This window comes from Adiantum capillus-veneris, chromosome 26 (genome assembly GCF_014529385.1).
Source record: "Adiantum capillus-veneris isolate H3 chromosome 26, ASM1452938v2, whole genome shotgun sequence".
Lineage (NCBI taxonomy): Eukaryota > Viridiplantae > Streptophyta > Polypodiopsida > Polypodiales > Pteridaceae > Adiantum > Adiantum capillus-veneris.
In genome coordinates, this window is record NC_140956.1 from 108,120,271 (window position 1) to 108,192,359 (window position 72,089).

General features: G+C 42.4%; 1 protein-coding gene and 1 pseudogene across 1 annotated transcript; both read right to left on the bottom strand.

The window, feature by feature from the left end:
* Positions 1–20,865: 20,865 nt before the first annotated feature.
* On the bottom strand, positions 20,866–30,882 carry PRXQ (Thioredoxin superfamily protein). The gene is made up of 4 exons (XM_086500967.1): positions 30,571–30,882; positions 30,362–30,499; positions 21,467–21,556; positions 20,866–21,182 (listed from the first exon to the last, which is right to left on the bottom strand). Exons 1-4 carry the CDS (start codon positions 30,781–30,783, stop codon positions 20,964–20,966), a joined length of 660 nt encoding a protein of 219 aa, XP_086357093.1. The 5' UTR covers positions 30,784–30,882; the 3' UTR covers positions 20,866–20,963.
* Positions 25,750–26,701, bottom strand: LOC147423971 (uncharacterized; annotated as a pseudogene).
* Positions 30,883–72,089: the final 41,207 nt, after the last annotated feature.

Sequence of the window (72,089 nt, forward strand, 5' to 3'; positions counted from 1 at the left end):
CTCCCCGATCCCCTTCAATTGGTATCAGAGCTATGGTGACCGCGGAGAGCACGACGGCTTTGAGAGCTTCGAGGCGATAGCTCGCTCGCTCTCGACGGTGGAGTTCGATCGCGGAGTTTCACGGAGAGCGATTTTAGCTTGAGGAGCATTGTCTTTGGAGCTTAGGAGCTTGGTGTGGTCAAGCTTGGTCGAGGAGGCGGTTGCGGCTTCCTTGGTGAGAGGAGCTTTTGAGCTCAGTGGAGCTCGTTAGAGAAGTGCCCGGCGGAGGAGAGCTTGACATTTGAGTGCTTGGATGCTGTTGTGGCAGAGCTCTTGTGTTGGAGCTTGCATTGAGAGGACATTGCATCACGCAGAGTGGAGCAGGAGCAGGTTCAAGACTGTGTGCAGCTCGTTTTTGCCATTTTCGGGCTCTAAAACGCAGTTTTTTGCGTAGCTCCGTCATACAGAGTCAGATCTACATGATCCAGGAGTCTAGGTCAGGATTTTGGCACGCTCCGGACGCGATGATGATGTCTATTTGCTGAAATTATGCTTTGAATTACAGCAGGTACAGCAGCAAGTTTATTTGTGCACTCTCGAGTCCCAAAAACACTGTTTTTGGCATAGCTTTCACACCCGGACTCGGATACATATGATCCAGGAGTCTACCTTGGGGTTTTGGCACGCTCCGGACGCGCTCGTCATATCAGAATTTTAAAATTCTGAACGCTGAATTTTCTGCAGCAGCAGCAGTTGTTTATTGTGTGTCGAGGATTCCACACATGGTTTGCTCTCAGATGTGAGAGTGATATTTGCTGCAAGTTTCCTCACAAGTGGGAGGATACGATGTATGCCTTATGTGGTTTGATGCTCAGGGAGACTAATGTGATTGCATTTTGAGCTCGGCAATGTATGCCTCGAGCATGTTTTTTGGCAGTCACAAGTAGAGCAGATATTTGTGTACTAGATTTGCAGGTGTTTGCAATGATGTATGCAAAGTGTGGAGACTGGTGCATGCATTTGGAGTGCGGTTTGATGCGCTTTGGTTGCTCATGGTTTTGAGCGTGCAGTCAGTTTGGTTACTGGTTTTGTGGCCGTTTTACTGACGAAACTCTGGTGAAATTTTCCCAGGAGTTTTATGCGCATCATTTATGCGATCTAGGTAGAGATTGCGGGTTGCACTCAACATTTGCGTGCGGTGTTCTCTGCAGGTGGGAGATTTGTGCGTGTGTATGCATCGATATCGCACAGTGTGGGCTTGGTGATTAGCTCACAGATTGCAGTGTGATACTAGAGCAGGCGAGGCTTGTATTGACATTGCGGGAGCTCTATTTTGGAGTGTGTCTCACAGGTTTTACATTGTGTTTCTGGCCATATTTGTAGACAGTTTCCAGGTGTTGTTGGTGAGGTGGTTTTGCTTTCTAGTTTGCTACATTGTGCTCATGGCAGAGACAGGTGATCGATCAGATTGTGACCTCTCACAGATGCGCATGTTTGATGGGTCAGACTTTGCGGCATGGAGAGAGTGTATGCTTGATGCATTGACACAGCGAGGGTTGCATCGACCATTGAGTGGTGATGTAGGTAGACCTTCAAACATGTCTGACGATCAGTGGCAGGAGCTAGAGGAGATGGCACTATCTACGCTCTCTTTGCACCTTGCGGAATCTGTATATGCTCTTGTTATGTATGAGACTACTTCGAGAGCACTTTGGCGCAGATTACATGATATGTATGATAGATCTGAGTCATCACGGACTCGTGTGAGACATGTACATTCACGAGCACGCCGACAGATGACATGTTGGTATTGTGGTCATTCTGGACACGTTAGACGGCACTGTTTTCGTCGTATGCGACATCGTAGGAGACATGGCAGTCTCAGAGATGTATGTAGTGATGCCATGGACTCAGTTGCTTTGACAGTTGAGGCACATGTAGTGTCGGAGTATACTAGTGACGGGGATGTCACTTTTACCTCGAGCTATGCACGAGATGCTATACATGTGGATAGTGCACTCCCTTCGCAGTGGTTGCTAGACGCAGATGCTATGTTTCATGTCACGTCGCATCATGCATGGTTTTGTAGCTATTCTAGCGGGATGCTTGGCAGTGTACGTTTGACCGATGGATCGGTGCATGCGATAGCGGGTGCAGGAGATGTGAGACTGTCATTACCGAGTGGTGCATCCTACTTGTTACGACATGTGCGCTATGTACCAGATTTGACAGTGAGTTTGATCTCGATTGGTCAGCTTAGAGATTGTGGATGTCAGATTTCGCTACGAGAGCGAGATTTTGTGATGCATTTGGGTTCGCTAGTGATTGCGAGAGGTGCCAGGAGTGGTACAGGTTACCCATTGCATGTGGATTACGCTAGAGACGGTGTTGTCTCTGTGATCATGCAGCCAGGTAGAGAGCGAGAGAGCAGGCGAGTCTCTTTTGCTTGTGGGTTGCAGGGTACTTTGCATGGAGTGCAGAGTAGTGAGCTCGTTGTGCACACAGTTGAGGCACGACTTGAGCAGTCACACAGAGAGGTCACAGAGTCAGACATGCATGCTTTGCTAGTGACTGAGCAAAGCAGAGAGTCAGTTGTGCGAGATACTTCTATGCAGGATAGACAGGTAGAGCGGTCTTGCTCTAGTGAGTCACGACAGGAGGACGTTGTGCAAGAGTCTATGCATACGGAGTTAGAGCATGAGAGCTCTAGTGAGTCACAACAGATTGAGTGTTCATGTTTGCAGTGGATGATTGCAGAGGAGGCTGAGATGTCAGCGATTATGCAGTCATTCCTTTCTATGCTCGACAGTGAGCATGGAGATATAGTTGTGCAGGATATGTCTTCCAGCAGACACCTAGAGCAGCTGGTTTGCTCTGAGGTTGCACGACAGGTTGATGCGTCTTTTGCGGACAGTCAGGAGATGCATGTGGCTGACACGCCTTGTCAGTCAGAGATGCCTATTGCCAGGGATATATATGTTGATGCATGCTCCGTAGAGCTAGCAGGGCCTGCTAGCATTGCATCGGCATTCGGTGGTCTCATGTATGAGATGTTGATCTTGAGACCGGATATCGCAGCTGCAGTGGGAGCATTTGCAGTTGGGATTGTCAGTCGTTTGTTGACTGATGATGGCATAGTGCACGAGGGAGATATGCAGGTATTGCGTACATACTTGTAGTACGTGTGCGGTACGTCTGGTGGTGTATGGACTTACACGGGACCAGGACAGCCGGATGCACACGATCACAGCCAGCCAGTGGGCATCGGTTGAGAGCGGTTTTCTCTCACCTTTTGTAGTCTTTAGACTAGGTTCCCTTGCTTAAAGGCACAGTCGCCTTTAAGTGGGAGGTTGTTGGGGTATAGGCGTCTGTGCCTTGCCCGGCCGCCCAGAGTCTGGGCGCCCACTGACTTGTATACCTTATACATAGCATAAGTGTATAGGGGGCTGCTCACTCTTCTGAGTCTCCCCACCCACATAGTGTGTGTCTCCTTCTCTCTCTCTCTCTCACTCTCCGTCTGTGGTGCTCCCCGATCCCCTTCAATGCCAACATACAATTCCTTTGAAATCAGATGCCAAACCTAGCAAACAGCGCCCTTATACATATAATGACACATTTGCTAAACGAGTCAAAGAGGAGATTGACAAGCTGATGGATGTTGAATTCATCTATGAAATCGAACATACCGATTGGGTGTCACCCATTGTGGTTCTCCCCAAAAAGAATGGAAAGTTACGAGTGTGTGTGAACCTCAAAAAGGTAAATGCAGCCACCATAAGGGATAATTATCCCTTGCCGATCACAGAACATGTACTTGAGAGGGTGGCAGGGAAACAGGCTTATTCGTTTCTAGATGGATTTTCAGGGTATAACGAACTGGAAATTGCAATAGAGGATCAACACAAAACAGCGTTTGCCACAAAATGGAGAATATATGCGTATAGAGTTATGCCTTTTGGCTTAACCAATGCCCCAGCTACCTTTCAAAGGTTAATGACTCATGCGCTCAAAGAATACCTGAGAATATTCTTAGAAATATATATGGATGATCTTTGTGTACACTCCCTTCTACGAGAAGAACATATTGACCATTTACAAAAGGTATTTGAGAAATGCAGAACACATCGAATATGTCTTAACCCGGAAAAGTGTATTTTTATGGTTAGGCAAGGCCGCATCTTAGGACATATTGTCTCAAGAAATGGCATAACCATTGACCTAGACAAAATCAAATTCATAGTAGACTTACCCAATGCAAAACAAGTGCAATCTTTCATGGGACACTGCGGATATTATCGAAGATTCATATATATGTATGCAGTCATTGCACAAGCTCTGTATCGTTTGTTCGTCAGTTTCGACTAGACTGAGAAGTGTGAAACTTCATTCCAAAAGCTGAAGGAAAACCTTGTATCAGCACCTGTACTTAAAGCACCAGATTGGGAAAAAATATTCCATGTTCACATTGATGCATCTGCATATGCAATTGGGAGTATTCTGGCTCAACCTGGAGACGGAACAATGGATTTCCCAGTTTGTTATGCAAGCCGACAGCTAAATAGCGCAGAAAATAACTACACAACCACCGAAAGAGAGGGGTTAGGAATGATTTATGTTGTAAAGAAATTTCAGCATTATTTGCTCGCAAACAAATTTGTGTTCTTCACAGATCATCAAGCTCTTTTGTATCTGGTAAATAAACCATGCAATACTGGGAGAATTGTACGCTGGTTTATTATATTCCTAAAGTTTGATTTCACAGTGGTGGTCAAAAAGGGTAAAACTCATCTACAGGTGGATCATCTTTCAAAACTGCAAAACGAGGAAGCTCTTGAAGGAGTAGATGATGACATACCTGATGCGTATCTTTTCAATATTGAATTGATACCCAAATGGTCTCAGAAAATTGTTAGCATTTTTTCCTTTGGAGGTAGATTTGATAAGAAGGAAGACAGATCCAAACAACAAACAATTTGACAAACAAAAAACTTCCAGTTGATTGCAGGACGATTGTATCATCGAGGCTCGGACCAAATTCTACGATTATGTATAAATCCGGAGGAATTCGAGTGTTATCTTGAAGAAGCACACATCCAGGATTGTGCATTTCATTGTTCAACAATAAAAACACACCAGAGACTGAAACAATTAGGGATTTATTGGCTCAACTATGTATGCTGACACACATGCTTATGTTAACAATTGTACTATATGTAGTGCCAAACAACCAATGGATCACACGACATTGTTTCAGGTAAACATTGCACCTGCATGGAGTCAATATATCATTGATTGCTTAACAACAAGGACATTTCCTAAAAACATAACAAAAGCACGGAAAAGGGCTATAGAGCTGGAGGCTCGCGACTATAATTTAATTGGGAACCAACTCTATAAGCGAGGAAAGGACAATCAACTTAGAATCTGTGCAAGTGAAAGCGAATACTTGTTGATTCTAGAATACGCACATGGAGGAATAAGTGGAGGCCATTTTTCAGGCGATAAGACGGAAAAAATTGTCTTAACCGCAGGAATATGGTGGCCTACATTGCATATGGATGCTGAGGAGTTTGTAAAGCGTTGTGACGCGTGTCAGCGCACCAAGGTGCCGATAAAGAGAGATGAGATGCCGTTGCGGCCAATGATGGGTGCAAGGGCATTTGCAAAATGGGGCATTGATTTTGTGGGGCCTATTTCACCCCCTGCATATCGAACCCATACCCAATATATCATTGTGGCTACGGACTATCTCACAAAATAGGCGGAAGCCAAGGCAACACAAAAAGCAGACGCAAGAACCACTACACAATTTTTGTATGAGAATGTCTTTGTACAATACGGATTACCAATAGAAATTGTCAATGATCGAGGAACACATTTTCTTAATGAATTCATTGAATATCTGCTAGAGGAATTCATGGTCATACATAGAAAATCTGCTCCATATCATCCACAGGCAAATGGACAAGCTGAGGCCACAAATAAAACACTATGCACTATTCTGACTAAAATTGTATCAGAGTCAAGGACAAGAGTCAAGGACAGACTGGGATCGGCAGTTACACTCAACACTATGGGCATAGAGGGTAGCTTACAAACATCAATCGGAACAACACCGTACAACATGGTGTTTGGTCTAAATGCTATATTACCCATAGAGTTTTTAATTCCAACTCTATGAGTAGCGAAACGCTTAGAATGGACAAGGCATGAGCTCTCTTCAAGAGTGGATGATCTTGAAAAGCTAGATGAACTATGATTGAGAGCTATAGCTTCGATCTATGTAAAAAGAGAAGACAAAAAGAGTTTTTTGACAAGCATGTGCGCACAAAAGAGTTTAAAACAGGTGATTATGTACTTGTTTATACCTTGAAGCAACATGCCAAGAAACTTAAAAAGTGAGGGATGGGACCCTTTTTGATTAGTGACCTATCACAAAGTGGAGCTCTCAAGCTTCCTACATTAGCAAGTGAAGAAATGCCAAATTGGATTAGTGGGTATCGATTAAAAAAGTATCATTTGCCACTAACACAGGATATGCTTCAACAAATTCATCAAGAAAAACAACGGTTGAAGGAGAAACAGAGGGTACGAAATGAAGCTCAAGCAGAAGCAAAAGAATGCATTGCAAAAAGACGGCTTCTATGACAACAACAACAATGTGGATCACCGTTGCGAATAAATGCTATTCGACTAACGAATTTTGATGAAGACACAGTGGAGCCAATAATTGCAGTCAAAGTGGGTAGCAATCAAGTTGAATCGACGGCATTGCTTGATTCTGGAGCTCAAGAAAATTTGATTTCTTACAGGTTATACAAACAGCTCAAGCCCAAAGATCAACTACATCCTACTCCACAAGTGTTGGAAAGTAGTACATCACATTCGCTGAAAACATTGGGTTGGACTATATTGCATGTACAAATACATCAATATATTTACCCACACAAGTTTTATGCGGTTGAGGATGAAAGCACACAACACCCCATGTTGTTGGGACAACCTTGGCAAAAAGAGTATAATGTGTAGATAGATTGGAATGCGGATGCAATCAAAATTCGGCATGCACAAGAACAACAGGTGGTAACCTTTGCTCAGCGACCCCAAAAGAATCAGCTGGCAGCAATGCAATCACTGGATAAGGAACCAAAAGGATGGGTGCCACTAAAGAACAACACGGTACCCATGGCGAACAAACAGGGAACTACCAACCATGTTCACTCACAACAGAAAACAACACAGACAGCATTGCAAAGATCAAGGTTAGCACCCGTGAAAAACAAGGATGGGTGCGGAAAGATAGAGGTGACATGGCAGACAAACAGCGATACAACAAAAGAAGTCAACAGAAGAAAAGAGTTCAACCAAAAACCAAGGGAATAAAACAAATATGGATCCCAAAGAAAATGCTCAGCAACAACGTAAATGCGACTCGCATTTGGATCTCTAAACCAAAGCAACCAGAACTCCCTTCAATACAAGCAACATCGGCATGCAGACACACACAACATATGAAACCGGCAAACCGATGTATGTGGGTGCCAATCAGCAGCACAACAATGACAACCATGGAAGTAGCAATAAACCTACAAAAGCCTCCAAAACAAAGCTACAAATGGAAAGCAAAAGAAAGAAGGACTACGGCCAATTCCGCCACGACAGTTCTCTCCAAGGAGACGACTATGGCCATATCGACAGTAGAGGAAAAACAAGCGACTTTTGCAAGAAAGACGATCAAACAGAGAGCGGTAGAGTTACAACTTTTACTTGCAAAGAAAATATGCCGATCAAATCAACAACACACACGAAACCTCTACGGTGAATGCCAATAAGCATCTTGCTTATACCCTCGTCTTGCACAGCATTAATTTTTTCCATGCATTGACCGAGTATGCATTATATAGGGCCACATTACACAGCCGAGCATTAGCACGAGTTTTCACCCATACACGGCACATACACCGAGGCGATATCTTGTCGTCCGAGAGGACTCCGGCTAGGAGGGGGGGATGCATTCTCAAATGCGGACCCAATGGGAAAAAGAGCAAAAAAAAGGGCATGTTTTTCGACTATTTTAAAGGGGTTGTCGTTTGATTGCGAAATTCTTTGGACTAACCCAAGTACATATGCCCTATACAGCATGAATCTACAAGTATATGGGGTCAAACACCAAATCAAGCCCCTAGGTGTGTATATAGGTAAAAATATCCATTTTTGGCTAAAATATTGATAAAACGGAGAAATCCTGCCAGAAAAATTTCATGTGAGTGTATATAGTGTTTTGTTGTGATATTTTTGAGTTATTATGATTTTTGGGGATTTTTTGGGTTTGATTTGCTATTTTTCTTTTAATTTTACTAATTATCGGCAGAAAAACTTCAAAAATACAAAAAGCAGATGAAAAACGGTCGTAATGAAAAACAAAAGATGTGGGGATATTCAGTGACTATCGGACAACCTATGGTACAATGGGGGTGCAATTATGTGAATGGAGCGAAAAGCGTGTTTTGGCCAGATTTTGACCGAAACGTCAAATTTCTCGGAAACTGGGCAAATAGAGTCCAAATCAAGAAGTTTTTGAGCCTAAACCGTATCTCGCAAGAAGTTGGGAGCACATGTCAAATTTCATGGAAAGTGGTTCGGGGACCCCCATTATAAGATTTTTTCACTTCATTTTAAGCTCATTTCTACTATTGCCTTTTGAAAGAGAGCTTCTGCCACCTAGAGCGAACGGGACTTTCAGCAGCTTCTACGACGCGGACGACCACCCGACAGGCTCCAGACATAAGAGGTAGTCTCACCACCTTGAGCTTTTCACGCATGTTTGTTGTTTTGTCGCGAAAACTAGCGTAGGGTTCACACAGAAAGCGAGCGATAGAGACCTACAGGTAGAAGTGACCACCTAACGGCTAACCCAAAAGCAATGAGACTTCATCGGCGGCTTACCCTAGCATAGGAGACCACTTTTGGATGACCAAAGGCAATAGAAAACCATTGGGAAAAACCCTAACTTCTAGAACCCCGCAAGAGGCCACCAAATGGAAAATCGGTGGAAAGGCGCCCAAATGCTACCAAAACTCATGGGTAGGAGCATCTCGACATGCTCGACAAGTCTATATAGCCCACATGGCCATAAGGTGACCCAAAGCGGCACTAAACTTCAGAAACGGCATCAGACACACAAAGCGTCAAATAGCTCTCGCGGCCAAACCTCATGTCCGTTTGCCACCAAACTTCACGAGCGGCTTTCCTAGACCATCAAGTCCTATGGTGGTAGACCACCACAAGTCATCGACGACATGAAAACACAACCACGGGTGCTTCCAAAGCGACAAATTGCCAAACGGAGCTCCGGTGAAGCCAAAGTCGACAAAAACCATATGGCAACGATCCCCAAGGGACCGTGAAGCTATAGAGACCAACATCAAGAAATTTCATCGCCGAAAAGCACTCCAAAAGTCAGAAAACGGCTCAGAGGCTCTGAAATCCACAGAGGGAGTTTCTTTCTATCAATTTGACTTTTTTGTTGAAATAATGCTTAAAAGGGACTCAAGAGGGCTCAGGGCAGGCACCAGTAGCACTCACCATATAATTTTCATCAGGAGACATTCTACACGTAGGATGTCTCAAGGCCAAATCTGGGCACCAAACCCAACATCTCTTATCACACACAGCTTCTGAATAGTCTGTACATGCTAACCACCAAGTTTCATCACATTTGAACAAAAAATGACCTCATGTGCATCAAAAAAACGCAAAGTCAGAGCATAGAGGCAATAATGGTCCATAGACCTTGTCCAAATCACATGAAACTTGCACAATACACTCATGAGCACATTGCCAAGCTATCTGTGGGGTCACCTGTGAAAAATGATGAAATAGACATCCTACGCGTAGGATGTCTAAATGACATTTTTGGCCCCTAGCTTGCATTTTTGAGTTCTAGATCCCTCTATAACACCTTCATGAGCTAAAAACACTACAAATGCTCTTACCAACACCAATTCTTGTCCAAATCAAAATCCAAGAGCACGGCCATGTTCCACATGCCAAGAGCTACCCACAAAACCAATTTCAAACCATTTTGATGAAAAAGACATCCTACGCATAGGCCGTCTCAAGTGTGATTTTGACCTTCTGTGCAAGAAATGACTTCATGGGAGCCATTAGCATGGTGCAAGAAGACTGTATATCAATTTTCAACCCATTTTGAATATCATTTGCCACCTGTTGAGGACATTCTACCCAATTTGTGAGCCAAAAGCATGAATCTACCCAGAAATGCACTTTTTGATGCCCAAACCCAATCCCAATCACATAGCCATGTTGCACAGGTCAAGGGCCACTAGCCTACCAAGTTTCACCAAAAATAGGCAAGGTAGACATCCTACGCGTCGGATGTCTAAATGATAATTTTTGACCAGAAAGTTATTGAGGGCAAATGGTGAGTTTCCCTAGTTCCTTTTAAGCTTTATTTTCAAATTTCAAGTCATTTGGATAGTTAGAACTTAGTTTCTCAGCTAATAAGGAAAAAACGCTAACTTTGGACTACTGAGTGCAACACGATCCATGGCAACCGCAAAATCATTGGCAAAGAAGAAGTGGATGAAGTACGATGGCAACTGCTCAAAGAGCAGGAAGGACAAGAAATGGAGAGAAAGACCAAGGCGGACAGAGACTTCAAGAAGAAGCCAGCAACTCCACCGTCAAGCCGGGAGTCCAACCCACCGCCATCACCACATCCCCTTAGCCCTCCACAAACCCAACAAAAGGAGGATGAACAAGAAGATTCCAAGCAAGAGCAAGAGCAGAAAGAAGAAGCTGAACCAAAAGAGGAGAAGCTAAAGCCAGAGGAAAAAAATTTCAGCACGGTAGCATTTGAGTTGGCAAGCATAAGGCCCAAGGAGCAAATGCAGAGCCTGCGGTTAGTAGAACTGAAAGAGATGGCCACCGATAAAATGGACCTACAACCACCAACCAATGATTGGGATGTGGTGATGCACAAGCTAACCTTGCTCAGGTCAAGATCAATGGCCATGGAAAGTGAGATTGATAATCTCAGAACCAATGAAGTTCAGATCAAGGCTGAAGTCGACTCTCTACAAAAACAGGGCCAAGAGCATATAGAGAAACAAACAAAGCTACAAGCTAGTTTGGACGCGGCATTACAAAGATGCCAGGAGATGGAACGAGAGAATCAGGCAGCCGAACACAAGCTTCTAAGAGCAGAGGAAGAATACAAGAAAATCAGCAAGTCATTGACAGATGCAGAGAGAGAAAGGGACAACCTGACTCTACAACTTGCTGAAGAGTCCAAAGAAGTGGAAACACTGAGGAATGCCAAGGAAAAGGCAGAGATAGAACACGAGGCAAGCGAGGATGAAGTGATCGAACCGAAAGATCAGATTAAAGTCAAAGATCAAACCATCCAAAGGCTGCGAGCATCTCCTGCCAGAGTCCGAGTTGCTAGCTCAACTGGCACGACTTCAGAGACTGAGCTATATGAAGAACAAATGAAGGATCTCCAAAAGGAGTTAACACTGGAGAAGAGGCAAAGGTTGATGCTGGCCGAGGGGTCTATGGTAATGCAAAACCGCATAGAAGAAGAAAATCACGCCACAAAGAATGAGCTAGAAGCCATCAAGAGAAAGCTCGAGGAGGCGGAAAAAATAAATGCAGATCTAAACGACCTCCTAATAAACATGGGAGAGCAAGCGGAAGAGGAAAAGAAGACACTTCAGAAGCAGATAAAAGAGCTGAGAGGCCAGCAGCAAACGGAAGAGCAGCAGTTTAGCACTGGGCAAGCAGCCATGGAAGGAATCGACATAGAGAATGTGTCAGATCCAGTGGACACCACCATGCAAGAGGAAATCCTGGTACGACCCTCACAAGAGCCACAAGATCTGACACAAGAAGAAGAAGAGAAGTTGCAGAAGACCATAGAAGCGGCAGTCAGAGACACAGCCAAAGAAGCATTGGAATGGGAGTAGAGAGTGTTTAAATCAATGACTATTCAGAAGATAGATGCCAGTAACCTTTGGCGTGAATGGCTACAGCCCTCTCTCCCATATCCTCTGCTAAAGTATGAAGCTGCCACGATCAACAAACGGATCAAAGAGGAGCCAACAGTGCCACTATACAAAGTAGATATCTCCAAACCTGAAGGGGTCAAGATAATAGTGGATTCTCAACCCAGGTGGAGAAAGGCATGGCTCACAAAATATCCTCAATATCTAATCCATCTGGTAGAGGCACCTAAAGTGATCAGAGACAACCTCAGTTTCTGCCCTCTACCAAGGATGAGGACATGGAAATCCCACGAGCTGTTGTAGAGAAGCCAACCCACTTGGCTCAATTACCCAAAGCTGCCAAGCTCGAAGGTAGGCGAGAGAATAAGTGAGCATTACATGGTGAAAACTCTAACGGGCGCCATCAAATTGTTCACTGGCTCGCCTGACCTATCTTGCATCATGATGAGAAAGATATGTAAAACCCTTTTGGCAGTCTTCGAGACCTTCAAACCAAGCCAGGCGACAGACAGTATCTTCTTTCTTCAAGATGCATACAGATGTGCATACGACTGTCTGGTCAGCCTTCTCACGAGGTGATACATGCATTGTATCAAAGGATTATGTTTTTGCCATCTTATCACCTCCAGGCCTTTGAAGAAGACTTCTACACCGGCTTCTTCACAATCAGCACAGATATATTTGGCCCGACGTTACTGGCTCAGCATGCAAGATATGAGTCCCTTCTCAAGATGAGAGAAAGCCTACACTGAAGAAGCAGCTCAACAGCCATGTCGGGGACGACATGAACAAGGAGGGGTGGAGTGTTAGCAGTTGGACATACCCTACGGAGCTCGGCGGAATATTGTTTTTGTAATTATTCATTTATTGAGAAAAAATGACATTTCACCTTTGTAAATATTGGGGCTTACAGAAGTTTCCAGATTGTGTCCCATTTTTGACATTTAGATTGAGTAGATGGTTAAATTGGAACGTTAGGGTTTGAAATTGTAAGGTATTTATATCACTTTTGACCTTAATGAAAAAAACATTTTGTCATTTTAAAAAGTTTTGTCTGTGAGTGAGCGTACTGTGTACGAGAGAGAGTGAGAGTTTCATCTTGACGCTACGCACGCACCGGTGGTCGGAATCGCGTGCGGAGAAGTACAATGTGTTGCCCCCAACGAGAGCTACGCGCCGATACCTACATTGCGGGTGTACGGTCTGGTTTTGCGAGCTCGACCTATGAGCTTCATCTGGTGATTCGGTGAGCATACGTTATCCGTTTTCGCATTTCAACATATCTACGCGTTCGCATTGAGAAGAGCTACATATTAGGCACTTTAGTTTTTGGAAACGACGACCTGCAAATTTCGACCAGACATCCTACATGATTTTGCACCAGGTGTTTACGGTTGGGATTTTGGTTCATGGACCTTAGGGAGAGCAACCTATTGGTGTTAGTAGGGTCTCCTTCAAGTTTTGTGGCATTTCGAGAACGTTTGATGGGTATTTGGCTCTTGGAAGCGTTGTAGGGAACCTCCTCTTATTCACTCCTGAAGGCTGTAGCTTAGACATTGGGTAGAAACCTCTGTATGAATTAGTCGAGAGTCGGTCGAGTGTAGGTTGACACCCTATGCTTGCTTCCACGCGCCTGCGGGTCGAGCTTCGTCCTTAGTTGACAAATCTTGTTAGGTGAGTTCTCGTTGTGCTGACGTCTATCGCGGCGTATCCGCCAACAGTAGATAAGTCCAAATTCGAACCCTCCAATCCGTCCATGTGTGGCCGCCCTTGAGAAGACAAGTCCTCTTTTGAATTCGACCACCAGCCATTGAATTCGGCCACCGGCCACCGGCCATTGACTTTCGACCACCGGCCAAACCGGCCATTGACTACCGACCACCAGCCAACCGATCGGTCATTTTTCAACCACTTTCTTTGATTTCCGGTCAGTTATTTTTCTTCACGCACGATGGCTTCTCTTCATAATGGGAAGTAGACCACCTCTTTATATGGACACAAAAGGTCTTTCTACTTTTCACCTTCGTATGTCTTTTGACTTTCCACCTTCATATGTCTTTTCATTTCCTAAACTCGCCCTTCACTTACTCACTTGAGATGTTTTGAAAGAATTTTTATTTTTCTGAGATTGGGGAGACCTAATGGGGGCTTTACAAATGTGTGTTTTTAACACAAAAAATTACAAGGGGTAAATCAAGTTCCTTACTTAACAATCTCCCACTTGGAGACTGGTCTCCAAACCAAACATGTGACTGCTTTCCATCCCGGCTTCTTATCCTTGGATGCCGATTGAAGATGAGAAAAAGCTCAACTTCTCCTTGTTGACCACCTTTGTAAACATGTCTACAAGATTTTCACGTGTATGCACCTTTCCTAGCTTTAGTTATCCCTCTTCCAAAAGAGTGTGTATGAAGTGATACCTCACCTCAATGTGCTTTGTCCTTGAATGAAAGTCTGAGTTCTTCGCAAGATGGATAGTGCTTTGGCTATCACTGTACAAGACACAATTGTCTTGTTTGAATCCAGGCTCTTCTAAGAATCTGTGAAGCCACAGAATTTCTTTGCTTGCCTCCGTCATTGCTAAATACTCTGCTTCCGTGGTAGAAAGTGAGACCACTTTCTGCAACTTTGAAGCCCAGCTTACTGCTGTGCCTTCAACTATGAAGACATAGCCAGTAGTGCTCCTTCGAGTATCTTTGTCACCTGCCATATCTCCATCAGCATACCCTTCTAGAAAAATATTAGTTCCTCCAAAATACAAAGCATTTATCGTTGTCCCTTTTAGATACCTAAGTATCCATTTCAAAGCTTGCCAATGCTCTTTACCTAGGTTGTCCATGAACCTACTTACAACTCCCACTGCATATGCAATGTCTGGCCTTGTCCAGACCATAGCATACATAAGAACCTACCGCTGCAGCATATGGAACTTTAGACATATAGGCTATCTCCTCTTGTGTCTTTGGACACATATCCTTGGTTAGTTTAAAGTGACCAGCCAAAGGTGTAGAACCGTTTTGCATTTTGCATTGCAAACCTTTCTAGTACCTTCTTGATGTAATCCTCTTGAGATAGCTTTATTGTCTTCTTCGTTCTGTCCCTTGATTTCTTCATACCAGGTATTCTCTTTGCAGCACCTAAATCTTTCATTGAAAAATATTTAGACGGCTCCTCTTTTAGGTCTTTGATGTCGTGCATGTTAGCACTTGCAATCAGCATGTCATCAACATACAACACTAGGATGATGAGCTTCCCATCTTCCAAATTCTTTGTGTAGACGCAGTGATCTGAGTTGCATCTTGTGAATCCATGATCCAACATCCATCGATGGAACTTCAAGTACCATTGTCTTGATGCTTGCTTTGAACCATACAAGCTCTTCTTTAATCTGCAAACCATTTTCTCCTTACCTTTTACTTCATACCCCTTTGGTTGAAGCATGTAAATTTCCTCCTCTAAGTCACCATGAGGGAATGCCGTATTTACATCCATTTGCTCAAGATTTAGATCATAAGCAGCCACAAGGCTTAAGACAAGCCTAGTTGAGTTCATTTTTACAATAGGAGAAAATATTTCATTGAAGTCAATACCTTTCTTTTGAGAAAACCCTTTTACCACAAGCCTAGACTTGTATGTTTTCTTCCCACCTTCTTCTTCCTTTAGCTTGTACACCCATTTGTTTTGAAGTACCCGCTTACCTTTAGGCAACTCAACCAAATTCCATGTTTGGTTGCAATGTAGTGAGTCCATCTCCACTTGCATGCTCTTCATCCATTCTTCTTTGGATTCGTGATGCATAGCTTCTTCGTATGATTCTGGCTCTCTAGAAACTAAGATCAAGAGATGGTTGAAGGATGGAACAAACCTTTCTGGAGGTCTACTTGCTCTTGTAGATCTTCGGGGAATAGGTTGAGGCTCCTCATTTGTTTGACGTTGTTGCACATAGTCACCATTTGTTGTCCTTGAGTCTTTACTGCCCTCAAGCTCTATGTACTCATGCCCTGTTTCTTTCGTTTGTTTTCTTTCCAAGTAATCTTTGTACATATTTTGTTCGTTAAAAATTACATCCCTACTCCTAAAGATTTTACCATCTTGAGGATTCCATAGGCTATACCCAAAGTCACCTTCTCCATAGCCAATGAAGAAACACTTTTTGGACTTTGCATCTAGCTTTGATCTTACGCTTCGGTTGATTAAGTGTAAAGACGTACTTACAGCTTCCGTCCAAAGCTCAAGCGATAGTCCTGCATGTAGCCGCATGCTTCGTGCTCGCTCCATGATTGTTATGTTGATCCTTTCAGAAATGCAATTTTGTTGAGGTGTCCTTGGGATTATTCTTTTCCTTGAATGCCATTGCTAGCACAAAATCTTTCAAAAGCTTGGTTGGAATATTCGCCTCCATTGTCGGATCTGAGGCATTTAACCTTAGTACCTGTTTCATTCTCCACAAAGGCTTTTCACCTTTGAAATATGAAAAACACGTCGGATTTATTTTTCATTACACATAAACCCATGTTTTCCTAGTCGCATCGTTTATGAATGTTACATAGTACAATGAGCCACCAAGTGATGGTGTACATGCAGGACCCCAAACGTCAGAATGAACCAACTCAAGTTTTTTTTTTTTCTTTAATTTTCAGATTTTTGAAATTTTACCCTCTTTTGTTTACCATGAACACAATCTTCACAGAACTCTAAGTCCACTTTTTTCAAACCTAGTAGAAGCTTCTTTGTTTCAAGGATTTGCATTCCTTTGGCATCTCATATGCCCAAGCCGGTAGTGCCACACCGCACTGTCGACTTCTGTAGTTGTTGCACAAGCTGAAGGTTGCGTGCTAACAGTACACAAGTAAAGTGTACCAACCTTTTCTCCCTTGGCAACCACCAAAGATCCCTTTGAGATCTTCCACGTTTGCTTCCGAATGTAATGTTGTGACCTTCATCGTCCAATTGTCTTGTAGAAATCAAATTTTTGCGAAGAGAAGGAACATGCCTAACATTTTTAAGCTTCCATTCATTTTCGTTAGTAGTTTTGACACAAACTGTACCTTTGCCGACAATTTCACAAGTTTCATCATCTCTCAAGTATACATACCCAAAATTACCTTTGGTGTAATCTTGGAAATGTTGCTTGTGTGGTGTCGCATGGAATGAAGCTCCGGAATCTACTATCCAGGAATTAGACACATTGTCTAATGAAAGAACTAAAGCATCTTGCTCTACTTGACCTGCCACATTGGCCTCCGATGTTGGCTTGTTGTCTTGAGACTCTGACTCCTTCTTCTTCTTGGACCAGCAATCCTTCTTGATGTGGCCCTTCTTGCCGCAGTTCCAACATTCAATAACTGACTTTGTGCGTGACTTGCTCCGTCTTGAGCAATCACAAGCCTTTTGGTTTTTGAACCTCTCCTTAGGCCTTCCTCTTTTTTCCACTGACAGTGCAGCACTTGATGATTCTCCTGTGCTTCTCCTTTGCATTTCCTCGCTTAGGAGAACACCCACAACATCATTAAACTTAAGAGTATTTGTGCCAGAAATAGAATTACTTACAACCATCACAAGGCTGTCCCAACTATCTGGTAGAGACGATAGTATAAGGAGAGCTCGCACTACGTCATCAAAATTTATTTTCACCGATCGAAATTGACTTATGTTGCTGTTAAAGTAATTTAGGTGTTCTGCAACTGAACCATTCTCTGTCATCTTTAAATTGAACAAGCGCTTCATGAGAAATACCTTATTGGATGCGGATGGTTTCTCATAGAAGTCGTCAAGTGACTTCATTAAGTCCTCCGTGGTCTTCATCTTTGAAACGTTGAAGGCCACCGTTGACGCCAAGCTTAACCAGATTGTTCCCAGTGCCTTTCAATCAAGGACAATCCATGCTTCATCTGCCAACGTTGCGGGATTTTTTTGCAAGACCGCCTAGTGGAAAATAGAGGTCCTTCTGGTAGAGACAGTCTTTAATCTGCATCTTCCAATATTGGTAGTTTTTGTCATTGAACTTCTCGATCTTGAGCTTCCCTTCCTCGGCCATTACTTCCACTCAATTCAAGGAATCCTTTCCTTGAGATAATTTAGCTACGAGCAAACCTTGCTCTGATACCAGTTGTTGGGAAATATGACGTAGCTAAGTAGATAATTGAGTAGATTACTTAATGGAGAGAGATAATTTACACACACAAAAGATTATAGAGTAGAGAGAGAGAGAGAGAATACACACGATATATGTAGTTCACCCAATGTGGGCTATGTCCATGGGAAAGCAGCCACTCAATGGCTTTAATACTTCAAAACAAGAAGTAGGCTACAAAGGGATTATAGCCTTTTGGAGCTCCCGCCTTGCTTCACTCTCACCACCTCACACCCACATTGTTGCATCAACTTCACACTGTGAAATGTGTGTAGAAATGGCCTCCTTTTATAGGCCAAAAGGGTTGTTCTCTCTCATGAGAGGCAGCCATGTGTAGCCAATCTTGTGTAGATAAGTCCAAATCAGACCCTCCAATCCACCCATGTGTGGCCGCCCTTGAGAAGACAAGTCCGCTTTTGAATTCGGCCACAGGCCATTGACTACCGGCCAACCGACCGGTCGTTTTCCGACCACTTTTCAGCCGTCGTCCGACCATAATATTTCGACGAAAAGGAATATTCCGGCGAGACTGGCCGTGAAAATTTTTATTTTCAGCGAGTGATTTTATTTTCCGGCGAGTTCTTTTTCTTCACGCACGATGGCTTCTCCTCATAATGGGGGCCTTACAAATGTGCGTTTTTAACAGAGAAAATTAGAAGGGGTAAATCAGGCTCCATACTTAACAAGAGCTATTAGGGTGGGAAGAAGAAGAAGAAGAACCATGGCTCTTTCTAAGTGAAAGAAGAAAGTTTAAACTTGCTTGCAATGGAGGGAATTTCAAGTTTAAACCCTTGGTTGATAGAGCAAGAGCTTTTGGTGGCGGGAGTATGATACATTATCACAGCTATCTTTCAATACCTTGACTACTTTCAGACCTCGTTTAACACTGGGCCCACATATGGATACCATAAACCCTGTAAAATCGAGATATTACCTCATGTCTGTTCTCTTTCTTTTGTATTTATTGATTTATTTCTTCCCTTTCTACGTTACGTTGGCTTGGGACGTGCCTCCTTTTCTCTCTCCTCAATAAGGCCCTCCAAATGAACTCCACAATTCCCTCAAGTGGGGCTTAAAACAATTGATGACTATATGAAACTCTTTCATTTTGCAAGTATGAGAGCTTCATTATATTGCACTTCCTCTCTTTCCTAAGTAGAGCACGTTTGTAAGCGAAGAAATACTAGACACGTTATCAAGTATGCCTTGTTTTAAGAGCAATACACTCCCAAACAATTCAAATTATGTGATCATGTGTTGGATACAATTCATGTAAATAAAAGTATACTATGCAAAAACCAAATCACTTAGAGAAAAGGTCCAAATTCAAGAGAATGGACACAAGTATATGAGGGAGGAAGACTTGAATTTGTGTTATCATAGGTGATTGGTTTTTTATCCCAATCTCATTTCTATCCTCAAAAAGGAAGCCAAGCAAGCAGAGAGCATTCTGATCTACTCAATGGTACATTTGAACCCCTTTCCAAGCCAACGAAGCAATCACTAACTTCATCAAGCAGTGATTCAGAAGGTCTACTTTTGACACTTCAACTCTGCTCTATTGTCTTCATTCTTTGCCCCACTCCCCTCTAAACTTCCACTTGAAAGTGTCAATTTGTGGGCCATCTTTAACATTTGGCAACCATGCTACATCAACACTTCAAGGGTCTATCATCGTATTACTTATTTCCAGATATTTTTCCATTCATGCTGGATAAAACAAATCCCATTCAATGTCTCTATAATTAGGGTGAAAAACAGACCTCAAACTTACCATTTTGGAACATGCGTCAGACTCTAATGAAATTCTATCCATTCCAAGTTGCAAACCTCTATCTACCTGAAATTTATTGAACAACCTTCGTTGTGTTGAAAGAGCTATATGTGAAACGCTTATTGTGGATCCCAACATTGCCACTAGCTTTGTCTACACATTTAAGTTAGACTAACCAACACTTCAATAAACAACAGTCAATGACTTTTTTTTATCCGAGCATGGTATGAATTGTCTCCCTCTTCATAATTAGTGTAAGGGAAATTACAATCAGTGTATGAATTGTCTCTCACAGTGATTAGTGTAAGGAAGACTGCAAAAATACTCCTAAATCATAAATAGAGTAATTTATGTCAACAAATAATGAAGCATCTAATCTTGAGAATCCACAATACCATCTAAAATCCTAGTTCTGTCATTGTCAATTGAAAGGTAACGTATCTTTTCAAGAAGAGTTGCAAAAGAAAATTGTCTTTGGAGATGTTTCGTGAGATAAACAAGGGGAATTTCAAAAATCATGAGGAAAAAAAGGATTTTTCATACAATTTGGCAAAATATGAGAAATATTTTGGGAGTTTCCACAAATTTGAAGAATATTTTGTTAATTTTTCCTTTGTGTAAATACCATCTTAGTTTTAAACATGTATGTTATGGAGTTCCCGCATGACCATAACATACATGTGACAAATTTTTATAATAACACATTGATTTGTCTAATAACCTTTGAAGAGCAGAAAGGTGTATGTGCGCGCGTTGGCGCACTTGTGAGTGAGAGAGAGAGAGAGAGAGTAGGGAGAGGAGAAGTTTTAAGGTAGTAGGAACAATCTCAAGAGACCTAAGAGATCTAACCGAAGAGTCTTGATCTCAAGATTTCATTGAAAAGGGAACATGAATAACCAAACTACCAAACTAGAGAGAGAGAGAGAGAGAGAGAGAGAGAGAGAGAGAGAGAGCGCAAAAATTTCTCACATGTAGAAGAGAAGTTGGTCAAAAATGAGGGATGAGAGGTTAGGTATAAGTACAAAAGTAGAGGAGGGTTTGATGATTTTTACATGGTTTGCAAGATCTTGAGGGTTTCGTCGACGTGCTTCTCGGGCTGGAACTGGTTGTTGAAGATCAGCTGCACCACGCCCTTCTTATCGATGACGTAGGTCTGGCGGCCTGGCAGCGACCCAAAGAAGTCGCCCGGGATGCCCCACTCCTTCCGCAGCTTGTTCCCCTCGTCGCTCAGCAGCGTGTACGGCAGCCGGTACTTCTTGGCAAAGTTCTGCCCCCCACACACACACACACACACACACACCAGGTTAGCGCACAGACACCTCTCTCTCTCTCTCTCTCTCTCTCTCTCTCTCATCCGGTTTCCGCCCGTCAGTTTCACGGGTCGAACCAATGGCGTGTGTCTCTCTCTATTCATGATTTAGAAACCTCCCCGGTTCGAATCTTGTCTGCGCATTGAATTTTATATGGGTTTGACCCGCCCCGGTTCAAACTTGTCTGCTAATCGGACACATCCTCTCTCTCTCTCTCTCTCTCTCTGTCTCTTTGTTTTACCTTGTGAGACTCTGAGGTATCACCGCTCACTCCAATCACTTCTGCTCCTGCCTTCTTGAACTTCTCGTATGAATCCCTAAATGCACACGCCTGCACAACACGTTACGTCATTAATTCATACGGCTTCACCGAAAAAACCATTTTGATCAAGACCTGAAAAACCACATGTGAAAAATGTTGAGAGACAAATTGACTATATCTGAAGGATTTTATATCTGAAGGATTTTACACTAAATTGGCTCAAAAAAATTTGAATTTTGTACGTTTTCTCGCAATTTAGCGGTCTATCTAAGAATTTGTAGGTTGGACTAGGCCTACAACGAGCATTGCTTCACAACAACTTGAAAACAAAAATAACAAGTGGTAACCACTTTAAAATAGCACACATGTGTGCCTGTATGCGCAAGCTCGCTCTTGCTTTGTAATCGAGAAGGAACAATCCCGAGAAATATCTCTTTTCTGTCCATTGAAGGATTCCGAAGTGTGCTTATTAACGAGACATCAAATATAGGGTAAAACGGCACATTCTCCATTTATAAACCTTATCCTCACTCGCAATCCTACTTGGCTTCATTTTATTCGCAAGACATGAGTTCATACTCAACAGAAGCTGTACTCATTCTGGAGCATAGTAGTCCAGTTTGCTTTTACCTATTGCAATTGCATCCATTTATGTGAACGCAAGTGACGATCAAAACTTTTGGTGGAAGATCTTATCGTCGCGCATTTGAGAAACCCCAAGCAAATCTGTCAAGCGAAGACCGTCGCAAGCTTTGTGTAATTTGGGTGTTTTAAGTCTACTTTTATTTCTATTATCTAGGAAAAATATTTTTGACAAGCCCCCCCCCCCCCCCCCCCCCCCAAAAAAGGGGAGGGACTCGTCACTATATCACACGAGGGCTATCCGGAGGAGATCTAGGAGCCAAATTTGAGGGCACAGAGTAGCTTTGATCTCAATTGTCCGATCGCCTAGTGAACTAGGGGTGAATTAGGTTGGATAAACTAAGGGGTCACCGTCTACCGTGCTAACATGGGCATTGACGCGTGCTAGCGTGGCGATAGGGCTTTCGTGTGGCAATCAAGAGGTCTCAGATAAGGCCCACGTCTCGCAAGGCCGGTGAACTAAACTACGAGTGACCTCAAGGTGATGTTTTTGCCCCTACTTCATCGCATCGTGACGATCGGACGATGGAGATCAAAGCCGTGCATCTCCCCTCAACCTGGGCCCTAGATCCCCTCTTGGTTGACCTCGCAGTAGATAGTGATATGAGAGGGGACCTCTATCTCGTTGAAGAAAAAGTAGACGTGTTAAAAGTAGAAATCGTGAGTCTTACTTTACATTCTATCCTTAAAAATTGCAAAAAAATAGAAAAAAGCCAAAGGAAAATAAATAAACGCTTTATTTAATTTTACAAACAGCAGACTTGAAATGTTTATTTAGAGAAGCTTTAATGGAAAGAGTATATTTTTCAAAAAATGTCTCTATTAAGGTCAAACAAATTGAAAGCTCACTAAAACAAAAACAAACAAGAAAAAGAAAATCAATTGAGGTCGTAAATAACGGTATTAAGTTGTGGTGCAAGAGCATTCTCAAACAAAACAAAACAAGGTGAAAGTTTTAGTTAAAGCTATTGAGAGCACTGTAATAATAGGAACCTTCTTTTAGAGAGAGAGAAAACAAAAAAGTGACACCAATAAAATACTATGTTTTTTGAAAACAAGTGTGACTATTAACGGCTAAGATACCAATAAACATAAACATAATGACTAAAAAAACACTTGAAAGCATTGTAACAAGTTCAAAAGGAAAAATAAATTAAAAAAATTGTGTATGATCCGGTCAATGCCACTTTAAAAGGAGATCCCACAAGAAACAGTAAAAAAAGAAAATTTGTAGCCATATAACACTAATCAACAAGCTTTATCCGATGGTTTACAATTACACTCAAAATCCAATCCTTTGCTAAATACAAATAAAGTGAGTAGTTCTTTTTTTTCTTTTCAAAACTCACAATTGTGAGTGAATTATATTGCGCAGCCGACAAGGTTTTGTCATGCTCGTGTTAAGCCATGACAACATCCAAGAATCATAATTACAACGGCTATTAGGGCAGCCACTCTTATCGATGGCCAAGATTTGCCACCGTCTCGAGAATTCCGTCTGCTGACAACAAGGCACAAGTAGTCCTAGACCAATCCTCCGAGTGATGCTTGCGTTCGAGTGCCCATATTAGCACTTTGCTTTCCTCTATAATTTTTGCGAAGCTTGCCACCTCAAATCCTCCTTCAAAAACGCGGCCGTTCCTTGTTTGCCATACATAATGAAAGAAGAAGTATCTGACAATCTGAGTGCTGACGAGGAGTGTAGGACTACCTGAGTTTTAACCTCCAAAGCATAGATCAGTCTTGAAAACACTAATTTTCCATGTTCTCTGGACCCACTTGCATACTTTCCCTGCGAGGCCTTTTATAGCTGGGCAGTCCATGAAAAGGTGGGTCAAATATTCACTAGTGAACCTGCACCCCAAGCATCAATCTGACCCAATCCTTCTCTCCTGAATCTTCACCCCCGTCGGTAGAGCACCCCAAATAACCTTCCATAAAAAAAACTTCATGTACTATGGAACCTTTGGCTTCCATATATTCTCCATTACATGCTCCTCATACGATGATGATCGTTCTCAAGGTTGGGGATACATAGATAGAGTTAATATAACTTCTCTACTCATGAGTGTGAGTATGACCCAAAAGAAAAAGAATAAAGATCTCCTTAATGCAATTTAGTCATGTGGTGTTGATCATTAAATTCTTTAGTAGCTTGATTACTCATTTTGGATTAAAAAACCCTTCTTTAAACTTGCCTCTCGGATAGACTCCCCCTCCCATTCTACTCTGCACATCCACTTTTTTTAAGAACCTCCTTCCTCGAAAACTCATCCCACTATTCATCTCCATTGCATTACCAAGATATAATTGTGATATTTAGGAAAATCCATTGACTTCACCATTCAAAAAAGCCATGGAAAACACTTACCTTCTTTGAATTTGCATCACCTCCTTACTCCCCACAACTCTTATCTCCCCATAAACAAGCCTTTATTACTCGTCACCTTGTTTTCATTATTTCTTTTAAGCTCTTGTGAGAGGGTATTGATATTTGTGTACCTCTCTCTCTATAAAGAGGGGCAGTGAGTATTGTGTCAAAAGTCATTTTTTATACTTTTAAAATATATTAAAATCTTAATAGCTCATTATTACAATTTTTTCAAAACAACGTAATGTTTATTATGATACCACATGTTTTAAATTACTGGTGTCCATTGTCACTTTCTATTTTTTTCTTTCACAACGAAACCTCTTATTATGAAATTATTCTCTTCTTAATAGCCTTATGAGTGGGCCTCACTCCGCCTCCGGTGGAGTGGCCGCCTTCAACGGCAATGAAAGAGAAAGAGAAGTTATTGAGAAGCAAGTACAATCAATATACGCAAAGCCTAGCAAGTTGGTCGCCATAATGGTTGGTTTTTTGTCTGCACTTCTCGATCCTCGTGCACGTTGATTTTGGGAATGAAATGTTGCTACATGGGATTGAACCTAGATGAATACCAGCTTGATATTAGAACTTAATCCGGTTTTGAGCTGAAGACGTAGTCTGCAGCAGTCGCTTACTAGGATTGAGTGAGGATGGAAGTGATGGCGCCAGCAACAACAGCAGTGAAACATGGATTCGACGTGATTGGAGGGCCTACCTGAAGCAATCTAGCTGAGACATCTCCTTAATGTCGACCAAGTTGCAAATCCAGAGAGAGAGAGGAGCAAAACGAATCACTCGATCAGAGTTTAAGGAGCTGGGCTACAGCGATCAAGAAGGAGGTAAGAACCTAGTAACTTATCTTGAACGGGAGCTCTGAATGATTGCAAAGGGGAGAAAGGGGGGTCATTACTACGGACCTCAGAGAGTGGCGAGATGCAGTCATTTGAGTGGCATGATAGCTTGGATGGCAGCGTGTCGACGCATTGAGGAGACATACCCACACCTCTGCGAGACGCGGTGATTTTTCAACTCAATGGGCCTTGCGGCACATGATGTGATCTGTGCCGGTGTGCGTGCAAGTCAAGGGCCCCTCTATGGTGTGCCCGCACGTCAAGGATACAAGTAAAGCAGGGGCAGGCCAATGGCCCATTGTACCCACAATTCAAGGCAGGATTGGCACAATTGAAGGTAAACTATAGCTAGGGTGGGAGCCAACATGGACACGATGGAGGGCAAAGGAGGAGTGAGGCCAGTGGCTATAAGTATTTCTAGCCACGTGGAGCCTTACTCCTATCTTTTTAATAATATACTAGTGTGGCCGGCGGCCTTCTACCGCCTCTCTCTCTCTCTCTCTCTCTCTCTCTCTCTCTCTCTCTCGGGTGCACTTCATGACCAACTCTCCCTGAGATCCCCAACCTCAAAGCAACCCCATTTCTTGAGGATGAAGGAGAACCCATACACAATGGTAGGTGCACTCAGAAGCTGCCCTTCGGCTGGCTGCTTTTTCTTCTCAGTTGCTTCTACCTCCTTTTTCGGAACGCCTCTCAGCAACTCTGAGGGTGATTGTGCATTTCCTTATGGCCAATCATGATTCGCCTTTGCCAAGCTTACCAGACCTAACATTGCCCGCCCATCTGCACTTACCCTTCTTAAATGAAAGCATCCCTTAAAATCTCTTTCAGAGAACCCCCAAGGGACCCCGGAAATGCATGAATCGGAAGGGCTCCTTCACAACATAATCATAGAAGAGTTTTCTGCTTTATCGAAGAGGTACTGCCAGGGCCTGCTACATGCTCTTGGCTTGACAAACAGAGAACGAACTGAAGGGCACTTCGGCATCAAACTCTTTAGTTTTATACTTAGTGGTGCAGGAGCAGAAGCTCTCTCCATTGAAAAGCTCCAACATACTCACGGGGGGAGAGCGCAATAAGCACGACAAGAGTGACGGGCTACATATAAAATATTGCCAATGCATGCAAGCCATTCCGGCCCAGTTCAGTGGACTCAACATATCAACAGCTTGCATCATTAAGGGGCCTCTAGCATTGCTTGGTGTGAAATGGAGCATCTTCGCCTTTGTTTCTAACCTTCTGTAGTGGTTGTGAGGCTTGGGACTGCCGGCTGGCTGATTGGGCGGGGGGGGGGGAGAGAGAGAGAGAGAGAGAGAGAGAGAGAGAGAGATAGCTCATTCAATACCTGAGCAAGTACTGTAGCATCCATATGCAGGATGAGAGCATCAATACAAATTATGGTGCTGGCAAGGCGTTGTGCGAAGAGTAAGTAGTGCCACGAACAGAGATGGTGACAAAACTTGCAAGAAAGGGAGGCATTGTTGAGTGCGAGAGCAGGAGGGGCAGGTCTTTTGAGGGCGCAAGTGATGTAGCCCAAGTGTGGGAGCTATAGGTAATGATCGCTATAACAAGTCGGATGCAACAGAGAGGCCCCTGCTTAGTGCCAGCTACATGATGCCAAGGGCAAAGGGTAGTAATAGGCAGAGGGAGCAGGCACACCTCATGCAAGTGGCCAAGGCCGCTCGACGCAGTGCTCTACATATCGTGCCAAATCCGTTGAAGTATCTCGCAACCCACTCACCCACCCGCACCCCGAGACATTTTGATGAGCAGCAAGACATTAAAAATTATGCTCTAGAGCAGTGTTCGGGAAAAATCATTTTCCCAAACATACAAAATTCCTTTCCTTGAATTTTCCAAGAGGAAATTTGAGAAAATTAGGTCCATTTTTTGGCTTTTTACACTATTCACTATTTTGGGGCCGAATTTCTCCTTTTCCCCTTGCCCTCAATCGTCATTTTTAAAATTGAAAATGGCACGATATTAAGAAAAGACACATTTTTTAGGAACTCTGCTCTCGCCTCTCTCTCTCTCTCTCTCTCTCTCTCTCTCTCTCTCTCTCTCTCTCTCTCTCTCTCCCCCAGGCGACTGAATAACAAATAAATAAAATTTAAATATTTGACTCCTGGAGCCCCGGCCACCACTGCCAGAATTCCGCAGCCTACTCTCGCTTTCTTGCCACGGGCAGACATGAATCCTCTCCTTTCCTCCCCTCAAATACTTATTCTGCGACCAAGGCGAGCGCGGAGATGCAGTTTGTCATGGCATACGGCAAGTCCCACGGTCTTCCCGTCATCACTACGCGCAACAACAATGTCTACGGCCCTAATCATTATCCTGAGAATCTCATCTCCAAGTTCATTACCCTTGCCATGAATGAGAAGCTTCCTCCCATCAGTACTGGGGATGGCTCAAATGCCAGAAGCTACTTGTATGTCGATGATGTCGCCATTAATGCATTTGACTTGATCTTGCATGCGCCGGCTAACCTGAGGCGACCCCTTCCATCTAAATCGATCTAAATCCCAATGGTTGATATTCGGAGAACTTATAAGTCTTGACCGTTGAAATCTCTCGAGGAGGTCGGCGTCCCTTGCCAGGGCATAGGAGATAAGCAGTAGGACGTCAATGAAGAGGAAAGTGGCGCAGGGAAGGCGGTTGAGGGAGGATAGAGCGGTTACGCTTGAGGGTTGTAGAGAGTATTGAAGAAAGAAAATCTAGACGGGGGAGAGAGAGAGAGAGTCGGGTGCTTCTGCAATCACGCGACAGGTTGATAGGATCAATGGTTGAGGGAGCAAGTGTGGGTGCAGCGGGGTTGGGAAAGTTAAAGGGGAGGGGCAAGGTGTATGCATGACAAAGAGCCCCCCAATGATGGGTGATCATGAGCAGCACAGAGAAGGTGGATTGGGTGACCGGGGCCGGAGGTTGACGGTACAGCTCAATGAGCAGCGCTGCATCACCTGAAGCTTGGGTATATTGTTTGAGGGCGGATGCAAAGGAGTGAGCAGGTATATAGAATATAGTAGGTTCTCGCATATCAAGGCCAAGCTTGAGCTTCACAGCCTCACAGGCTGCCCTTCAAGACCCGCAAATCAAGGCCGGAGCTGGAGCTTTGCAGGCTGCCCTTCAAAGATGCTCAGAGCTCACTCCCGAGGGCTCCGGACTGAGGAGACATTGGCATCGCCTTGAGGTGCCTCCCTCACCCTCATCACAGAGAGCAATGAGGAGCAGGAGCACGCATGGGTGGAGGTGCATGGAGTCCTAAGAGCTGGCGGTGGTTCACCTTCACCTTCAGGTGGTGGTTTATCTTCAAGCTAAAGAATAACGGGTCAAAGCTACTCTCGAGTTACGGGGAGCCACATGCCTTCTGCCTTCTGTGCACTTTGTTGTGCGGCCGCGCAAAGGTGCTGACAGCCACGTGAATGCCTTCCTCCCCGCAAATCAAGACTTAATTTGAACCTCCACTCTAGCCTCCTTGCAACTCCAAGTGTGCACTCGCACGCTTGCTGGCTTTGCCACGATGGCCAAAGGGTGTGGGTTGTTAGCTACGCCAAAGGGAGGGGAAGAGCTCTGGCTGCACCCATTAGCAACCAGTGGAGGCCTCCCTTGCCTTTTTACTATTCTTTTTAATAATATACTAGTGTGGCCTCTCTCTCTCTCTCTCTCTCTCTCTCTCTCTCTCTCTCTCTCTCTCTCTCTCTCTCCGCGCACTGTCCTCACTGTAGCCGGAGATGTAAGGCCACATTGTCGGATAAAGAAAATTGCGTCACGTGGCCTCCTGAATACCTCTCTGCTTAATATATAGAGTAGATATATATATATAGAATAGATATAGATGTGGACCATTGTGAAGTTTCACCTTGTCTTCTCTTCTATTTATTCTTAAGTGTTTTCTTCTCTTTAATGTGTCCTTGCATTATGTACCTAGGTAATGAATTTTTTATTATATTTTTTTGAAGTCGGTAGGGCTCTCCCCAACAATAAAAAGCCCAATGGAAATGGAAAGCCAAAAGATTTTTCATCCCCCTATAAAATACATGGTCTACTATCCATTTCTTCTTTCTTCTTTTCTTGCCTTAACATTCCTTTGGCGTTTAATTTAATTACACTAATAAATGTAATATAGTGAAAAAAAAAAATTTAATCATTAGGAATACCGTTAAGAGTTGTATATTCATCCATTACTTCTCAATCTAGTTATAAAAGTTCACATGGTGTCATCTTCAAGCATTTCACCCATTATTTCTCAATCCACAAATAAAAGTTCTCATGAGTGTCATCTTCTAACGGGTGGTTGTTGAATGCACACGACAATGTAGCTAACATCCATGTGAAAGGATGGCTCTTAAATTGCGAAGAGGAGGGAAGCTTTAAGTGGTAACATATTAGAAGGGGGTATATGCACCCTCATCAGTCGTAATGTAGAGAGAAAATTGTTTGAATCGTCGTACATTATTTGTAGGCAATCACTATCACAAGAAGGTTTAGAAATGTTCTCATGTAGGAAAACGGAGTCTTTCTCTCAGTGTTTTTCATACAATGCATAACATCATGAGCTTATGCTCAAGAGGCATCGCATACCTAGCTAGGTATGATTGGGGGCAAGTGTTTTTCATACAATGCATAACATCATGAGCTTCTGCTCAAGAGGCATCGCATACCTAGCTAGGTATGATTGGGGGCAAGGGACCGCCGGCCCACCCGGTCCTTTGCCCCCAATCGTACCTAGCTAGCCCAATGGGCCGGCGGTCCTTTGCCCCCAATCGTACCTAGCAAGGTATGCGGCGCCTCCCTCACAAAAGCTCATGATGTTGAGGTAAGTCACAATGTGAGAAGGGTCGGTTGTCTCTGCGCCAATCGTACCTAGCTAGGTATGTGGCGCCTACCTCACAGAAGCTCATGATGTTGAGGTAAGTCACAATGTGGGAAATATTTTTCAAAACTTCTTGTGATATATGGGCTTATCGAGTTTCGAACTCAAACCAGAGAACGAGAGAAAGAGGGGAAAACCTGCTTTGTGCAGCCAGGCGTCTCATCAGCAGGGTAGAAGTAGAGCACCACGGGCTTGCCTTTGTACTGCGACAGCGAAACTTTCCTGCCGTTTTGGTCCTTGAGTGCGAAAGGGGGCGCTGCATCGCCCTTCGACACCTGCATTGGGTGGCGATGGAGAATGAATGTGCATTGCACAGAGCAGGCAGAGAGAGAACGAGAGAGATTACCTTGCAAACGGTGAGCTGTTGAAGGTGGGTACTGGAACGCGAAGAGAGAGAAACTGAAGAGGAAGAGAGCTGCAGCTTTGTTCCCAAGAGCTGCGGAGAAGCGAGCTTGAGAGAGGAGGAGGAGGAGGGACTGACATCGCGGGCGGCTACATGGCTCGCAGAAGCGCATGCCAAGGAGGTTAGAGAATTTGAGAGCGCCACAGAGGAAGCCATCGCTCACTCACGCCCACTCCCTCTCTCACGCACTTACACACAGATATTCCTTTCTCTCCTATTTGTTCCCCAGGTTCCAAGGATAACCCAGCAGCATCACCTCACAGCCACACCCCTCGTCTGCTTTGGTGGTTCTCAAAAAGCCACAGCCCCTCTCCTTTACTTTTCCTCCTCACGTGTCAAAAGCGCTCATTCCTTCCTTTTTTGTATTGCTGGCGGGTTCAATGTATTTCTAACACGAACACTTTCAATGTCTTATTCTCACTAATTTAAATAAGGAAAAATACCAAAATACCCTCTAACTTGTGGTTTGTGGAAATTCCCAAAATATTTCTCGAATTTCAAAAATTCTCAAAATACCCTTTACCTATTTTGGTTGGATTGTTCAAGATTTTTTAATTTTTACTAGTAAAACGGCGCCGCCGCTTCGGCGGCATGGTCTCTCTTACCTTCAAGCTCCTCACTCTTGACAAATTTCACAAAAGTGTGCTCCAGCATTGTTCAACAACATCAGGTAGCTCATTATAGCTGAGAGTAGTGTTCGAGAAAAATGTGTCTCAACTTAATATCGTGGCGTTTTCAATTTCAAAAATGCCGGTTGAGGGCAAGGCAAAAAAGGAGAAACCCTGTCGCGAAAAAGAGAAAAATAGTATGAAACCCTGAAAAATAAACCTAATTTCTTTAAATTTCCTCCCACATTCTTCTGAAAGAGAGAGCGAGACGCCGCCTATTGACGATGTTGATGATACTCTCTCTCTCTCTCTCTCTCTCTCTCTCTCTCTCTCTCAATCACACCTAACCACGTCAATCAACTTTAAAATCAGAGCTGAGAGCAGTGTTCGGGAAAAAATGTCTCTTAACTTAATATCGTGCCGTTTTCTATCTGCAGCTCTCTGTGTCTTTCTCTCAACTCCTTGTTGGTTGGATCTTTAAAGCCTTTTGGGATAGTTTCCTACGACATTGAAACTCTCTTCTCTCTTCTCTCTTCTCTCTCTCTCTCTCTCTCTCTCTCTCTCTCTCTCTCTCTCACAATCACACCCAACCACCTCAATTAACTTCAAAATTTGAGCCAAGAGCAATGCTCGGAAAAAAATTTGTCTCAGCTTAATGTCGTTCCATTTTTTATTTGAAGCTCTCTCTCTCTCTCTCTCTCTCTCTCTCTCTCTCTCTCTCTCCATCCAGTGAAGATGTTAATTTACCATTTCATTCATCTCTCTCTCTCTCTCTCTCTCTCTCTCTCTCTCTCTCTCTCTCAATCACACCCAACCACGTCAATCAACTTTAAAATCTGAGCCGAGCGCAGTGTTCGGGAAAAAATTTGTCTCAACTTAATATCGTGCCGTTTTTTATTTGAAGCTCTCTCTCTCTCTCTCTCTCTCTCTCTCTCTCTCTCTCTCAATCACACACACACACAGCCGTTTTTTGACCTAGTAGACAGCAGTTCACTCTTTTGACCATAACTTGCTCATCCGAACTCCGATTTAGGTGATCTATAGCCTCAATCGAAGAGCACGAAGCCCTCTATGCATTGATGTAAAGACAGAATTTTTCTGTGTAATGGAAGGCTTTGCTGTAACAGCATCTCAGAACTGAAAAAACTGTCAAAACTTTGCGTTTTTGTTGCCGACTTGAAGGCAATGTCAGACAAAACTCGCAAGGGTGGAAAAGCCACACTCGCCATGGAGAATGATGCAAAATCTCCAAGGAATTTGGATGCTAATCCAACCACATCGTCTACAACAACGGAAGCAATGATCATGGCTTACTTGATCTCGTTACAAGAAACCGTCAACAAGCAAGGTGAAGAGTTGCGCGCACTTGCAATGGAAAATGGTACTTTAAGAGTTCTCGTTGTGGAGAATGAGCACCTCAAGAAGGTTCTTGAAATGCAAACAACGTGCTTGATGCATCTTGAGAATGAAGTTCAAGAATGTAAACGCTCTCTTGTGGACATGAATGTAGTGAAAGAGCGCTTGAGCAAAGTTGAGAGTGATCATGTATTGAAAGAGGAAACGATAGATACAATACGACATGATGTATGTGAGATGAGAAATGCATCCAAATCATGGGCTGATATATGTAAGGATAATGTGGTTTCTACATCTCCTATCACGCAAGCCGTTGTCCAAGCAAAGAATGTAGAGAATGTGGACACTCAAGAATTGCAAGAACGACAAAAACGCTCAAAGAACATCGTCATTCGTGGAATCAAGGAGGAAAGCATGGAAACACCCCAATCTCTTGCGGTTGCTATTGAAGAGTTTTTTGCTACACACTTTGGCATGTCAGGAATCATGGCTTATGGTGCACATCGAGTTGGAAAACAAGGAGTCCCTCGCTCGGGAGAAAGACCTATTGTATGTACCATGGCTGATGAGGTAAAGAGAAAGATCATCCTTGACAATGGTTGGATCTACCTCAAAGGAACGGGTTGTAATGTATATGAGGATCGCACTCTTATGCAACAAAATGTACGTCGCAAAGCATACGAGGAAAGAAGCAAGAAGGTTAAGGTATCATCTCAAGAAGAAAAGGCACTTGAGGAGGATGCAAGTCCACCCAACAAATAGGGACACATGATCTATGAGACCAACTCACGCTTGCGAATAAGCTTTTGGAATTGTAACGGGTATCCATGGAATGCGGGAATTGGCATTGATGAGCTTACCAATGACTCCGATGTGATACTTCTTGTCGAAACATGGGAGCATGATGCGCAACGAATTCTTGGATTTGACAAATACGATGTACATTCTTTGATGTGGGCCAAAAATGCAAAGCAACGAAGAGGCCAAGGAGGCATAGCATGTATGACCAAAAAGGGTTTGAAAGATGTTTCCATTGTCAAAGAAGATAAGTATAAACGCTACTTATGGCTGAAAATCAGCCCACCAAATGGTCAAGTCATGTTTGTGGCCGGCTGCTACATTCCTCACTATGACTCCAACTTTTATGCTCGCTTGAATATGGATAGAGATCAGCCCTTTGTTGAACTAGAGGAAGACATTGCTTATTACAAGGATCAAGGTGAAGTCATTGTTTTTGGAGACATGAATGCTCGCACAAATATGTTACAACACGACACACAACAAGTCGACATGCCGCATGTATCAAGAAGAGTGGATGACTCATACATGTATAATCGAAGTTCTAATGATGCAAAAGAAGTGGATCACTATGGAAAGTCACTTCTACATATGTGCAATAGTATCGGAATGCTCATTGCAAATGGTGTATCTCTATGGCAAAGCACCAATGACTTTACATGTAGAAAGCACAATGGTGCTAGCGTGATTGACTATATGTTGTTCTCAGAAGCCACTCTAGAATGCATACAAAGCTTTACACTTGGTGAATGGAATCCGGAATCGGATCATAGGATGTTATGTATTGACCTCAAGTGTGGTAAACGGCCCGAGCATGTAGCCTCCAATCATGATGTGAATCATTTGTACCTACGTCTAGACTTCAAACGAGCACTTATATATGCTGATATGGTGGACCAAATGTTAAGCATGATAGAGCATCAAGGGAGCCCAACATTAGAATGCAAGTGGAAAGTTTTCAAAGAAGTAATTTTCTCTTGTGCGAAGGAATGCTTTCGGCGAAACACATGTCTTGCAAAAGGTCTAAGAAGGGTAGCACCAAGAAGAAATGGTTTGACATGGAATGTAGTCAAGCCCGAAAACACTTGCTAAGATTGGATGCAATCAAAGACAAGGAAGTTTACTTGGAATGTTCACACACATACAAAGCACTTGTTCAAAAGAAGAGGAGAAGGTGGGAAGTCGAAAAACAACTTCTTTTAGCACAAGAGAAAGCACATGCATGTGGCAAGTTTTGGCAAAATCTAAAAGGCAAGCGCGTTGAGAGCTTTGGTGACTTGACTCTTGAGGATATGTATATGCATTGTAAGAACCTCTATGAGCAACCCAATGTTGATAAGATGGAGGGTTGTAGCTCCCTTCCATTTATGTCTCCCTTCTTTACCATTGAAGATGTATGCCGTGCGCTTGAGAAACTTGCTACTCGCAAGGCAGGTGACCTTCAAGGTGTCAAGGCTGAAATGATTAAATGGACAAGCAAGAAAACACGATATTGGATATGCGATATGTTTAACCTTGCACTTCAGTATGGCATGCCTCATGATTGGAGTGCAAATTGGATCAAACCTTTGCACAAAGGAGGAGACGTAAACAATGTGAACAACTATCGCACTATAATGGTTGGTTCTTTGATGGCAAAGTTATTTGGATGTATCATGGAGATGAAGATAAGTGAATGGGCTGAAAAGAATGGCAAACGTGCGCTTGGCCAAGCAGGTTTTCGAAAGCATCATAGCACTATTGATCACCTTGTCACTCTTCGAGTTCTTATGGAAGCGTCTCGATTGAAAGAAAAAAAGTTGTATTGTTGCTTTGTGGATTTCAAGAAATCTTTTGACATGGTACCGCGAGGAAATCTTTGGAGACGTATGCAAAGCCTTCAAGTGCTGAGAGAATTTATGCATGCAGTTTTTCGCATCTACCAAAAAGTGACATGTCGATTACGTATGGGAGATGGAATTTCAGAATTTTTTGAAAGCACCATTGGTGTCAAACAAGGATGCCCACTTTCCCCAACCCTCTTTGGGCTACTCATTGATGGAATTGAATGCATGGTTCTTGATTATATGCAGCAAGAAGGCATAGAAGAGGTTAAGATCGGAAATGCGGTGATCATGCTTTTTCTTTATGCCGATGATGTAGTGCTCTTGGCACATACCTTAGAAGATGCACAAAAGCTTATGAGTGTCTTGGAACGCTTTTGCCTACATAGCGGGCTGATCGTGAATGGATCCAAAACCAAGGTTATGCTTGTAAAGACCCTCAATGACGAAAATCCATGCATTGTATACAACAATGAGAAACTTGAAGTGGTAGATCACTTCAAGTACCTTGGCCTTGAGGTTCCATCCAATCATAAATGGAAGGATTGTGCAATGCGTCGCTTGGAAGCCGGAAAGAGGGCTTATTATGCATTTGAGAACATGTGCAATGCAGGAGAGATCAAGTGTTGGGCTCTCAAAAAGTACCTCTTTGACACATTGGTGACACCGGTGCTTCTTTATGGAGTGGAGGTGTGGGGTGGAAGCATCGGGAAGTCTACTTGGAAAGAGTTTGAGAATGTCCAAAAGCGTTTTCTCACCAACTTTCTCCAAGTCAAGACACAAACACCCTACATGCTCTTACTTCTTGAGTCCGGATCGCTTCCCATTGAGGTCTTGGGCATGGAAAGGGTTGTGGAGTACATGCGTAAGACACAACGTAGCCCTTTCCATCGACTTCCTAGAATCGCATATGAAGCAAGTCAAAAGGTTCAAAAGACATGCAAGAGCAAAATACTAAGTTCGGGGTGGATGCTTGATATCAAGAAATGGTTTGGAAGGTGGGATGCATGTCACTTGGTCAAGGATGCGTCGATCGACTCCCAAGTTAATGAGGCCTTCTTACAACGCCAATGTATCATGGCTTGGGAGAAATCTGGAGGTTCTCGCTTCAGCCATTACACCACACACGTTGCCCCAAACTACAAATCTCTCTTCTTCTCGGAACGAGGTAACCGAACCCATTCCTACATCCTTGAGCCCATCCCGTTGAGTGCGATCCGCACCATTGCCTCCATTCGTCTTAGCTCCCATTCTCTACGCTGCGAGACAGGACGTTGGGGCACTGGCGAGGAGTGTCATCGACTTTGCACCTTATGCCCTCGTCAAGCGCGAGAGAGTGAGTACCACACACTACTTGAGTGCTCAGCTTTTGACCACATTAGGTCCTCTTTTCCCCATATATTCAGTCATGAGCTCTCCCTACATACCTTCCTCTCCCAACCACGATGTGGACTCTCTATTGCGACGCTCATTTCAGCCATTTTTGAGCATCGAGAGTCACTTATGAACTCCACTCACACCACGTGACATGTTCATTTGGTCCCATAGGTCATATTTGACCTCCCAGGACGATAATAGAACTATCTATCTATCTATCTCTCTCTCTCTCTCTCTCTCTCTCTCTCTCTCTCTCTCTCTCTCTCTCTCTCTCTCTCTCTCTCTCTCTCTCTCTCTCTCGTACGCTCGTGGCTCACCCGCATGCCTCGAAGTTGCTAAGTTGGCCTAGGCTAGATTGGAGCTAGTCTACAACAGAGGCAATGCTCTTTGCTCAATGCATGTGCACGGTGGCAATGACGGTGCCACTGTCCACATCTCTCAACGGCCCAATCACGCCTCCTCACACTAACGATCCCAGAGTGGACCATAGAGACGCACTTACAACACAGTCGCGGCTCGCTTATGGTCTCAAGAGGAAAATTTATAAAATTATGATATTTTTTTAACGGCTTTGCACTGTTTTTCTCTATTTTGGGATGGAATTTTTCCTTTTCTCCTTGCTCTAAAGCGGTGAAAATGGCACGATATAAAGCTGAGACATTTTTCTCGAACGCTGTCTGACTCCAGGCCCTGAGCCTCTCTGCCTCTCTCTCTCTCTCTCTCTCTCTCTCTCTCTCTCTCTCTCTCTCTCTCTCTCTCTCTCTCTCTCTCTCTCTCTCTCTCTCTCTCATCATGACATTGAAATTAAAACCGCCACGGTATTAAGGTAAGACGCATTTTTCACGAACCAAAGGACTTCAGGAAATTGAAACCGACACAGTGAGTGTTCGGAAAAAGTGTGCCTCAGCTTAGCCTTAAGCTGGTTGCAAAATCAAAGTGGCCGGTTGGGAGGAGGGCAATGGGAGGAGGGCAAAAAGGAGAAAATTTCACAAAATTTCCGGTTCAAATTTGTCCCCCCCCCCCCCTCTCTCTCTCTCTCTCTCTCTCTCTCTCTCTCTCTCTCTCTCTCTCTCTCTCTCTCTCTCTCTCTCTCTCTCTCTCTCTCTCTCTCTCTCTCTCTCTCTCTCTCTCGCTCTCTCTCGTGAAGACGTTAATATACCATGATCTCGATGGTGCACGTGTCATTGACAATGTGTTGTGCGGGCATCACTCGAGATCGTCCTGACTTCTTAGCAACTTCAACCGTACCCCATCCCTCCTTCCCTCCCTCGGCTTGTCTTGCCCAATCTAGCCTGCACAATGGAGACAATGGAGGACATGCATCCACTGACGCCAAGAACTATCTTTGATTGGCTCAAGGCTAAGCTGAGGCACACTTTTTCCAAACACTGGTCCGACTCACATTGATGCGGCCACTGCGGTGTATTCCGTCCTCTCTCTCTCTCTCTCTCTCTCTCTCTCTCTCTCTCTCTCTCTCTCTCTCTCTCTCTCTCTCTCTCTCTCTCTCTCTCTCGTGGCTCACCCGCTTGCCTCGAAGTTGCTAAGTTAGGCTAGATTGGAGCTAGTCTACAACGGAGGCAATGCTCTTTGCTCAATGCATGTGCATGGTGGCAATGAGGGTGCCACTATCCACATCTCTCAACGGCCCAATCGCGCCTCCTCACACTAACGATCCCAGAGTGGACCATAGAGATGCACTTACAACACAGTCGCGGCTCGCTTACGGTCTCAAGAGGAAAATTTATAAAATTATGATATTTTTTTCAGGGCTTTGCACTGTTTTTCTCTATTTCGGGATGGAATTTTTCCTTTTCTCCTTGCTCTGAAGCGGAGAAAACAGCACGATATAAAGCTGAGACAGTTTTCTCGAACGCTGTCTGACTCCAGCCCCTGAGCCTCTCTCTCTCTCTCTCTCTCTCTCTCTCTCTCTCTCTCTCTCTCTCTCTCTCTCTCTCTCTCTCTCTCTCTCTCTCTCTCTCTCTCTCTCTCTCTCTCTCTCGTCATGAAATTGAAATTAAAACCGCCACGGTATTAAGCTAAGACGCATTTTTCACGAACCAACGGACTTCAAGAAATTGAAACCGACACGATGAGTGTTCGGAAAAAGTGTGCCTCAGCTTAGCCTTAAGCCGGTTGCAAAATCAAAGTGGCCGGTTGGGGGGAGGGCAAAAAGGAGAAAATTTCACAAAATTTCCGGTTCAAATTTGTCTTGGAGGGATTTTTGTATGTTTGTGAAAATAATTTCCGGTTCAAATTTGTCTTGGAGGGATTTTTGTATGTTTGTGAAAATGAATTTTCCCCAAGAGTGGGCACAGTATTAAGACGCATGTTTGTGAAAATGATTTTTCCCCAACAGTGGGCACGGTATTAAGCTGAGACGCGGGACGGGAGGCTGCGTGACACGGCAGACTCAGACCATGCATACAGCCTACAGTGCCGACTCGCGGACTCGTCTACAGTCGCACGTGCTAAGTCTCTCTCTCTCTCTCTCTCTCTCTCTCTCTCTCTCTCTCTCCTACTGCACGTGCGCATTGCGCAGTCTCATCTCCGTTTTGCTCAGCGCACACCAGGCGTGCTCTCCCTCTTTCTCTCTCACAGCGCGATGTCCTCTCTCGCCGTTTGCAGGACACACTGCCGGACTATTCTCCTACTACCACGTGTCGCGGGGGGGGGGGGGGGGGGGGGGGGGGAATTCCCTCCCCCATTATCTCTTAGTATAGATTCCTTTTTAACAATTTAAATCCATTTTTGAGTGTTTAGCATGTAAGTTCTCACAAACTACGTCGCAAAAAAGGCAACTATGTCTCAAAATAATGAAGAAATTCATCTCCTAAACCAACTCATATTATAGTTTTAGCATCTTGAAATGATAGACAATAGTCTTCTTATGAAAAGTTACAAATTTTTAATCTTTGGAGAAATTTAATCTCACAACTAGGGGTATTTTGGAAAATCTGGAAAATTTAAAGGGCATTTTGGGAATTTATGATATTGGGGGTATTTTGGAAATTTTGAAAATTTGAGGGGTATTTTGGTAATTTTCTCTTTAAATAAAATGGTACATGCAAATTAGAAAACAAGAAATGCTTTTGCAAACTTTCTTTTCTTTTTTTGCAAAACTCACCAATTGGTGAGCGAAAGATATATTGCAAAAACCAAAAAAATTACATAGCAATCTCATGCACATACCGTGTCATGAGAACCAGACGGAAACACCAAATTGTTTAGCAAACCACTATTACCATACCCTAGGCCGGAACAAGGGAGGCCAGGCCAGCCCTCGCAAACAAACATATCAAAAATTTTCCTGTAGGGCTATCATAGGTGTCGGGCCCTCTGCCACAAGACCAAACTCCTCCCATATAGGAAGAGACTAAGCTTAAACACAGAAACCATACCACAATAGGTAACGTGACCAGATCACAGGCGGGGATTGTTGGAATTAGGGTTGCAAGGAAACACACACATCTTGGAGAAGACGAAGGAAGCTCAAGGCACACAACAAAGAGTGTATTACTTAGTGTGCAATGGAAAGATAAGATAGTCCTAGAGTGATGGGAGTACATATAATGCACCGGGGGAAAAACCTCCTCGTGAAGGAAAAAATGCTCGGGCGGTCCTAAGTGTGTTCACACACATCACTACCATATGTATATGGTAACATATCCCCCTAGGAGTGATGCAATGAACGAGATCTGGCACAACACCATGCCTTGAGGACAGGACCATTCCACAAAGGGGAGCAAGCCCAAAGCTTTCCGGTAATCTTCGAATTTCTCAGGAGACAATGCCTTTGTGAAAAGATCTGCAAGGTTGTCATGTGTTGGCACATAAGCCAAGCTTATATCTCCTGTTGAGAGTCTCTCCCTGACATAATGATAATGCACCTGCTTTGTGTGGGCATGAAAAATTGGGTTCCTCAGAACTACCAATGCACTCTGACTGTCAGTGTAGATGATGTTGGAAGTGTCATGTCCAACACCCAAATCAGCCATAAGGCGTCTGATCCATACACACTCGACGGTAGCTGTGAAGACTGCCCTGTACTCAGCCTCACAACTAGAAGTGGCCACAGTAGGTTGCTTCTTGCTCAACTATGATATGAATGAAATGTCGAGCATGAAACAAAAACCACTCATGGACACTCGCATGTCAAAACAACCAGCCCATTCTAAGTCTGAAAAAGCATGTAAATCTGGCGCATTGGTGTTTTATCCTACGACTAGCCAGAAATACATTAAATTCATGAGACATATACTCCCCCCCTCGATCGGAACGAAGGGTGTCCATAGTACATTTAGAGACATTTTCAGCCATACCTAGAAATTGCTTGAAGCACATAAACACTTCGGACTTCACCTTAAGCGGATACACCACATGCATGCCTAGAGTGATCATCAGTAAAAGTCACAAAGTAAAGGTAATTTCCCAAGGACGAAGTTTGCATGGGCCCACAAACATCACTATGCACAAGCTGCTACCTGCATGTAGCCCTAACTGAACCATCCTATGGAAACTTTGAATGTTGCCTCTTACCCAAAATACAGCCTTCACAAGCATGCTTAACAAGTGCTTCAAGAGGCGGCAAAGAAGAAACCATATCAGATTTCTACAAATATAGCAAACTGGCAAAATTCAGATGCCCAAAACGTGAATACCAAAGTCTTTCATCTGAAATCGTCTTAGAATACACAATTGCATTTGCAAAATTCTACCCACACTTGTCATACAAACTAAGCTCCATTAAGGGACATCCTCAAGAGAGGTAAACAAGTCACGATGTGAGATGATGTGCTTTGTAGCTCCACTGTCAAAGTACCACACATGAGCATCTGCAGCAACAACTGACATACATGCATCATGGACAGAAGGATCATAAGTGAAATCTGCACTAAAATCCCATTATGCATCAGCATCAGCATCACAATCTCCTTTCACAAAAGAATCCACATAGTTGCATTTGTAGTGGAACCAACCTCTTTCGTCTTAGCCTCTTTTGCCTTCAACTTAGGACATTGCTTGATCAAGTGATCATTAGCTTAAAATTAATGGCAACACATCTTCTTTTTGCCCTTTTCACCAGAATTCCCATACAAATTTCTACGAGCAGAAGCATTAGGAACAAGTGATTTACCGCTCGCAGAAGAACCATGAGAAGTGGCTACACTACTGTTACCACCTTTTATTTGAGCAGCAATAAAGACGTGTTCAACTGCACGTTGTTTAGCCCTTTTTTTTTGGAAAGTGACTTTTGCAATAGCAATGTGCATAATGCATCAAACTTGACAACTTTTGGATTTCCTTGGGTCATAAGTCTCCAAGTACTAGCAAAAGTCTGGTAAGAATTTGCCAAAGCATCAAGAACAATCTGCACAAGGGAACTGTCAGAAATGACTTTGCCTGGAGAAATAATTTGCTCATTAATATCCTTGACACTAGCAAGACAAGTGTGCATCTCATCTTCCTCATGCATAATCTTTCACTCCAGCTCATTAAGCAGCAATGCAATTTTAGCCTCATTGCGACTTGGATAAAGCCTATGGAGAATATCCCAAGCCTGTTTCACAAATTTTTTTGAACGAATGTGAGGAGTAATAGTGTGCACCAAAGCTCACAAAAATCAGAGAAAGTGAGCAGGCGTGTGCTGGAGCTATTGGCGACTAAGCTCGGGAGGATGCAACCTGCTCTGATACCGATTGTTGGAATTAGGGTTGCAAGGAAACACACACAGCTTGGAGAAGACGAAGGAAGGTCAAGGCACACAACAAAGAGTGTATTACTTAGTTTTGCAATGGAAAGATAAGATAGATCTAGAGTGATATGCTATATACAATGCACAGGGGAAAGTGAGGGAAAAAATGCCCAACGGTCGTAAGTGCAAACACACCCAGGCACACCGCTCAAGTTGCAGCACACCAAATCAATACGATCCACAGTTGGAGACCATGAACCATAAGCAGTCTTTGAGGGGGAGCCTTGCCCCAGTCAAGGAAAGCCCGCTCGTGAACGATGCCAATGCTGCCACAACCTCGATATTAAATACACTCATGAAAAAATATAGTTCTTCATTTTTGTACACAGCCTCAATAGTAACTACACTCATGAAAAACACCTATGCAAAATAGTAGTTGGTGTTTCACTAAAATGCGTATCATGGTCTAATTAAGAAAAAAATATGCAAGGTGCATGCAATAATCATGGTGACTATTTGTATATGTGTTTGACATAATTCTCATGTGGACAAAAGAAAAAATATTTGTGACGAATCAAATATTGAAAGTCTTTGTGGGTCAAATATGCAACATTTGTAATTACCTACCACATAAAATATTTATTTCATCTAAATTTGCATTGTCTTATGTTGCATATATACTAGATCTACCACTCCATTACTTAAAATGATATGTAAGCCACATTTGGTGATCTGTGTCATATCCCAAACACTGCACATATTCATTTTTTTACTTTAAAAAAATTAGGGTCACAGATAAAGTCCACTTTTTTTATTTGTTCATTCATCTCATTTATTTGTATACAAATATCTCATATGGGCACAATTGGGTATTTAATCATAAGCATACTTTCATTGGTTTTCCATAGCGATGTTTGTTTTGTAAGAAATTACGCATCAAAATTTTCCTTAGATGAGCTTAAATTACAAAGTGCCTATGAGTTTGAAACCTTAAAAAATGCTTAGGTGACGGGTGTTGACCAATAAATACATTATAGACCTTAAGTTTTGCCCCCATAACCTCATCGTATTAATGAAAGAGTCTTTGAAAGACCAAAAATTTCTCTTTGTCAACGTTTTCAATATTTGAATTTTTTTATTATAACAAAAATCTGGTTTAAGAACTAAATTATGAAGCTCCAGTGTTTGTTATAATAAGTTTTTTCATATCCGTAAACCTTGAAATCTATGCAAAATCTTTTTTTGATGAGAAGGTATATTTAATTTATGAAAAAATTGTTAAAATTGCACTAGATTTTTATGATTTTTTCAATTACACTCTTGTCAGGCCGTAATCTTAATACGGTATTATCTTGACAAAATTAAGAAATTTGGCTATGCTTCTCACCTCATAACTAGTTCCTAAGGCATAAACATGACCTATAAATCTTGTTCTTAGCTTCACTAAATAAGTATGACAGGTTGCTAGAAAAACATGACAATTTAGTGTCTCAAAACACTTGAGTGTCCAATAATAGAACTAGTGTTACATGGCTAAAATTGCAAAAATTTTACAAGCTTTACCAAATGCTTCAAACTTTGACTAAAAACTGGAATTGTTTGAAGTGTTTCCTTATTTTCTTTGGTTAGGAGAAATGTTTTGCCAAGCTTTGAAAATTACTACTCAAAATTGAAAATGGAGGTCACGTGTCATCTAATACATATATGTGGATTTGAGGTGATGCCTTTCTCTTCAGAGTTCAATGGTAGCGTCATTATGTTTTATTAAAATTTCCCATTGACGTTGTGAAAAGCATTTTGGTGGGATATGACCAACAAAGCTCTAGCTAATTTTCAATGGATACAATAAGAGGTCATCTCCCCAAATGCAATCACTTTCACTAATGCATTCCTTGATCAAAGACTAACATGATGGGATTTGGACTATTTTGGATCGGTCCTCTGAGCTCATGCTCAAGCTTATAAGCATAAAGCTTGACCAATGTGTGGCCTATCATGATGGTGTGATACTTAGTAGGGAACGTAGGATCCCCACCTTTGTCTAAATTCTCTTCATGCCTCATGTGCATCATATAGTTATGTTTCAAAAAGCATTTAGTATGTATAATGAGGAAGAGAATTTGTCATTTAGTATGGTTATGTTTTGGAAGTATTTAGTATGTATACTGAGGAAGAGCATTTGTCATCTGATGAAGCACAAATTTTAGAAATTTGGTAAGTTGAAACATAAATGTACACCCACAAACTGCACACACAATGGGAATGTATGCCAAAACTATGGAATGGTAACTAAAGCTTTTGGAAGAAGTAAAACACAAAGTAAATGTAGTGAAAAGGACTCAAAAGGACAAGCACGTCCAATGATAGTCTCTATTTTGATAAAAGATTTTATCCGAGCGTCACTGTTTTGGCTAAAGGGGTTGTAACTACCAAATCTTTATTGATATCCTTGTAATCTTGTGCTTGTAAACCCCATTTTTTGAATTAAATGGCCTTGATAGAGGATCAAGAAGCTTGGGAAATTTTTATTTTTATTTTGTGGTATAGAGTGCACGATGCGTGCGGAGTGAGAGGGAGAAGAAGAGCAGACACACAGTGTTGGTGGATCTCTTACTGAGGATTGGAATACCTCACTACTTATTGTTATATATGACCAAAAGAATAGATAAGGCGGTCAGTGTGATGGGTGTCCGACTAGTTGACCTGAACCCTAACAATCTCCCACTTGAAGGCCAACTGGCCCAACTAGCCTATGTATGTACAACTTGTACAACCTTGAAGCATCCAAGTGGTTTCACCCTACACCCATCATTTCCATGCAATGTGCAAACCGCTCTCAGGGTAGGCTCTTCATGAGAGCATCTGCAACCCATTGTTAACCATATGAACCTTGACTAGCTCAATGCACCTACTAGCCAATATGTCCTTGTGTTTTGACTTGGAGTGAAACACAAGGTTCTTCCTTAACACAATCGCACTCTGACCATCACAATGCAACACTGGAGTCTGAATAATGCCAAGATCTCCCACCAGGTGAGCTAACCATATAGCTTCCTCTGGTAGCATCAAAAATTGCCACTTACTTTGCCTATGTGGTGGAAGATGACATATAGTTTTGGAAACATGATCTCCATGACATGATTGCTCCAGCAAACAAAAAACCACAGCCAGAGGTGGATCTTCAACTATCCACATAGCCCGCATAGTCCACATTTGTGTAACCCACAATGGATGCATCACTATTCCCAAAGCATAAGCCCTTGTCTACATACCTTGTAAAGATTTCAAGATGTGCTTCATTGCTTCCCAGTGCTTTCTACTAGGATTTGCAATAAGTTTGTTACCCACTTCCATTGCAAAAGCAATGTCCGGTCTCGTGGCTACCATGGCATATATAAGACTATCAACTGTTGAAGAATATGGCACATTGGCCATTTTTGCTTTCTCAACATCAGACATGGAGCATCATTCTTACTAAGTTTTTCATATACTTGCATTGGGGTACTCAATGTAGCCCTTCCCCCCTGCATATTAAAATCTTGCAAGACCTATACATTTGATGAGACAACTCTAAAATTCAATGTTTTCTATCCCTCTTGATATATACCAAGAACGTGACTTGCATCTCCCAAATCCTTCATAGTCAATTGCGTATTGAGGGACTTCTTCAAGATGGAAATCTTGTCTTTAGACTTCTTGGCAATGAGTATATCATCGACATAAAGTATCAAGATGATAAGTGAATCATCATTCAACTTCCATGTCAGGACTAGGGTAAGTCCAGGTCTAGACCAAGGGCCAAGACTCACATGCGGTCAAGGGGTGCCAAATTTAGCGAGCTAGGAGCCTATATATGGTGAGGCTGGGTGGAGTGTTAACCCTCACACACATTCCTATCACCTACAATAAACACTGTATTATTTATTTGGTAGAGTCAGGTATTGGGCTTGTCGTTCCAATAGGAAAAGGGTAAGAGTGATCGCCGATGAGAGGCACACTCTAACTGGAACATTCAAGGGATTAGTTGGCTAAGCATGGGTGCCCAAGTGTGAATGGGGCGAGCTCATATAAAAGTCAACTAAACCTAAATTTCACTCATTCTTTCATTTGTGCAATTGAAGAGTGCTCTTGCTCCATCTCTATCTTCTTCTTCTTCATCTCCTTGTGTGTGTGTGTATGTGAGAGAGAGAGAGAGAGAGTGTGTGTGTGATCGAGCATTGTGATGGCGGCACGACGGTGGTGAGGCGGTTGAGTGCGGCGTAGCGGCGTCTCCCTCTTCTTCGCGGCGAGGAATCATCCACGACAGCAAGCATACAGTGGTGAGTGACACAGTTTAGGCTAGTTGCGTGCTTGGAGCCATTTGTGGCTCGCACACGGTGTATCGACAAGTCCCTTGCATTGACGCAGCAACAGACGCGCACTTTTTTGGCGCCACTGCCGGGGAAATGCCATACACTAAGCTTGAATGGCACTCTGTGCTTCTTTGTGGTGCAATTTCAATTGTAGGAAAGGTAGAGAAGGAAGGTGTGTGTGTTGAGAAGGAGTTTATTTTTCTCCTGTATATTATTTTATTAATAAGGAATTGAAAGGTACTGTGTTTTCTCTGTGATGAGGTGTTAGTATTAAGGTTGTAGATCCATAATGTTAGTTCTGTGTAAAGTACAGTAAGTAGTTATGTTAGCTAGTGAGTTGCTATAGAAGTGTGTTGGTGTGTAACAGTAGTTGTATTAGTGGTAAGTAGGTAGGTTAGGTGTGTGTGTGCTCGCGCGCGCATGGCGGCCGCAGTGACCTTATCCCAAAAACAAACAAAAAATAAACAAATAAAAACCAAAAAATTTAAAATTTTAAAGGTAGGACCGGGATCGAGAATATCCCCCAGACCCAAGGCCAAGCTCACGCTCAGTCTCAGGCCTCAGTCACCCTTTAAAATTACGTATTTTAGCCTCACACGTAGCTAAAAATCGATCTTTTTGAGGACCAACGGAGCTTCAGGTGACCAAACGTTACGTTGTAAATCACACCGCAACCCTTTGAGTGATACGCTCGTTTCGAGCTATCACACACTTTAATCAAAAAACCGATCATTAAAAAACATCAAAAAACGAGTTAAAACGGACGCCTAAAAAAGTAAGCGGTTAACCTTCGAGGTTATTCATCGACGCCTGTAGGGTGCCAAAGGCACATGCATCTGCGCTTTAGTTGTGTGCTAGAGACAGAGCAACTAGAGATAATTTTGACTTACGTGAGTTCTCATTATCCACCTACCTTAGGTTCCGGGCCCTCGGCGGGGACCCAAGGTAGTACAAACCAAGACCCAAACATAGCGGCTAGTGACTCTTCCTTTGACTATGACGTCATGGAGGGTTTCCCAATGCCTAATCTTGATAGCTCAAGCCAAGACATGCATGCCATGGGCCCACGGTCCAGGCCGAGCGTGCTTAGCCGCTTGAAGGAACCCTTTAGTAGAGCTACTCGCCCCGAACATGGAGCTAATGATGTAAATGAGGGGGGTGGGAAAGTAAATTCGCCATTCATGACCAACGCTGACTCTTCAGAGCTATTCCCCTCCGAGGTCATATTACCCGATATTAGAAGCCTTGCTAAAGTGCAAGAGGTTGAGCAGTATATCCTTGCAGTGAGGGAAAAGGAAATCGAGAGCTTACGCAAGGCGGAGCAACGAAGAGAGTTAAAATCGAAAGCTCCCATGTCAATATCCTTGCTAGGAGAGCAATCGAGTGCTCTTGAATTAGCGACCACTAAGGGTCAACCCATAGAGAGCCACATTGCATCTAGCTCAAAGGACACCCCTAGCACCTCAAGCCTAGATAGAGCATTCTTGAATAAGAACTGAGAGTACGATCTACAAATGGAAACTCTAACCAACCTATACATAGGTCACACCTATCACGTGGGTTGGTTAGATGTCCTATAATCTACAACGGGTGCTACTAGTGTGGAGGATCAACAACAAAGAGTTTGTGAGGTCATCCTTAGGGTTATTGAGCTAGAGAGATAGAACAAGGGGATCCACATGCCTTCAACGGGTTACATGAGATTCTTGGATACAGGGAAGGCTAAAAAGTCAACCTTATCACAAATGGAGACTCCCTCAGTAAGTCCGATGGATCCCCCATATGTTGTTTCACCAGGGCTCTTAGTGCAATCTGAGCCCACCAATGATAGCTTTACTTTTCAAAGTCTAGCTCATCTTTCCCTTGATGACGCCATGGCTAACATGCCTTCCCCAATGATGGGCATGCCAAGAAACACACCATGGACCTCATTTGTTAGTAAAGCACCACTACATGGTAGCTCAATGCCTACAACAGTACCTACAAGTGTGTACCAATCGTATGCACCTATGGGTCATCGCACTCATGTAGCCCCTACCCCTCCCATTGTTTCAACTACCTATGCTCCACAACCACAACACCCAAGCTCTTATTCCATGGGACCATACCGGCTAGCATTAGCATGTCACATCCGACGTCTGCTATTCCTAGGGCCACACATATGAACTTTGGACCGCCACATGGCACAACACCGTACCAAACATGGAACCCAAGGGCTTCCTATGCACCAAGCCCAATGCCAATACCTACTCCATATGTAGTCTCTAGAGCATCTTCACCCACGGTGCCTGCTCACTTAGGTGATTTGGCAACATTTGCTCAAGCTATTGGTCGATCTATTGCTGAGAATATGTGTAACACGCCTGATAGAGAGCCTAGAAGTAAGGCAGTACAAATAGCCAAGCTAACACAAAAATTTAGTGGAGACGGGGATGTGAGAAAGCATATCAAAGTGTTTGAAAAAATATGCGATTCTCTAGGAGAACACAATGACCTACATAAGAGTAATGCTTTAAGCCTAACCTTAAGTGGAAGGCAAGAGATTGGTAAAGAACCCTAGGGGTGGAAGAAAAAACAATTTACCCTACTCTTAGGAGATTGTTCTTGAAAGAATACATACGAGAGGGAGTCCTTTGGGGTGTAGCCTCTCAGCTCCAGAAAGCCCAACGAGAGGAAGGAGAGTCGGTGAGATACTTTATTAGTCGCTTGGAGCATTGGCATTCTCATTGTAATCCAAATGAGCGCTTCAATATAATCAATTGCTTGACAAATTCATTAGGGGATTATGACATGAGGATATCTACAATGGCCTAGTCATTAGAGGTATCACTACTTGGGAAGCAGTCACCACCAATGCAATCCAATTGGAGGATAATTTAATGATTCAAGGAGAAAGAGTGTCTATTGAGTCTAAATCTATTAGCTTGCAAGCATCAAGGGATCAGCCAATGACCCTAAAGCCTATTGCTAAAGAGCCAAAGATATCTTAGATGACTTTAGCATATCTCACCAAGGCTATTCAAGAGAGTCTTAGTGACAATCGCGCTCCACAAAACAATCATATGTATCCAAGAAGGGAGAGACAATGGTGCTCAGTATGCTATGGACCGCATAGTACCAGTGAATGCCCTACTTTTAGAGTAAAATTCAATGGGAACTGCAATGCCTATGGGAGGTATGGTCATCAAGCTAAGGATTGCATGGTATTTAAGTGCGCGATGGCCAATAGACCAACCTTAGCATAGACAGACACACCTCGAGTGCTTGCATTGATGCCGGCCCCACCTCTTGAACAAACAACACAACACATGGTCTCTAGGGCCCAAAATGTTGTTCAAACAACACCCTTACCACCTCCAGTGCTACGGTCGCAACCACCACATTTGAGAATCACTTTTGTGAATCAAGTGGGTTGTGAGTCATCTATTGCTTGTTTGGAAGGCTGTGAGGAAGATATAGATCCTAATATTGCCTATGGGATGGATGTGTTTGAAGAAAGTCCACAATACTACATGGAGGACTATTGGGGACGAGTCAAACCTGTCTATCAAGTAGCTGCTCTTGCTGCAAGAGGCCAAAATATCAATTACACTGCTAAGAGACCACCTCTTCAATGCTATGAGTGTGGAGGTCCACATCGTGTGGCCGAGTGTTCTATTAGGCTACAAAAGAACGCCACACTAATGCAAACCAATCAAGCGAGCACGTCTACAATGCCGATACTCATGTGTAATCGATGTGGCATAGATCATTTGATTGCCCAATGTCCAAATAATCCAAATGCACCGAAGATCACGCCATTACACTTGATTGAGGTTATCAAGGATCCATCACAAAGTACACCTGTGGTACCAATAAACGTACTCACACGATCGATGCTCCAAAAACAAAATTATATTCTTGAGGAAAGAGACACGGCATCAATTGCCCAATCTCAGAAAAAGAAGAAAACACGAAGGAAGAGATCGCAAAAAGCAGCGAAGTTAGACCCCAGTTCAAAGACCAACACAGGGACTGGTGACGACCCCTTATATATGAACGACGCGGAAGAGGATTCTGATTCATTAGAAACCATGGAGACCAAAACGACCACTAAGATAGAAACCAACAAGGAAGATCTTCATGAGCCACAATGGCAGGGATCCAAGAAGAAGCTAGGAACTTATCCAAACCCGACAGAGGAGATCGAGCGAGTCAAGCAATTAAGGAGTTTGGTAGAAGATACCCAAAGGGATCAAGAACCAGCACCTAGGCAGATCCAGATTACAGACACCGTGTTCCCTACGTAACAACAACCTCACCAAGTCCATAGACCCTTAGCCATACCTAGTGTCATCCAAGAAGAAAGCGACTTAAAGTCATGGGAAAGTGGGTGTACTCACTTCTTGATGGAAAGAATGTTTACAGAGGGACTACCTGATCCTATAGAAGAAATGGAGATCCCATCTTCCCCACGTCAAGGGACTGAAGCCCAAAAGGTGCCGTTAAATATTGCCAAATTGATGGATTTCATGTCTTCAGAAGTTAGAACCACCATCATGTCCAAACTATATAAAGACCCTGAGCTAGTCTCAACTCTTCGAGGCTTCCTCAATTGAGAACTAAAGTTTGGGCTACCACAATTTGCACAAATGGATGGAGCTGGGGAGATGCCAGTAGATGAGGAACACTTAGATCCACAACCCAACCTAGATGAGAACCTTGTTATAGAAATACATGTTAACAAGTTGGGACAATACTTTGAGGGTGATGAATCCAATGCAACCATGCCAATCACTAATAAGGGATTAACTAAGAAGGGAATCCTTGATGGTGGCACTGGGGTTAGCATTGTGACTAAAAATTGATGGGAAACTATGGGAAGACCTCACCTTGCGACCACCACCATAGTAGTGAAGATGGCCAATGGATCTATTGTTAAACCTATTGGGATGCTAGAAGATCTCAAGATCAAGGTCTTTGGACATAAAATAAGAATTACCTTCATTGTTATGGATTTCTCCAAGCACACTATGGCATTTGAGATGATCTTAGGACGTCCTTTCATGAAGGAAGCGAAAATGGTGCATGACTGGATAAAGCGGACACTAATGTTGTGGAAGATTCTCCTTATATGGATGTACTACCTGGGGTGACTGAGTCAGATAATGTGGATTGCGTCCACCTAGCAGCAACCATAGACACTTGGCGAAACAGGGGGACGACCTGGGTAACACCTGAGGGGGATAAAATGCCCATACCCTTAAATATGCTACAAGCAATGCATATAGCTTCTGACAAGACTCATCCTAATATAACGAAGAAAACATACAAGTGGGTCCCTAAAGCTTCTTTAGCAACCATAGCTAGTGCTAAAAAACAGAAGCCTTGTAAGAAACCACCCACTCGCCCCAAAAAATGTAAGGAAACGTGGCGGTGGATTCCTAAACGACTATTGGAAGCCCAAGGCTACTATCAAGAAATTGATCAAATCTGGGTGCCAAAACGTAGATTGTGTTCTTACCTGTCACCTGACCCATGTGCGCCCAATCCTGTAGCTCCAAAATGAATTGACGATCGTGGAAAGAAAAAAATCACTGAATGCTACACACCCGCTCCAGAGCTAGTTTGGATACCAAAGAAAGAACAATTTGTTCCACCTAGCTCAGGAAGGGGGGAGTCCCATGAAGCTTCTAGCTCCTCATGTAATGCATCCATAGAGGTAAAAGCTTCTCCATAGCCTCCACCTACAATAGTGGACCTCCATAAAGCTACAAAGGAATCCACACCTTCCAGTGTTCAAGAATCAACTGATGAACCACTTCAAGTTCGATCCTGGGACAGTACCTTACCACCCTTGCAACTCGATGAGGCACCTAAGGTAATAGAAAACTACTTGCAAAAATCCTCGTCTACAACTGGAACAATTGGTTTCAAAGGGTGACGAGCACATTTCAAACAGTATGACCTACCCAAGGAAGGGGGAGTGTTTGCTGACATCCATCATTCACTTGCTTCCCTCTCAACCTTCTTCCCTGACCTCTCAATCTCCAAATCTTAGGGAATGTATATATAAAGCCTTATACTCACAAAAAACAAAAATAATAAAGAGCAAGAGAAATTAGCAAACGAGTATGCACAATAAAAGTCAAAACATTGACCAGACCGACACATTCACATCCGGTACATTAAAACAAAAACCTATGTCATCAAACACCTTTGATCCTCATCACTCGAGTGATGGAGGTAGGTAAGATTAGTACAATAGGAGTGTTTCTGTTTTAGAGTTTAGTGATTAGCAAAGTTCTTTCTTCCCACTGATGTGCCTCCTAGGGGTATTCTTTGTGTTTCCTCGTGTGTACAGGAACGTATTGCTGTGGTTAGGATTTGGACCTTCATGGAATCTTTCTTCGTTCACTCTTCAAACCAAGCGCAATCATCAACACAAACAAGCGTTTTTTGTCCATTAGCATTGTCCCTTATCTTTTTTGCATCCATGTTTGTTTGCTTTAATTGTAATTGGTAGCATAATATTCAATGCATTTGCTTAATATCAAACATTAAATTCAATGAAATTTTTTGTCATAAGCACTTGTCTAGGTTTAAAAATCAAGCAATCCGACTAAGCTAGTTTGACCAAGTTAGGTGTTAGAGATCTTCTCTTAATACCATGAGGAATGCCTTCTTCATGCCTTCCTAATAATCAATGGTTACTTAGGTTCTTAATCCGATTTCGGCAACATTGTGTGAAATGTACTAGGGCTTTCTAGTGGGCTTAGTCCCTATTGACCTTTAGCTTAAGTATTATAAAGGGAGTTAACTAATGTGATGAGCCTGGGAAGGGTAACAATGTTATATGACCCCCCAAAGTTACAAATTAAAATGCTGAAAACGAACAAAACAAAAAAAATCAAAGTGCCACAATGTAAAATCTTAAGCTGGAAGAGAAATCTGAGTTTGATTTGGTACTTCACTCACATGTATCGCCTATGATACTAGAGCCCTAGAGGTTCCCAGTGTGGACGCTTTTCCTTGAAAAGCAAAAAACCCAATGCATACAAAATAAGCACGCACTTCAAAATTGAATCACTGTGAAAAGACTTTGGGGGGTCAAAGAAAAGTAAATAAGTCAGGTGATGATTTCATGAGAATTCCTTTTATCACAGCTTAACTACGAGGTCTTCTAGGTATAGCCTCTAGTCAGCCCTCGGACATGAAATACTTGGCTCTCGCGATTAAACAACTTAATTGACCAAAGAAAATTGAGAAGCTTGCCCATGGTATTAATAGTCAATCTTTAGTGCCTTTCGACCGTTAAATTAGCGAACCTAGACTTGTTTAATTTTTTATATTTACAACTGTTTATGCATGATTATATTGCAATTTAATGTTTATTGCTGACAAATGGTTTAAAATTATGTTACCAATCAAATTGTCTGTCTACAACTGCATATTCTTTTTAATTGTATATGAGAATGCAATTACTGTGCCAATGTTGTTTGATTTTGCAGTGACTGAAGAAGGCTAAGGACACTCATCTCAAACGTTCTTCCACGTCGAAGAACGAGCTTCAACTCAATAGATTTCGAGGATGGAATCTACATCAGGAAGGGGGGCATGTTAAACCTCATGCACATTCCTATCACCTACGATATACTCCATATTATTTATTTGGTAGAGTCAGGTACCGGGCTTGTCGGTCCAATAGGAAAAGGGTAAGAGTGATCGCCGATGAGAGGCACACTCTAACTGAAACATTCAAGGGATTAGTTGGCTAAGCATGGCCGCCCAAGTGTGAATGGGACGAGCTCATATAAAAGTCAACTAAACCTAAAATTCACTCATTCTTTCCTTTGTGCAATTGAAGAGTGCTCTTGCTCCATCTCCATCTTCTTCTTCTTCATCTCCTTGTGTGTGTGTATGTGTGATAGAGAGAGAAAGAGTGTGTGTGTGTGTGTGTGTGTGTGTGTGTGTGTGTGTGTGTGATCGAGCATTGCGACGGCGGCACAACGACAGCGAGGCGGTTGAGCGCGGCATAGCGGCATCTCCCTCTTCTTCACAAACGAGGAATCCTCCATGACAGCAAGCGTAGAGCGGTGAGTGACACACCATCGTCATCTTTAAACTTACTAGTTTAGGCTAGTTGCATGCTTGGAGCCATTTGTGGCTCGCACACAGTGTATCTGCAAGTCCCTTGCATTGACACGTGCGATAGACGCGCACATGGAGAGTTGCATGATTGAGTCCTTGCTATTCAGGCGGTCCGGGACGGGCAACAAGAAGAGCGGCCTCTAAACACCCTTCGAGGCTCCCGTGCTGCTCAATTGGGGCTGGGGCAAGCACAATTAGAGACAACAACAACCCACAGCCAGAAACCAAACAAGAAAAGGGGCACCACCTAGTTGTAGATGCGAACTAGGACGCACGTGATATCTCCTTGTACTCAAACGCACAAAGAGAGGGGAATGCAAGATAGCCACACACACCAAACACAAACATTCACCACGCCAGAGAGAGGTAAAGAGCACAAATCAACTTGAGCAACTCAGTCTTAGCCTTAAAGACTAGATGCACACAAAGCTTGATGAGAAATAGAGAGACAACACAAAACTTGACCTTCTTGCCAATACACAAATTGTCTTAGGGTCACGGGAGCCCTCTCATCGAGCACCCTCTTACAATTGACCTTTTAGGCAAACAATTCAACAAGCCCTCAAGCCACCAAGCATGAAATGGCACAACAAACTTCAAGGACAATATACCTTCAACCACCTGATTAGCCAACTTATCAAGTCAATTTGGAGAGAAGAGTCGTAGTTGCAACATACAATTGCATCCAAAACTATAAATCTTATTTATGCACAAGAGTAGGCTACAAGTGTGGTGAAGAGTATGACATACACTCCACTCCTCTAGATGGCATAACTAACTTCAAGCTTCTCCATGCACCTATGTGTAATGATGGAATAGAGCACTCATGATGCACACACTCTACACAACTAGGCTTGAAGAGTGGTGTGTTATGTGTTGAGAATGGTGTGGTGTAGTGTGATCATGTGATGATTTACAAGGGAGAGAAGGGCTCTATTTATAGGTTTTAGAAGCCCCGATTAGGATTAGGCCTAATCAAGTTTATTTGAAGGAATAAAAGATTATGCATATTTTTATTTTATTTTTAATGAGGGTGGGTCTCTCTTGTCTTTTGAGTCACATGGATGTGGGCTCAAGGGAAGAGAATTATTGAGGATGAAAGGAGAGAGGGATTGAGTGAATAATTTGGGAGGGCCTACTCTAGTAGAGGGTGCATTTTACAATAAGGTTAGTGGTTAGTAGTTAGTAATTATCACTAAAAAATATTTACAAAATCATTCACCAAATGGTGAGATATATGATGAGAAAATTTAGAGAAGGGATAAGCTTGTAAAGCAAAGTTGAAGCTTGGAGAAGTTGACATTCACCTCTTTACAGCACCGGTAGAAGAAGCGGTCAGCATGGCGAAGTAGCGCGTGTCGATGAAGCTATGTTATCTTCAAACCTTGAAAAATTCATGATAAAAGCCTTCATTTGCAGAGGTTATCCTTGGATTTTTGCTGATTTTGAAGTTCTTTACAAAGCTGAAGAGAGTATGGTAATATGGACATATATGTAGAGAGAATGGGGGACACATAGGGTGTAGAAATGGAGGATGAAGGCTATGGAGGTGTGAGAGATGTGGCAATGGTGAAGAGGGTGAATTACGACATGGGAGTTGCAGGTTTGGGAGTGGGAAGGAGAGGGAGGAGTGTGTGTGAAAGAGGAAAATGATAAAGTGGAAGAGGGAGTGTGGTTGCATAGCATGGGCAAACTGGGGTCCACCAATAAAATCATAGCTCACATCTCGTAGCTCAAAAAAATATGAAAAAATTTGAGGTGAAAGTTCAGCTCACGAGCAACAACTTTTGTTTGTATTACCTTTTCAAATTCAGGGAGCATGTGATCTTTAAGAGTTCAGCAAAATTGACTGTTTTTCCACTGCACAAGGTCCTTGTGAGGTCCTTCTTTGGATGATTCTTTTGAATACCTCCAAGAGTGAGCTCCCCATGGTGCGTGCATGCATGCATGCCACATACCCTTGACTTTATTTGGTAGGTCTATATTTGAAGATATTGTTGAGATCATGATATAAGTGAATAGTACAACTAAGAAAATCAAATATTGAGGGGTCTAAAAATATATATACATGTCAAATATAAATAATATAGGTGGAAAAAATATAAAGGGGTCAAAATAAATCTCTCTCATTATAAGTCTACCATAAAAAGATGAATATTTTTGGTGTTCTAATTTATGAGAGTAAAAGAGAATAGATGTAGGAAGGAAAAAATCACAATAGTGAAAAAATATACACATAAATAAAACTAGTTTTTTTGGATTTTTGTTGAGATGGAGTTACACCAAAAATAAGAGAATCTTGCATGAAATTATTTTTATATGGAATAAAGAGTATGCAAAATGGTAAGAAAAAATATGGTAATGGTCAGTCAATGTACATAGCATAAATAACACACCATAGGTAGAAATATTTAAATAAATACCAAAATAATTATGAAAAATCCTTTTATTTAGGCACTATATACAATGAAATATTTACACACAAATGGGCCATAATATACTTATAATTTTTATTTTATTTTTTAGTTTTTTATTTTTTTTGGCTCAACTAGCCCAGTGACTAGCTAATTGAGGGTTTTTAAGAAGATGTAGGAAAAGTCCCCTAACTCACACACACCTATATACAGTGAAAGGGTGAGGGTAACCACAGTGTTTGAGTGATTTGATAGGGTGAGGTAGCTTATTATGGCAATTATGGAGAGCCGAAAAATGGCTATCATTAGCCCTCCCCCAGGATGATGGTATATTCATGTACCATCATAGAGCATCTTTTCCAAAGAGAGTGCTTCAGAGTCCTTGACGAGATCTTCATTGTTTGGCCCCTCAAAATTTTGGTTGGAGTTACACTCATGCTTCATGTAACAATACTTACATGAGACAGCTGGCCGTTGACAGATCTTTGGTAGATCCTTTGGTAGAAGGCGACTCAAATAAAACTTCAAGCGATACCCGTTTACCTTCCTGGAGTGATCTTTCCCATTCAAGTCCATAAGTTGATAGTAACTTGAATTGAAAGCCTTCTTAACTATGTATGGCCCTTGCCATCTAGTTTCAAATTTGGCATCAAAACTATTGTCGAGTCGATTGTCATACCTTAGCACAAGATCTCCTTCATTGATGCCTTTGTCCTTTAGTTTCTTGTCAAGCTTCTCCTTTGCCTGCGTAGCTTTCCTCTTGTAGCACTCGTATGCTGCTTCTCTTTTCCACTCAAGCTCAGCTAAGGTAAGAATTCGATCCATCCATGCTTCTTGATCATCTTGTGTTGCTTTGCCATGAAGTCGCATTGTTGGAATGTTGAGCTCAATTGGTTGTAAAGCCTCTTGACCATAGACCAAGTGAAATGGTGTAAACTCCGTGGCTTCCCTATATGTGGTTCGATATGCCCACAAGGCACCATCCAAGAAGTCATCCCACAACTTTGTCTTGTTTCTCACCATCTTTCTAATGATGCCTGTAATGACACCATTAGCTTTTTCTACCAGACCATTGGATTGGGGATAGTAGGGTATACTATGACGATGTAGAATGTGAAGTTCTTCACAGACTTCTGTAAGCAAGCCCTTTCTAAACCCTGGACCATTAGCAGAAACAATCTCCAAAGGTGTGCCAAATCTACAACAAATGTGAGTGTAGACAAATTTGCTCACTGTCCTTTCATTTACCTTTGCCACACTTTGTGCTTCTACCCATCTCGTCATGTAGTCTATGGTCACCAAGATATACGATTTCCCATTTTTAGTCCTAGGCAATGGACCCATAGCATCAATCCCCATTTTTCAAATGGACCATTTGCAAGGACTAACTGACGTGGACCATGTAACAGACGCTTGTTTCCATTAATCTGACAATTGTGACAGCTTTTACACCAATGTTGAACATCAATGTGCAAGCTTGGCCAAACATATCCGGCAAGCAAAATCTTTTTTGCAGTGAGTTCCTGTGCAAAATAACCACCACGCGCTTCCTCATGCAAACCTTTTAGAATGGCTAGGATTTCCTCAATATTTGGTACTCTTCTACACACTTGATCCTTCCCTCTTTGGTAGAAAGATCCTTCTAGGAAGAGATACGTGCTTGCCTTCTTCATGAGTCTCCTCTTCTGAGCCTTCGTGAAGTCTTGTGGAAACTGACCCTCCAAAATGTAGCTAATAATGGGAGTCAATGACTCCAATCCCTGGTATCTCGGTTGCTTGACAGTTGCTTCCACCATGATGACTTGCACTTCTTTCTCAACACATGTAACTGCTTGTTGTGCAAGTAAATCGGCATCTTCATTTTGTTTCCTAGGAATATGATATAGTTGCACTTCTTCAAACTGATTAAACATCCTACGAATGGCATGAACTTTTGTCCTTAAGCTTTCATTCTTGCATGCCCAAATGCCTAAAATTTGCTTCACAATGAGAAGTGCATCCCCTTTTACCATGAGACGTTGTATACCTTGGCCAATGCATATCTTTAAACCATGAATTAGTGTGTCGTATTCTGCTTCATTGTTGCTAGTTGAACCTGGTAGATTGACCTTCTCTTTCATGACCACCTCCCCACTTGGGTTGAGCAACACTAGCCCTCCCCCTGCTTTTCGTGTGACTCGTCGAAAAGCTCCATCAAAGAACAAGGTAAAAGCATTAGGAATTCTTTTAGGTGGTGGCAATGGTAAGGTCTTTACTTCACGCACCTTAATCTCCTTCTCATGTACCCTATAAGTAAGGATCCCTGCCAATTGTGCACGCACACTATCTTCTACCTTGAAAGAGTATTGGAACTCTTGCAATTCCATAATCCACTTTGAGATCCTAGTGCTAAGATTCATTTGAGATGACACCCAAGGAAACAAATTTTCTGCAGTGAGAATTACAAAAGGTTTTGGTAGCAAGTAGGATCTAAACTTTCTCACCGCAAACATGAGAGAAAGCATCATGAGTTCTGCCTCCGTGTAGCCTCTCTCATGACCCTACTAGCAAAGTAGATGGGTCGCATCCTGGTACTGTGGGGATCTTGTTGTAATAAAATTGCACCAATTGTTTCCTTCCCAACACTAGAGCTAACAAAGAATGTGTACTCCCAACAAGGAGGCATGAGTATTGGTAGCTCTGACAAAATGACTTTAATGTTACAAAAGTACTCTTCAAGCTCATACAACCATGCAAATTCTACTTGTTGTGTCAACTTTTGCAAAGGATGAAGCAACTTCGAAGCTAAGTGAATAAAGAGTGACATATACTTCACCTTTTGAATGAATGAGATGACCTCTTTGAGATTCTTGGGTGATGGGAGCTCAATAAGAGCCTTTGCCTATGAAGGATCCACCTCAATGCCTTTATAGCAAACCTTGTGACCAAGCGAGATCACTTCATCCTCACCTATGTGACACTTGTCGGGGTTGAGTTGATCTCCCATGTCGTAGAGCTTCTTTAAACCTTCTTCTACCCTTTGTAGATGCAATGATTTTGAGCTATAAATGCAAAAATCATCAATAAAAACCCTAATGGACTTTCCAAAGAATGCTTGAAACACCATGTTCATGAAGCGTTGGAAAGTTGCAGGAGCATTTGTCAGTCCAAATGGCATGACTCTAAAAGCATAACAACCCCAAGGAGTCATGAAGGTTGTTTTCAACTGATCTTCCAATGCGATACCTATTTGAAAGTAACCCGAGTAGCCATCACACACAGTGTACTTCTCATGACCAGCTACCTCATTTAGTATCTCATCCTGAAATGGGAGGAGAAAGTGATCTCCTTTCGTTGCCTCATTAAGTGGACGGTAATCCACACACACCCTCCACTTGCCGTTTTTCTTAGGAGTGACAACAACGGGAGAGACCCACTCTGAATTCTCCACTGGATAAATGAAACCTGCTGCTAGAATCTTTCTTACCTCCTTGAGTAAAGCCTGCTCCTTGATGACTCCTAGCCTTCGTAGCTTCTGAGCCTTAGGTGTGGCCTCTGGCTTCAACTCAATTTTGTGTTGAACAACATCTACTCCACGCACATCGGTGTAGTCTTTAGCAAAAAGCCTAGAAAATTTCCTTAGCACACATTTGAACTCCTCTCTTTCGTTCTTTGTAAGTGTTGTAGACAACATACCTTCTAACATTCCTTCATCTTGCATATTTTGGTTCTCTTGGGAACCTACCTCTTCCAAACCTGTGCAAGAGGTCTCTTGGTTGTTTGGATTTAACCTTACCCCCATGACTTCGATGGAAGACTCCTCTTCAGTAATGCTGCCGCTACTTTCTCCTTCTGAAGTGCTATCGGTCCAGCCTTCCTCCGTCTCACTTTGAGATGATTCTTCATGGAGATCCTCTTGGCGTTGCTCCTTCACGTCAAAGACAACCTTCTTATGATCGTCATTCCTGCAAATTAGCTTTCCACTCTCCCAATCCTGCAAAGCTCGCATTTTCATTAGCCATGGTCTCCCTAGGATAAATGGGTAACCATTTCTTTTGGTAGACATGACATAGAAATCCACTGCCTTCTTAATGCCAAAGGCCTCTACAAAAACATTTTTACAAATGCCTACACACCTAGCTTTGCTATTGTTTGCCATCTTGACTTTAATTTCAGGTGTCTCATGGATGTGCATGCCTAGTTTTTGCATGAGTCCCTCTGTCATGATGCAAATTTGTGCACCCCCATCCACTAGACCTTTCCTAACCAATCTTCCTTTGATGTAACAATCTAGCACAAGTGTAATATCCTCATTCATTTCAGCATGTGCAATTTTTACAACAGGCACACTCTCTTTTACCTTTCTCCTAGTGCTAACTGCCTTTGTTAAATCCCTCCTAACTTGTGGGCATAATGCAAGACACTGAGGCCATGTGATATCAGGACCCTTACCTCTCATGTCTTCCAAAAAGTTGTATGGAGACATACCATGTCCAAGAGGGAAGTCTTGGAGATTGATACGACGTCGAGTCCTCTTACCTTCATTGGTCTCCTTTGCCTTCTGTGATGTGACACCTTCTTTCTCCTTCCCTTTTCCACGGCCACGCTTAATGCCATTTGCTTCCATGTCAACCTCTTTTGAATTTGTCACCTCTACCACATGCACATTTGTGTCTGGCAAAGGTGGAACTCCTTCCACTCCTTGTGGAGGTGGTCTTGATCCATTTGGCCTTTGTAGAAGCCTTGTTGTTGATTAGTTCCTTCACCTACATTCATCACTAGGTAATTCAAGTTAGGTCTCCCTGGCTTCCCACGGGGCCAAGGACAATTATACATCCCATGTCCAGACACTCCGCAATTCCAACATTGCAAGACTCTTCTAGGTCGTGGATCTCGCTCTTCAGACTTCTTTGCTTGTCCCTTTGGACCTACAGCTTGTGCAAGGTGAATTGATAGGCTGCTTAAAGATTCATTTAACTTCTCAATCACTTCCGTCGTTACCTCAGGAATCTCCTTAGATGTTGATGCTTGTGACTTACCTTTGGGTCTAAGACCTTCTATTGGAACCTCCCCCCTTAAGCACTTGAGTTTCCTATATTTCTCAGCAGCCCTAGTTTCAGCTGCATCAAAGGTAGCAGGTACTCCCGCCTCAACTTTTACCTGAAGGTCAGGAAAGAGTCTGGCTATGAACCTCTCCTTCTTTAGAAATTCTGCACCATCACCAGGGTTAGCAACATTTCGTATCCATAGAGCCCAAAGACGTAGAAACTCTTGCTTGTACAAGTAGTAGTCATCTAAGTCTTTTTGCTTATGAGAAACAATGTCTTGCCATAGTTTTTGAGTGTTTTGGGGATCAAAGAAGTATCTCTTAAAATGATTCACAACTTTCGTGTAATTCCCTTTAACTTCCTCAGGCAACGAGTCAAACCAAGTGCTAGCATCTTTCCTAAGGACCACTTCAAACATCTCTACGCGTTCTTGATAAGTTACTATCCTCTTGATATGACAAGACATCTTGAAATTTGCTAAAAATAATTCTGCATCCTCTCCAGGATCTCCAAAGAAAAGAGGATATCCGGACATTTGTCGTTGGGCCTCCATTGAATCGGTTTCAAAGTGACAACACGTTTTTGTTTTTCTTTCTTAAAAAAATTTACACAATAATGTTTTCTAAATTGCAATCTATTCTACAACAAAATAAAAATATTCACATCAAATGACCTATGATAATCAATAAGAGGCAGGATGACAGGGTTTGGTGATGCGAGAGTTTCTCCTACTCTTTGGGCACCAAACATGAACACCATACGTTGTTGAAAATGGATTTTTCTACTAATTGCAATGTTTATTCTAATGTGTGGAGTGAAATGAAAGGAAAAAACCTCTATGCTTAGGCCATTACCCATTGTCTATGCATGACCTAATGCTTAAAACAAAACAAATATAGACGTCCAAACTATGGTCGTACCTAATGAGAGGCAAAATAAAAGGATTTACTGATGCATTTATCTCTACCAACCTAAGAGGACCTAAAATTCTACGAATTACACGTTGAAATTGCAACTTAGTACTAACAATTATGTGTACCTTTTGCCTTGCAATGAGAATGAAGGGATCATACAAATTCTCGTGATTCATGCAAGCTACTTGATTATGCTAAAGGTTGAGCCTACACAAAACATACACAAGCCGTCCTCAGTGGGGGCACCAATTTGAGGCGGTCCGGGGCAGGCAACAAGAAGAGCGGCCTCTAAACACCCTTCGAGGCTCCCGTGCTGCTCAATTGGGGTTGGGGCAAGCACAATTAGAGACAACAACAACCCACAGCCAGAAACCAAACAAGAAAAGGGGCACCACCTAGTTGTAGATGAGAACTAGGACTCACGTGATATCTCCTTGTACTCAAACGCACAAAGAGAGGGAAATGCAAGATAGCCACACACACCAAACACAAACATTCACCACGCCAAAGAGAGGTAAAGAGCACAAATCAACTTGAGCAACTCAGTCTTAGCCTTAAAGACTAGATGCACACAAAGCTTGATGAGAAATAGAGAGACAAAACAAAACTTGACCTTCTTGCCAATACACAAATTGTCTTAGGGTCACGGGAGCCCTCTCACCGAGCACCCTCTTACAATTGACTTTTTAGGCAAACAATTCAACAAGCCCTCAAGCCACCAAGCATGAAATGGCACAACAAACTTCAAGGAAAATATACCTTCAACCACCTGATTAGCCAACTTATCAAGTCAATTTGGAGAGAAGAGTCGTAGTTGCAGCATACAATTGCACCCAAAACTATAAATCTTATTTATGCACAAGAGTAGGCTACAAGTGTGGTGAAGAGTATGGCATACACTCCACTCCTCTAGATGGCATAACTAACTTCAAGCTTCTCCATGCACCTATGTGTAATGATGGAATAGAGCACTCACGACGCACACACTCTACACAACTAGGCTTGAAGAGTGGTGTGTTATGTGTTGAGAATGGTGTGGTGTAGTGTGATCATGTGATGATTTACAAGGGAGAGAAGGGCTCTATTTATAGGTTTTAGAAGCCCCGATTAGGATTAGGCCTCATCAAGTTTATTTGAAGGAATAAAAGATTATGCATATTTTTATTTTATTTTTAATGAGGGTGGGTCTCTCTTGTCCTTTGAGTCACATGGATGTGGGCTCAAGGGAAGAGAATTATTGAGGATGAAAGGAGAGAGGGATTGAGTGAATAATTTGGGAGGGCCTACTCTAGTAGAGGGTGCATTTTACAATAAGGTTAGTGGTTAGTAGTTAGTAATTATCACTAAAAAATATTTACAAAATCATGTCAGATATATGATGAGAAAAGTTAGAGAAGGGATAAGCTTGTAAAGCAAGGTTGAAGCGTGGAGAAGTTGACATTCACCTCTTTACAGCACCGGTAGAAGAAGCGGTCACCATGGTGAAGTAGCGCGTGTCGATGAAGCTATGTTATCTTCAAACCTTCGAAAATTCATGATAAAAGCCTTCATTTGCAGAGGTTATCCTTGGATTTTTGCTGATTTTGAAGTTCTTTAAAAAGCTGAAGAGAGTATGGTAATATGGACATATATGTAGAGAGAAAGGGGGACACATAGGGTGTAGAAACTGAGGATGAAGGCTATGGAGGTGTGAGAGATGTGGCAATGGTGAAGAGGGTGAATTAGGACATGGGAGTTGCAGGTTTGGGAGTGGGAAGGAGAGGGAGGAGTGTGTGTGAAAGAAGAAAATGATAAAGTGGAAGAGGGAGTGTGGCTGCATAGCATGGGCAAACTGGGGTCCACCAATAAAATCATAGCTCACATCTCCTAGCTCAAAAAAATATGAAAAAATTTGAGGTAAAAGTTCAGCTCACGAGCAACAACTTTTGTTTGTATCACCTTTTCAAATTTGGGGAGCATGTGATCTTTAAAAATGCAGCAAAACCGACTGTTTTTTCCACTGCACAAGGTCCTTATGAGGTCCTTCTTTGGATGATTCTTTTGAATACCTCCAAGAGTGAGCTCCCCATGGTGCATGCATGCATGCCACATACCCTTGACTTTATTTGGTAGGTCTATATTTGAAGATATTGTTGAGATCATGATATAAGTGAATAGTACAACTAAGAACATCAAATATTGAGGGGTCTAAAAATATATATACATGTCAAATATAAATAATATAGGTGGAAAAAATATAAAGGGGTCAAAATAAATCTCTCTCATTATAAGTCTACTATAAAAAGATGAATATTTTTGGTGTTCTAATTTATGAGAGTAAAAGAGAATAGATGTAGGAAGGAAAAAATCACAATAGTGAAAAAATATACACATAAATAAAACTAGTTTTTTTGGATTTTTGTTGGGATGGAGTTACACCAAAAATAAGAGAATCTTGCATGAAATTATTTTTATATGGAATAAAGAGTATGCAAAATGGTAAGAAAAAATATGGTAATGGTCAGTCAATGTACATAGCATAAATAACACACCATAGGTAGAAATATTTAAATAAATACCAAAATAATTATGAAAAATCCTTTTATATAGGCCCTATATACAATGAAATATTTACACACAAATGGGCCATAATATACTTATAATTTTTATTTTATTTTTTATTTTTTTATTTTTTTTGCTCAACTAGCCCAGTGACTAGCTAATTGAGGGTTTTTAAGAAGATGTAGGAAAAGTCCTCTAACTCACACACACCTATATACAGTGAAAGGGTGAGGGTAACCACAGTGTTTGAGTGATTTGATAGGGTGAGGTAGCTTACTATGGCAATTATGGAGAGCCGAAAAATGGCTATCACTATCTTACATTGGTATTAGAGCCCAAGGAGGGGAGAGCTATGGAGGAGGCGGGAAAACCTTGCATGTCTTTTGCATGGTGATGCATGCTCTCTCTCTCTCTCTCTCTCTCTCTCTCTCTCTCTCTCTCTCTCTCTCTCTCTCTCTCTCTCTCTCTTTCTCGTGTTTAGTTCCATGGCGAACATGACCACGCATGACACACACTCTCTCACATTAAGGAGGTGGAGAACGGCCTGGGAAATTGGTGGGAGGTACAAATGCAGGGTCTAAGGGCACCGTGCTTAAGCATGCAAGGTAGGAAGAAGCTCAACGGAAGGGACACCACAGGAAATGACCCCTACGAAGATGAAGCGAGGAAGCTTGGTGGACGTGCATAATTGGTGGTGCAAGCCTAACCAAAACGGAGCGCCCTATGGAATCCAACCAATTGTGTTTCCTTGTTGAGGCCACCCAGGGGTCGATAGAGGATGGTGCGAGCAATTCTTCTATGTGTATGTTGTCTGTAGAAGCTACCATGGCTAGAGCATGAAGTTCACACTTTTTAAAATTTTAAGTTTTATTTTGGGTGCCCTATTTTGGGCACCCACTCTCGCTAAGGGTTGCGGCTCATGATGGATGTTATATGCATGCAAGCATACATAGCATTCCATGGACGAGAAGCAACAATGATTGAGGAGGTCATGCTGATATGGCATGCAACCATGGCATGCACAACCCTGCAAGGCAGAGCCGTGGCTATTGCATGTTGGGTCCAAGAGGAGACACAAAGTTCATGAAGGTGCAACAACCGAACCTGGGCATTGGCAACCCGTATTCGTACTTCTACTTTGTTAGCCATAAGGGAAAGGCTCCTAGGAAACAATGATATTGATGATCAACTCAAGGATCATGCAAGCTCGAGCACCTTGGACATGCGGTCACCAAGGCAAGTGGCTCGAGATCATTTATGAGGTAATCAATAGATTTCAATTTTGTTTGTTATTCTCCTCAAGAACATGTTGCATCAAGGCACAAGCAATGCTTGTGCAAACAGTGTTGTTATCAAATTTGCATAGAAGCATGGCTTGTCAACGACATAAAAACCCAGCAAGGTTGGACCATGCGGAGGTTTTTGTTAGCAAACTTTGGCTACCCAAAGACCAATGATTCGTTTGAAGACCAAAATCAAGCACGTCTTGAGTACGAAATGGTCTCAATTAGAAGCATGGTTTCTCCCCATGCATGGCAAAGGCCAGACCACTTTGCCACGGGGGTTTCTAAAAATTTATATTTTAATGCTATGGCAAGGCCACCTGGTAGTGCTTGAGAATCTCATGGAGATCGACACAACTTGTTGCTAGCCTTGATGAAGGGTGTCAACGTGTCCGGTATGACTGACCATTTGTTCCACGTTGAGATGTCGACATGAGTCTTAGGGCAACGGAAATCATTCTAAACAGGTACGACAGACTTAACTTATAAGTTTTTTTTTGCTTCTCAATGTGACGCCCAGGTATTTCCCATTGATTAGAGATCAAAGGCAATAGCACGCGTTTGGGATTTTGGAAATCGGGATATAAGCTCACATTTTACGAAGGATAACGTTGAATTGTGATGTATCCAAGCCGTTGCAGATTGTGCAACGCACTTACTGTTTCGGCTCACCTTGTTGAGACCGTCATTCTAGCCAAGGGCTTACTGCTTATTTCTTTGCTTTGCATGCATGGCATATCAGTACGGTGGAATCAATTCCACCTCATCATTTTTTACGCTTCCACTATAACACCGACCACTTTGTTCAAGATAAAGTCAAATATTGAATGTTTAAAACCATTTGATCAAAAGAACTTCATTTACAAGCAAAGCACCACAAGTAAGTCAATCTGATATAGTCAGTCAAGCTGTGACTTATGTTTTTTATGCATCTCTATGAGAGAGTGTTGTATAAGCACAATGTTGTACGCTTATAGGATAAGCTACGACAAAGACATTGTATGCACAAAATCATATGCAGAGGACATACAGCACATTAGAATAAGGGATTTTCTGTAGCCCAACTCTCTCTCTCTCTCTCTCTCTCTCTCTCTCTCTCTCTCTCTCTCTCTCTCTCTCTCTCTCTCTCTCTCTCTCTCAATTCTCTGTTGGGATAGTGCACTTAGGCATGATTCTACTCAAATCTTTCTACGTTGGTATGGTAAAAGGAAGGGCTAAGCACCATCTGTTTTTGAAGGGTTATGAGCCGTCTATATTGGAATGGCTAAGAGCCATCTGTTTGTAATCCATCAGTGATTGCCATCAAGATCAAACAATTTTATCGCTTGAGTACTCATCCATTTTAATGGACAAACAAGATTCTTGCCATTAGTGATTTTTTGGGTGTTACTTTAGCACTACATACTTTTAGTGTGAAGATCCAATTGGGTTTTTGAAAGTCTTAAGTTTGTAAAGGCTTATCTCTACCAAGCTATATAGATGAAGCAAACATTTCAGATAGCACGGCTGTCCATAAAAATTCCAAGCTTATGGATTTTCAGGTCCACCAAAGATCTAGTTGTGAATACGATTCCAACTTCGGTGGATCTCCTATTTTGTCTATAGCACTGACAGTGTCTATACAAGCACAGTTTTGGGATAACACCCAACTCGCAATTACTAAATCAGTTACTAAGTGTTGATGGTCAATTCTTGGAACCTTCACACTTGCAATTTCAAGGAAAGAAGTCCACAAGCTGCCAAGGGGTAGTGGACAAGTTCAACTTCCAAAGTTGACTTCAATCACTGTTAGATACGGTAGATTGTGTTGGTCGTCGTTGGCTGCTAGGTTGAGCAGTTTCTATACAGAGTCCAACCAAGGGGTTTGCATTCTTAATTTTAACCAAGGGGTTTGGATTTCAAAGGAAACACCCAAGGTTACTCATGCAATTCTGCTTTCTTTTCTATAATCTTTCTTTTTAAATAGTGTTCCTAGGCATTTGCTGACAAAAAAAAAATTTATGTGCATTCGGTTACAAGTAAGTGCACTATGTTCAACCTCCAAGTGCGCGGTTGATTTGGTTTTCTTTCATTTTTTACTATGTTTTGTTTATTTTTTCAAGCCGGAGGAATAAGCTTGAATGCTTTCATCCATTTTTCTCTTCAAAGACATGGGTGCCCGCTATTTCAATATGTGTCGCGAGACAAATGTGTCCCTAGGTGCTAGTCAAATCTGTTTATAGACCATTTTGGGCACGTGGTATCAGGAACACTTTCAGTGGAGAAAAATTGTTGGATACTTAGAACGACTTGCTGTTAAGGTAACAAGTGCTACTAAACAACAGTGGACAGATGCTTGTTTATGCATATAGCAAGGCTATGTGTTGTTAATGAAAATGTTTCACAGTTTGTACCTAGAAGTGACTTATGTTTCACATTCTATTATGGTTCAAACATTTCACCAAGGCTTGCAAATGATTGCAGTAGAGAGTATTATGTTTCTTTTCAGAACTATTTACACTTCTCTTTCATGTGTGGTATGAGATCGCCATAATTATTGGCAAGTATGATCATGCATATGCAAGTTCGGATTTGTTTTTGCTACATGCATGCACACTAGGTGTTATGGGCCCTAGTGTTTAGCAAAGGCTGATTTGGAGCCGCATGCACATTCCTGACATACATCTAACAATCACCATTAGAGGTCATGGCTCAGTTTGGGTGCTTGTGGATATTTTGAGTTAACCAAGATGGTTATTTATAAAATTGTTGACTCCTCAGCCATGTTGTAAGGCATTGTGATCCCTGTTTACCGGTCATTTTGGAAGACTGCCAGTAAACGGCGAGAAAACACACCTCAATAATTTCACTTATCCAAAGGGGATAGACAGATTACAAGTGTAATCTTGTGCTAAAGGATATGCAAAGTGCGTACGTTAGCACCAAGCAATCCAATTATAAAGCATGTATCGCTCTGGTTGGAGTTTGCTTACCATAAGGTAAAGCATGTTTGCGACTAGGTTTAGTCTCTTCATGTGTAAGTCAGGTTCTCAACCTTGAACACTAGTTATGGTGGGCTTGTTTACTGATGAAAATTGATAACAAGTCAAGGACTTATACTTTGCTAATGAGTTACGTCATCCAATTACTTTCATGGAAAGCGCAAAGAGGTACTCTTTTGGGTACATCTTAGTTGCGATAACTCGTTTAGCATACTCAAGTGAGTTCTAAATGGAGTCTATACGCTATGTTAGATATGGGCCGATTACACAAGACGGTTGCAAAGGGACAACAACGCAAAAAATCAATATTCTTTTCTTGATTTCATTGAACCTCCTACTGAACCGTATTTCGATCAAACAGACATATGGATCCATGAAGGATGCTACTGCATAAAGCATTAGTGTTCTTATGAAGATATCAACACTTTTGTTTTCGAGGAAAAAAACACTTCTCCAAGGTGGGAGTAATGTCAGGCCTAGGGTAAGTTCGGGCAGGCCAAGGGCCAAGACTCACATGCGGTCAAGGGGTGCCATTTTTAGCAGACTAGGAGCCTATATATTGGTGAGGTTGGGTGGAGAGTTGCATGTATGAGTCCCTGTTGTCTTACATTCCCGATATACAAGCAATGATCTTGCTCGCTCCTTTCATACCCTTGGGACTGCATGTACTTGTCAAAACTTCATGTACCACTACCTTAAGCCTTGTTTTAGGCCATACAATGTCGTATGCAATGTACACACCAGGTTTGACCTCGTAGGCTTCTCAGGTTTGACTTCAAAACCCTCATGTTGTTTCATGTAAACATCAAGAGGGTTTGACTTCAAAACCCTCTGGCTATTTCACCTAAGGACATACAATACCTTATGCAATCTACACACTAGGTTTTCCCTTGTAGGCTTCACGTGTTTGACTTTAAAACTCTATGGTTGTTTCATGTAAACATCCTCATCAATATCCACGTGAAGGAAATTTGCCTTCATGTCAATCTAGACCAATTCCATGTCCTCAACGGCTACTAATTCAAGCACAAGATGCAATGTAGCCATCTTGGCTAATGGAGAGATAATCTCATCAAAATTTTACTTGAAACCTTCAACAACCAATCTACCCTTAGACTCAAGATCTTCTGTTGTGTACTTTTTCTTATACACCCATTTGCAAGACAAGGCTTGTTTGCCCTCTGGCAACTCTGTCAATTCCCAAGTCTCATTTCCCATAATCCAACTATACTCAGATTGCATTGCTTGCTACCACTTCATGCTATCTTCCATCTCAGTTTAGCCATATCTAAAAACGCTTAGGGACACGAGAGACACGTTGGTGCACCCAAAGTGTGTCGACCATAGGAAGTGTCACAGGCAGGTATGTGCAGGCTAGCAGGTGCATGGCAGAGGGCTAGAGAAGCTACAAAGATCCTGAGCAAACAGGTAGCAGTGATTGTGTATGGCTAATGTGGTTTTATATAACAAAATGGATCCATAGAGGGCTTGACATTATGGCAGGTGAAGGAGGGTCTAGATGTAATTTTTTCGCCTAGATATAGAGCTTGAAGTGTTGAATGAGTAGGGCCTCCTGGCTCATCAAATAGAGCCATGGTGTGCAAGATTTGTTAATTTGAAGTTGAAGGGGTTTGTAGATTCCCGACAGACAGAGTTGAAGTGAATACATGGGCCTGAACTGCTCATCTTATGGAGCATGTCGGTCTTTTCAGATTGACAATCAGAGTCTTGGATGTCAAGTTCTTGCCATATGAAATTTTGTCCGGGGCCAGTTCTGAGTCGGGTCGACTGCTTTGGAAAGCATGCCATCTGGAATTTTTTTGAAGCTCTATCAGGTTATGGACAATGATATGCAACATATGCAGCTAACAAGAAGTGACGGCTTGTCCATCGAGCTTATGATTGTGGAGATATGGCTTGTTGAAATTAGCTAATTTTTTGATGTTTTGATGTGCTTGGTTGAAGTGATCCGCAAGCTGAAAATGCAACGCTGCTTGCACAAGACAAAGTCGACAACAGGGAGGATCCATTGGGATTTTACAACTCATCCATTAGACTGCTCATAAGCAGATGGCAATAGGTTGAAAACAGGAAGAAAAAAAAAGATTTTTTTTGAAAAGTTGGAAGGTTTTGAAGGTGGTTGGAGGGCAATGCCCTACAAGCTTC

Excerpts from the sequence above, each read along its gene's own strand:
- PRXQ (XM_086500967.1), bottom strand. The coding sequence starts at position 30,783 with ATGGCTTCCTCTGTGGCGCTCTCAAATTCTCTAACCTCCTTGGCATGC. Across the intron at positions 21,557-30,361 it reads CGCCTGGCTGCACAAAGCAG|GCGTGTGCATTTAGGGATTC; the intron begins GTTTTCCCCTCT and ends CGTGTTGTGCAG. Across the intron at positions 21,183-21,466 it reads ATACCTCAGAGTCTCACAAG|AACTTTGCCAAGAAGTACCG; the intron begins GTAAAACAAAGA and ends TGTGGGGGGCAG.